Source organism: Sparus aurata, chromosome 7, assembly GCF_900880675.1.
Source record: "Sparus aurata chromosome 7, fSpaAur1.1, whole genome shotgun sequence".
Classification (NCBI taxonomy): Eukaryota; Metazoa; Chordata; class Actinopteri; order Spariformes; family Sparidae; genus Sparus; species Sparus aurata.
The window spans coordinates 34,457,308-34,529,046 of NC_044193.1; the positions used below are offsets into that span (position 1 = coordinate 34,457,308).

At 42.8% G+C, this 71,739-nt stretch overlaps 3 protein-coding genes across 17 annotated transcripts in view; 2 read left to right on the forward strand and 1 right to left on the reverse strand.

Annotated features, from left to right (window-relative positions):
* Positions 1-755: 755 nt before the first annotated feature.
* myt1b (myelin transcription factor 1b) lies at positions 756-46,742 on the forward strand. 13 transcript variants are annotated; one of them, XM_030424283.1, is made up of 24 exons: positions 4,157-4,494; positions 10,055-10,161; positions 12,068-12,115; positions 15,871-15,925; positions 19,220-19,250; positions 20,263-20,325; positions 21,811-22,196; positions 23,015-24,187; positions 26,403-26,537; positions 27,173-27,263; positions 27,434-27,550; positions 29,581-29,795; positions 30,750-30,937; positions 33,126-33,383; positions 34,616-34,767; positions 35,404-35,466; positions 35,855-35,923; positions 36,428-36,490; positions 36,788-36,868; positions 37,535-37,756; positions 39,325-39,416; positions 39,829-39,932; positions 41,204-41,347; positions 41,472-46,742. In XM_030424283.1, the coding sequence occupies exons 4-24, from the start codon at positions 15,871-15,873 to the stop codon at positions 41,613-41,615; spliced, it is 3,846 nt and encodes a 1,281-aa protein (XP_030280143.1). In that variant the 5' UTR covers positions 4,157-4,494; positions 10,055-10,161; positions 12,068-12,115; the 3' UTR covers positions 41,616-46,742. The 13 variants fall into 13 exon arrangements, with proteins under 13 accessions (XP_030280134.1, XP_030280140.1, XP_030280139.1 ...); XM_030424274.1 differs by lacking the exons at positions 4,157-4,494; positions 12,068-12,115 and adding an exon at positions 756-875; XM_030424275.1 differs by lacking the exons at positions 4,157-4,494; positions 12,068-12,115 and adding an exon at positions 3,656-3,782.
* A 5,794-nt stretch (positions 46,743-52,536) lies between these two features.
* pcmtd2b (protein-L-isoaspartate (D-aspartate) O-methyltransferase domain containing 2b) lies at positions 52,537-62,629 on the forward strand. The gene is made up of 7 exons (XM_030423543.1): positions 52,537-52,686; positions 54,501-54,661; positions 54,811-54,961; positions 56,622-56,724; positions 56,806-56,977; positions 59,284-59,407; positions 59,870-62,629. Exons 2-7 carry the CDS (start codon positions 54,506-54,508, stop codon positions 60,418-60,420), a joined length of 1,257 nt encoding a protein of 418 aa, XP_030279403.1. The 5' UTR covers positions 52,537-52,686; positions 54,501-54,505; the 3' UTR covers positions 60,421-62,629.
* Positions 62,630-67,110: 4,481 nt separating this feature from the next.
* kif3b (kinesin family member 3B) overlaps positions 67,111-71,739 on the reverse strand; it is a 21,288-nt gene continuing 16,659 nt past the window's right edge. For all 3 annotated transcript variants that reach the window (XM_030423402.1, XM_030423399.1, XM_030423400.1), the window contains exons 8-9: positions 71,643-71,739; positions 67,111-69,927 (exon numbers count right to left, since the gene is read on the reverse strand). The exon at positions 71,643-71,739 is cut by the window's right edge. In XM_030423402.1, the coding sequence (XP_030279262.1) occupies positions 69,822-69,927; positions 71,643-71,739 (203 nt within the window). In that variant the 3' untranslated portion in view covers positions 67,111-69,821. The remainder of the gene's footprint in view (positions 69,928-71,642) is intronic.

Below are 71,739 nucleotides of genomic sequence, written 5' to 3' on the forward strand. Positions count from 1 at the left end.
TGGGAGGGAGGACCTGTCTGTCTGTCCCAGACACAGACACTCTGAATAGGCCTGGAGTTAGACTCAAAATGGTCCTCTAACTTACCTAAATTAGCTGTACATCTGCTATATGTGGTGACATGTGATCAAGGAGGGTGCTTGGAGCCTACAGTGTGTGAGAAGGGTTGATAACATGAGGGCAGATTTGGAACTTTAAGGATAGAAAGGTTAGAATGAAAATGTAAAAATAATTAACTAAATAATTAAACTAATAACATGAAGTATTGCTGCTTAGGTTGTCATTACAATACTCCCCTGATGTCTTGCATTAGTGAGTTCATAGTGGACTAGTTTCTCTCTTTGCCACAAGTTTGTTTTCCGTGCAGTTTTTACCGTTCTCACTGTGGTCTGTCCTAGTGTATCAAGCTCAGGTTTGAGATAAATTGGTTCGGATCTAAAAAAAAATAGTGCACAAATGAAGTATTTGTATGAGCTGGGAGACAGAGATGGGTGTTTATAGAGTTCTATCAGATGGCATTGTTGGGGGGGGGGGGGGGGGGGGGGGGGGGTGCTTAGTGTGAGAAGTTGCCGGGTGCAGCAGATGCTCTTTGTTGCTGCTCAGGCTATTGTTATTGAAAGCTGAGACTGGCTGACTGGGATTGGGTCCAGCTCCTGGCAGCAGGAGGACATAAGCTCTTCCCGTTGGCTCTCTGCGACTGTCAGTCAGTCGCTCGTCCCGCCCACCGGCCCTCCCTTCCCCGGCCGCAGAAGTTGATGTAAAGTTTGAGCAACTTTGTCCGGCAGAGGTAAACTTGTCAGCAGCTCTTGGCGGTCGTTGCGGGACCGAAGGAAGAAACAGACGACCGCAATCATGAAGCTGTGTCGCACTTTTCTAGGTTCGTATCTCTCACTTGTTTCCACAGAACAACAGCAACTTCAAAATGAACTTTGTGTTTCGGAATCTGCGGCTCTGTTTGGACCAGCACACTGTGAACGCAGTATGTATGAGTATGAGCGTTTTTGTGATATCCTTCCTCCGCTTTTGATCTGTGCTCGGCTATAATTAGGCTAAGATATATGTTAAAGTTGAATATTACACAGAACTAGTGTAAAGTTGTTGGGAGCAGCAGTCGGTCGCTCTGTTTCTGTTTACAATACAAGTCTTTATAAAGACAGTGTGGCGTCTCTGTGAGGGATTAAAGAGGCTTAGTTGTGTCTGATCACACCAGCTCTAACTTTAAAACCTGTATGGAGGACTTCCAATCCAAGCTGCTCCAGACACTAAAACTTGTGAACTTCTCTCTAGCCGATAACTGCGACTAAACTTCAACCCCCGGGGTAAAAACTGGCCAGACAAAGGACAGTTGGTCCCCTTGGGGACCGTGTGGCCCCGGTACCGTGGGGACAATGCCAAGCTGCGGGCTTATTAAAAACTTTTTTGTTGTGTTAGTCTGTCGGCTTGTTCCATCTGTCGAGGGACTATAGGGGCCTCCCCCAGTCCCAACCTCAGCGCTCAGTCAGCTGCTGCCCCATGTAATATTTATACTGGCTGCCTGCACAATACAGCCACCATACAACTGCTATAGTCTGGACCAGAGACCATTAAATAGCTGCAGGCCTCTGCAGGCCATCTGCAGCTGCACTTACACTTTGTGAGAACAGAGGAAAAGTTTTTCCAGCCATATGTCGTTCAAAAGTATTCAGACACACTAGTTTAATACATTTTTCTTTGATAAGGTAATTGCACGTGATAGTCCAAGGTAGTAGAGCAGATTTGACACACACCATACACACTTTGTAACAATAGAGGGAAAGAGTTTTGGTAACATTTGATTTCAGCCACCATTCACAGAGGGTGAGTACAAACCCTTTATTAAGCAGATTTTTACTGTAAAGTTGCAACGTAAGTTTATAACCAATTATAAATACTTAATAAATGGTTTATAAAGCATGTCACTGTTCAACTAAAGTTGAATTGACTATACTGGTATTATTATGACGTCATTATAAAGTGTTTTCTTGACTCTTCCCAGGTGACTTAACCTGTCTCAACCTTCACAATAAAAGGTCAAAAGCATATAATAACAATAGTAATATAATAATAATTAAAATAATATACTAAGTAAGTGTTCAGATGGTTCAGTCTCATACAGTTTAGTTTTAATTAGTTTAGCTGTGACCATTCAGGCTTATGACAGGGAATTTAGTTTGGTTTCTGTTTATTTATATATGGTCACAAACAACTATAGAAGCTTCAGACGGATAAAGTGAGTTTACTTCTTTTTTTTAAATAAATCTTTCCTCCTGTATCCTTCAAAGTAAAATGCAAACAGATCAAACGACTTGAAATGAACTAGTAATGTTTTTTTGATAAGCGGTGGCTTTAAATGAATACCTGAAATAACATGACTTTCATAAGTCTCGACTAACACCATTAAACTTCGCCTTATGCTGCACCTAATGAGGCAGATATTTAGTGAGAGCAGCGCGCAGACAAAAGCCTTTGTTACCTCCACAATACGCTTATGTAAGGTATTGTGCAAGCCCGAGAGCCTCAGCGGGCCGGAGCTGTCCGCGGTGCTGAACACACACACGCACACACGCACGCGCGCAGTACTTCTGAGCTGTCCGTAGTTCTGAAATCTCGGCACAGACGGACCCGGGCTGTGTGAGTCCATGTTCTGTCTGTCTGTCTGTCGGTTTGCGGCCCTCGGGCCCCGCCGCGGCTCTCTCAGCTCACTTCCGTACCTGACCTGCAGGACCAACTTTCCACACGGGCCCTCTCTTGGATCAGGGCCTGGGTTTTTTCTTTTTTTTTTCTCTCATATTTTCTCTCTTTTGTTTATTCGACTGTCGGTGCTGTTGTTGTGTGCTTCCTCTTTCTGCTCAGCCTGAAATCATACTGATGCGGCGTGCACGGCCGGTGATTGATTTCAGCTCCAATGCATAACAATGGGATTGCACAAAAAGAGCCTGCTGCAAGGAGATAAGAATTTAATAGAATTTCTGAAAGCTGAAGGTTGGGCTTTTTGAATATTCCCTCCGTACGCGGCGTGGAGACAGCAGATAAAGGATGGCATTTGTGGGGACTATTCTCAAATGGCTTGTAATGAATGGTTGTCATTTCCACTAATGGTTTCAAAACAGCAAAGCAAAACCACGGTGTGAGCAACATTTGGGAGTGACTCCAAGTTGCACTATTAAGAGCAGCCGTTTGTTGTTTGGAGCTGCTCTGACAGTTGGCATTATTCTCTCAATGAGCCTACAAACTATCAACAGATCTGTTTCTGGCAGTGATCACTCTCCTTTAAAATAAACTCACACCGTTTCAACCAAACTATTTCTCCGCAGCGTATTATTTTTCAGTGATAATTCAGATTGATATCGCGCTCACATCCCCTCTCCTCCCCAGAGCATCAATACATTTCCGTAAAGCGCCCTCGGAGACTTTCCTTTCTGCCTATATGTCGTTAAAATTCATCTTGCCGTACAGAGCAGTGATCAGATACTGTCAGCGCGCCGTGCATACACTAACTCAGCATACAACTACTACATCGATTCCCAGTCCGACAAAAAAAAAAAAAAAAAAAAAAGGTCCCCTGAATGAATTATTGGACGGTACCACTTCCCAGAATGAGTGTGGGGGGGGTGCGGTGAAGGATTACAGTAGCTATAACCTCCGTGATGCATGTGCGGAACATGAAGAACGTGTCAGCGAGGGAAACGTCCGAAACACGAGCTCACAGCGGCGGCTGCGCGCTGTGGAGCCAGCGGCGCAGAGATGCTTCCTCACGGTGCTCACGGTGCATGATGTCACACATGTTTGGAGAGTGAAAGCAGCGTGGGGAACTTCTTTTCATGTTGGGGGAAATCGTGTGTGCTCTGAATGCAGAGACGATGCAACATTTCGTTTCTAGTTTGAAGGTGTCAGTTCTACAGGCTCAGATGATGTATGTGTTTGAGAGAAAGAAGGGGGGGGGGGGGGGGAGTCAAAGAGAGAGGGAGTGTGTGCGTATTCATCTGCCCATTGAGTTGGTGTGTAGTAAGGGGGACCTCAAGCCCTGCCCATCTGATGCTGGAGGTTTTACTACAGCTTCCGTGATGTCATGGCAAAGGGCGGAGGGAGGAGATGGGGGGCGGGGGGTTTGGGGTGGAGAGGGGATGGAAGGGGGGGGGAGGGGGGGGTACAATGGCTCATGAGGGAAAGGTAAGTCAATATTACGTTTTTTTCTCGCTGACAAAGGCAAATGAAGCCATGTTTTTGCTTACAAACAAGTAACATCTTAACGCCTCGATCCGGAGCCGTGCGCTGCTGCGCTGTGGAGGACAGGCCGCCGGGAAACCTTCGCTCGCTCTTCTTATTTATCACATCTGGACATTTGTGACGGGATAGATGAACGTTTTTAAACCTTTACTCGGGATATCGTTGTAGCAAACTACTTGAAAGCGACCTGCAACTCTCAAAACACGGCAAGGACACAGCGCCAACCCCAGCGGAAATATTGTTGAATACAGGTAATGAACGGTGTTTATGTTTTGATGATAAACTAGATATAGGTTAATAATCATAAAACTGGATATCTACGGCCGTCTTTGCATAACTTTGATCTTAGGCTGGATCATTGGAGTCACTGAAAGCATCGCCGACAGCTTGATTTAGTGGCGATTAGATTCGTTTTTACATTTTCGTATATTATGATTCCTCGAATATGCTTTCAAAGTTACTTACTACAGTTTGACTTGATTGTTCTCTTGAACCTATAGATTTGTGTACTCGATTTATTTGCATTTTCAAAGGTGGTGATAGTACTGTAACGCGTTCCAAATACATAAGATGCTGTTTTTGATGTTGTTCATATTTACACTACGCCTCATAATAATAATAAGTGGGAATAAAGCAACTATGGCGCTTCCTCAGCACCTCAGTGATGCGTGTTTACCCACTTCTCTGTCACTCCGTCTCTGTTGGGTAGTTCATCAGTGCGTTGGACGCACTTGCTCTAAAAATGGACTATAGGCCTATTATATTCCCTGAATGCTCTCTTAGCGAACTGAGTCATACCTGAAGTGTATTCTCCACTCTGTCCTCTAGTTTCACCTTCTATATCTCCAGGAATAAATTAGCCACTCTACTGTACTCACCACAGCGCCGACTATACTACACTGCCGCCACGTTCTGCCTGCTCTTTCTGTCTCTCTGGGTTTGTTACAGCGGGGTGTGATATCTATCTGGAGTTCAGCACCAAATTCTGTTATTAGGATGTTACAGTGGGCGTTGAGCAGGATGAGCGCGTGCGCGTGTGTGTGGATGCACGGACAGATGGATGGATGGAAGGATGGAGTGAGTGTGTGTGTTTGAGAGGGAGGGAGGGGTTGGCCATTTGATCCTCTGCAGCAAAAAAACAGAGATGCTCTCTTCAAATGTCAGCCGTCTTTCGTGCGCAGATGAAAAAAAAAGTGCTTCGAAGCGTCAGCGGCAGCTCGAGCTGCACATTTCGGCGGATTTTGAAGTGCTCATCCTGCCGGATTCATCCCGAGACTGTGCTGCGGTGTGCACTGTGTGTTTTTCTCCCCCCGCTTTGCTTAGATGGCCACGTAATGTGCTGTGTGTGCGCCTCGCGGTCTGTCAAAGCACCTGCGTCCTAAGATGGAGGAAAGCGATGAGGGATGATGATACAGTGTTATGTCACCCGCTCTTTAAGTTGCTCTCCATCCCCGCTGTAGTAGCCTGTGAAACTAGTCCATGTCGCTGGATCACCGAGCAGCGCTGCACTTCTGACAAACTTCAGCTGTTAGTCATGATGTTAAGACATCTTTCAGGGTCGGAAGCAGGAGAAAAGACAGTAGAGAAACAGCCACCTTCAGAAACAGTGAGCCCTTTAAAATGACGAGAGTTTGACTTTTTTGGGGGAAAAAGTCGTTTTGCTTTATGGAACTGTTCTTCTGCAATCATATTTAACTTCCTGAACCTGAAATGTCTCGTTCACTTCCTCCCAAAGCAGTTTTAAAGTTGAATAAATAAATGAGTAATCTGCATTGTGTGGTAACATAGTTTTTCTATGTGCACATCTTCTAAGATATTTGATGCTATGATTATGAAGTTTACAAAAAAACGAAGATGGTCATAATTTTCATGGCTGCAACATCACATCAAAATAATAATACTGTCTTGTTCTATGCAAAAGTCCCCAAAATTCAGTGAAACTTTGTGATTTTTACTAGAACTTAGATCTTAGTTTAGTTTGAAATTTGTACTTGTTTTTTGGGGTCTGAACACACAGAATTGCAGTGATGAGCTGTTATAGGTCCCAGTTGAAGAGGCTAATGGTAGAATATGTTACGATGTTTGACTGCTTTATAAAATGTAAAAAAAAACAAACAAACAACAACAACAAAAGAAAAACAGACCTCTGGTGGGCTTTGTTGCTTCAAAGAGTTTTTTGAAAATATAGTTGTGGTTGTGTTGTTGTGTTTAAGGCTGTTTAATCCATGGAGCTCGTGAGAATTCACAGAAGCAGCATCGTGAAACTGTTAGTCTATTGTTAGGCTTAATGTAGAATGACACTGAGCTCACTCAAGATGGAATGCATCATAGGCTGAAATTATAAAACACTTATTGTTTTTCTTATGTTCACTTTTCCTATGAAATGTAGCCTAGTTTCAGGGGATTACAGAATTAGGTTATTGGTGCCTTATGCTGTCACTGGAGGATAACTGCAGAGTATGGAGCTGTATGTAGCACAGGCCCAGATATGAAGTTGTTTCTGTTTTCTGCAGTCACCATGATAGGAGGAACGTCTCTATGAAGGCTTGAATAGCCCATGGTGAGGACAGCAGGTGCCGGAGGAGGGAGAGCAATAAACATGTTGGAAGAGCAGCTGGGGCCAAATTGCACCCTCGTCATTCAAAGCCTATCAGAAATCTGAGCAATACAAGCAAAGGTCAGGGTCAGCCAGGCTTTCAATGGAGAGGAGACATTTCAAATGAAAGCCTGCAAATAATGAATTTCATGCCCTGCGTTCAAAGAGAAATACATTTAAAAAAGAAAATTAATTAAAAAGTAAGCCAAATATGCGTCAATTCCCAGATGGGCAGAAAAAGCATGACATGCAGAAGTGTTTAGAACGTCACAAACTGCTGCCTGAGGCAGAAAGGTGCACAGATCATAGAGTTAGTGTTGTGTTTTAGAACACGTTGGTGCTGTCTCTCAGATGCTGAGGTCAGGGTGGCCCTCAGGGGAGCTCCTCCAAAAGCTGGTTACCATGGAGCCCTCTCTTCCATACCCCGCCCCTAAACTGCCACCCCAGAACTGCTAAGACCACCCCACAGACACTTTGTCTTGTTCCTGACTAAAGACTGGCCTTTCATAGGTAACTGTGTGCTTTTTATTTGACCTTCAGACTGGGACATGAAAACTGAAATGAGGGTTTTGGCAGTTCATCAGAATGATATTTTTCTATACATTACAAATCCAATGATCACATCTGCCAAGTAATGTGGCTCTTCAGATGTTGTTGTCCTGTGACACAAAGACATCGGTCAACTTTTGATTTCTCTGTCTCTTGTGCCCGGCTCACTCTAATCACACTACGTTGTCTGTAAATCCTGCTTAACAGGACCCGGGGTGTACAGCTGGCCCCGGCCCCGGCCCCGGACACTAATACTGTTACAAGCAGTTCACCCTGGTATTTAATCTAACCATGGATTTGGGCCTCTTTGCTCCATTGTCCCAATACAGTAAGCCTCCTGCCTATAATGGCATTACTCAAGCCTAAACTTTGTTTTATTTTTTTGTATCAATTTGCATACTTTATATGTTGATTTTATTGTTTGAATTTTTCGCATATGCAGATTTTCTAAACTTTGCCTTAGAATTGTGAGCTTATATAAAATCACAGAACTATCACATCAAATAGTTGTATGTTTTTTCATCTGTGAAGGATCCACATGTTCATGTTTTCAACAAAAACAACAGAAGGGAGCATAGAAAGGTCAATTCACCCACCTTTCTTTGATTAATTACCCATTTTTATAGACCTGGGCGATCAGACTGTATAGATGTATTTGTGGTGGTGTGGTGGTCTGTGGCAGGAACAGTGGCTCAGGACTGAACAAAGTGAGCAGGAACGCTGACACATGGCCTGAGGCAGTGTGTCCTAATAGAGGGCTGTTATATATTTGGCATTTAGGAAGGCCTCTCAGCTCCTTGGCTCCCAGACTGACAATACAGGATGGATGCTCACTTCACTTTGCTTTTAAAGAAGGAAAAGGTAAAAAAAAAGAAAAAGTAGAAAGAAATAAGTGTGTTTGCAGGCCTGTGTGTGTGGAGACAGACAGAGCTGAGACAAAGAGACAGAGACAGAGATACAAACTAACAGTATTGCTGTTGTAATCACTTTTTCGCTGAGGGGGGAGTGAAAGTTGATAAACAAGCATTTTGCAGAGTGCTTGCAGGGCGCTGGCGAGGTTTGCACGTAGTGGGCAAAGTAGGGATGGGCGTGGAGGGGGGAGGCTGATGGAGGGAGAGGAGGAGGGGGTGCGGAGTGTAGGGCTGGTCTGCCTTGGGACCCCTCGGATACGAGGATGCAGCCTTTTGTTGTCTCAGTGACTCTGTGCTTTCAGATTGACATTGCTTTTAGTTTGCACTTTGCATGCACTGTGGGTTCACGTACAGGACAGTGTGCGCAGAGAAAATAACTCACTGTATCTTTGAAAGCAACAAGGAGAGAGATGAAAAGGTAGAGATAATAGATGGGAGGAAATGAGGGGGACAGAGGCCAGGGATTTATTTTCAGGTTCAAGTGAAAAGAGGTTTATGTTTTGTAGGCTGTCGGGACTGCTGCAGGTGATCTGAAAGAGCTGTATTAAGTCGCTTTTACATTTGGAACATTCATTCATTGTTTTATGTCAAAATTCAAATGTGTTGAATAATCCCACTGCATTAATCTCGTTTGTGAATCACTACCCCTCCACAATATTGCTGCTTCTGTTTACATTTACAGTTGAGTGGACTGAGAGTGTGCCGAGCCAAACCTTGGTCTGTTTGGGTTTTATTTTCTCTGAGATGTTGTTGAAGACAAACAGATAGGTAGCCATACAGAACAGGAGTCACTAGAAGCTCAAGGGCACTTCCTCTTTCACAACGTTCTGTTGCCAAGACACACAATCCATAGAAAGGTGAAAGCTACAGGGTATACGTGTGTGTATATATATATATATATACATATACATACATACATATATATATATATATATATATATATATATATATATAAATACACAAAAAAGAATCAGATTTCAACGTACCAGCTCGATGGTGCATAAAAAGAGAGACAGGGAAGGAGCCACATCCACCGCTTTCAGAGTCCTGCAGCTGAAGTGTTTTAAAGCTACACTAGTTAAAAAGTTCAGCCTTGGGCATTCACAGAAAAATACTCTGCACTCTCCCTGAACTTGAAACTGTGGGGAAAAATATGACCAGCGTTGGGACAACTCTCTGTTTTGTATTTAACACCTCCGCCATCCTGCTCTGAAAGCAGGAAGAATGGAAGGGGGGGTTTGTGGTAGATTTAGTCCCGTTTCTCATGGACGATCAGGAAGATAAAGTGAAGAGCTATTACCTTGATGAAAAAATAGGGGAGAGAGGGGGAGAAAAAAAGAGGCTTGATTTATGTATGATTCATTATTTACTGACCATTCTTCACCCCCTCTCCCCTAGTGAAGCCCATCCCCCTGTTCGCTTATATATGCACCCTGAAAAGCTCGATAAAAATGCGCAAATTTGATTGATTCCACTATCAGACTGACAGGGACCCCAGCTGTGGCACTTAACCATGCCCATGTGTGCAAGTGTGTGTGTGTAAAGCATACACAGTGTTCCTTTAGTTAAGAAAGGACTGTCAGCAGCATGCTCCAGTACCCCCGCCCCCATCCAAACCGCTGCCCCATCCTGTTGATTTCATATGACAACTCTCTTTTTTCCCTCTCCTTTCTTTTCCCTAAAATATTACACACCCCTCCTCTTCTCCCTTCCCTCGCCCCACCTCCTTGTTTCTTCTCACTTTTCTGGTGCTAGAAAATGAGTTTCGGGGTGAGCTTGTGAACCAGCGGTGGACACGAGGCGAGAGGACCAGCAGCCGCTGTCAGGCCTCTCAGAGACTGCAGAGCCGTCGACCAATCATGGTGAGTGACAAGGCCCTGCAGCCCTTCCCCCTCACCATCCCTCTACACCACCCACCACGCCCCACACCCCTTCTAACCTGATTCTGCTTCCTGGGCATTTCCCCAATCCCTAACTCAATGGGGGAAGTAAAAGGGTGGAGGCAGAGGAGGCAGGGAAGGATGGAGAAACGAGGCAGGCCGTGTGTGTGCGTGCGTGCGTGCGTGCGTGCGTGCGTGCGTGCGTGCATGTGTGTGTGTGTGTCGGGGTAAAAGGTGTTTGATGGCCACGCTGGACAGAAAACATGAATCAAACAGCACATCAAATCTCCCGCTTGGCCCTGCCCATCCTTTGCCTCAGCTTAGTTCAGTTTAGTTTAGCTCAGCATGGCACAGCTCAGCGTTTTCCAGCTACTGAGTTCACTTCATTTTTTTTTTATGTTGAAGCACAATGAAAAAAACTTAAAAGGATGTCCTTGAGCTGTTCATACTTTTTGTCCATAATATTCCTCCTTATCAGCAGAGTAGAAAAATACTCTTGTCTACCAGCTCTCTTCTCTTTTAACCCCTCTCGCCACAGCAAACCACACTCCCCTGCTTCTTTTACTTCAATCGAAAACTTTGTGTTTGTGCCACTCTTTCTCCATTCTGAGAACATCTGTTCATTTTTTCTCTGTGCATCACAACTGCAGATTGTGACACTCAACAAAGAGATGGAGGGACTGAAAGAGAGGGGAGTGGGGATGGTGGGATGTGTGTGTGTGAGTGTGTGTGTGTGTGAGTGGGGGTGGGATGGGGTGGGGGTTGGGGGTCCCCTGGGCCCAGTAAAAGTAGTTTTGCTTCCCCTTGATGGCTCGGGTTCATCTGAAGAGATGACTTTTATTGATTTGGTTTGATTTCTGCGGCTGAGGGAGCCGAGGAGAGGGAGGAGCTGGTTTCGACACTACATCATGTGAAGCAGCCCCCGTCTGTTTGGCCTGGCACTTGTGATACCTGTCACACAACCATCCTATTATCTTCTGTAGTGGACTGAGATGAATGAAACAGGTGAAGGAATAGAGCCTGAAAAGATGTGTAGTTCTAAACACTGAAATCTCATCAGGATGACTCGCACTGTAAACAGCAAACCTCCCAGCATACCTGACAGCACACATATCCACATCAGAGCCATCATGCGGTCACACATGCTCAGTCTTTTGCATATGAAGTGAGAAAACACGCTGTCTCCTCTCTTCACTACTCCACCCTGCCTTGTGTGAATTATTAAAGTGAAACTGTGGAAGGGCTTGCCGTGCGCTGATCCAACATGGAGGCTGCCTAGTGTGGTCCGCCTGTCGAGGGAACTGTGCAGCGCGCCTTTAATTGGCAGATGCTGTCCGCAGGTAATTTTTGGAGATGACAGGCTTTGTGAATGCTCCTCTCCAACTCCACGTCTGCACCCAACCTTAACCCCCTCTTTTCCTCCCCTACTCTTGTAAACCTGAAAATGAATAAAAGAGTCATTTATGTGCACCAGGGGACGAAGGGTGACCTTCTCTCTGAAGTCATTGCCCCCAGCCAGCCATTTACATAGAGCTGTCAGAATGCAGAGCAGAGCCGGGCCCTCCTGCACCGACCGCTGCACACAAAGAAGGACATAATTGATAATGTACAACACAGCCTGTAGAGATGAGCTGCGTCTTCCTCCTCCTTTTCCTCCTCCTCTTTCTTTCTCTTCTTCCTCTGCTGCTGCACCATACCACATGTCACACTAGTTAAACCCCAAGACCCACACACACACATATAAACATGCTTCTGTGTCTGCGTAATAGTTCTTGCATAGGCACACACTCGGACACACTGCCCCCTTCCCCCAATTTTCATTTTTCTTCTTCTCTTTTTTCACCCTCCCTTTCTCTGTTCTGGGGATGACGTTGCTGGTACTGTGTAGGCCTGCACACCGTACACCGTTCAAGGAGTCTAATTAAAAGACAACAAGGTAAAGGACAAATACTGAACATACAATAAAAAGGGCGCTTTGAAAGAGATGATGAAAATCAGCCGAATGCCTGCCTGGTTGCATCTGGATTCACTCGATGTGACTTTGTGTTCATACAAATTTAATGAGTTGGAATTGAGAAAAAGGACAGGAAAAGAGGAGAACTCAGATGTGCTTACCTATTTAAATGTGCGTAACTATGGTTACGCAAACATGAAAGCAATAGGGTCCCTTTTCAGGCCAGGGTTTCATTCATCTGATGACTGTCAATGTAAGGAGGAGGCAAAGGAAGGAAGATGAAAATGTACAGGAGTAACAGAATAGTATATCATCTTTCCATGTGTACGCGTGCGCACACACACACACACACACACACACTCATTCCCTTTCTAGTCACAATCATTCATACAGTGGTTCGCCAGCATGATTTGTACATATGCGGTTGCACCTGTTAGTATTTGATTCAACAATATTTATTGTTATTATTATTATTATTATTGTTATTATTGTTGTTGTTGTTGTTGTTGTCAGTTATTATTATTATTATTATTATTATTATTATTATTATTTTTTTTATTTTACAGCACTTATCAAAACCAGTGTTACAAAGTGCTTCATAAGAATAACAAAAACACGACCATACAAAAGAAGCATAAATGTATGAATAAACAGGCAGGAATAAAGAATGAAAGGGAAATAAAACTTCTAACAATGGATACTAAAACCATAAAACACCATGGATAGAATTTCAAAAACAATGCGCAAATTAAAATAGAGCAGTGTATCGCACGTGCATTGTCAAAAATAAAGTACAGTGTAACTGAAAAAAGAAAGAAATATACAAACACATTTAAACACAACATTTGAAGAGGGCCTTTAGATACAAATAAGCCTTAAAAAGTGGTTAGAAGTAGATACTGATGTAGCCAACCGTAGTTCCTCATGCAGCTCGTTCCACAGCCAAGCAGGCCTAACAGCAAATGCTTCAGTCACCACTCTTCATCACATTTACAGGTCATTTTCCAATTCATGAAGCAATCAGCATTGTATCTACAGTTTTCTATAGCTGTGGTTTGTCTTTTACAGTAGGAGGGAAGCAGATGAAAAGACATACATTTTGAGTCAAGAAAATAAAATTGATTAATTAGAAACCAACTGTCTGTTGCATTGTAAAAATACACTGCTACAATAAAATTGTAAAAATAAAGGTGCAATACGGAAGAATTTGTGTTTAAAATGTGAACCAGCTAGCCCTGGCCAGCACTTTCTAATAATGCCACTCTGCACTTCAAGTCAGGAGCATAGCTGTATGGCTAACTGAGCTTACTAGCTAACGGCAGCTCCAGATAGCAGCAGTTTACGATGTTGCCCCCTATTTGTTTGGAATATGAATTCAATAGGTGGCCAGCTCTCACACAGAGCACATTAACCTTACCTTGTACCTTGTAAACAATGAACTAAAGACACACAGGCAACATTTATTCAAGTCAGTGATTCCAGCCGTAGTGTTGGGGAGAGTGTTCCCACTTCCCTGGCCATGCACCACCATTCATTTCATCTATTTCTGCACTACTTTGTGCATACTGTTTCAGCTTGTGTGTTAGCTTGCCAACCAGCTGTCTCAATATCTGGATTATTATTGTAAATTTGACTTACTACTATTATAATATTATTATTATTATTATTGTCAATAAGGAGAATTACTCCACAATCTTTCCACATACATCCAGACAACTGCAGAAGTACCTGCTGGGGTACTTTGTTACTTGTTATGCAGAAGAACCGTCATTTGGAATGTTCTGTTATTCAATATATACAATTATTATCATTATCATTTGGTTATTATTATACTTAACGATGAGGATTAGGGCCACATATGACAAATGTATATGAATCCTGTGAAAAAATGTGACACTTTCACTTCATGTGGAGGATAAGTTGTAAGAGTATGGGTAAAATAAAATCGCTTAAGTTAAGTGGAAGCACCTCAGAATGTTATTTAATTACAGTAGTTATATTCCACCACTGCACCTTTCAAACATTCATACAAAGAAGTGTAAACAGTTGAGTGTAAGGAAGTGGACTTTGAACTATACACAGGCAGGCGTACAAAGGGGAGCACACACACATTGACAGAAAACTCTTCACTGCACACTCGTATGCTCCTCTTCCCACACAGCGCTGTGAGTTGAGCGCAGGAGTCAACTGCTCCCTTCAGGCAGGGCACAATGCTGCTGCTTGTGGTTCTACTCCTACATTAACAGCCTGATCAAAAGAGTTGAGGCGGGAGTGTAGAGAGGAGAGAGGAGCAGGCCAATGGGGTGGACACTCACACAGGAAGGGAGGGGCTTGTGCCTGCACCTGTACCTCCGGCCAAACACTAGAGGCTAAGGAATGAAGTGCACCCTCCTCAGAGAAAAAAAGCCTTTACAACAACAACAACAGTGTGCTTCATCTTCCTCTCATCCCTCGTACCCTCCGTCTTTTCAGAAGAAGTCTATTAGCAGGAAAGGGGTATTGCCAAAGAGAGAGGGGGGAAGAAGGCGAGAGAGAGAGGAATAAAAAAAAAGAGAAGAGAAACAGGGTCCCTGTGTTTGAATCCCACTGTGGCGCTGCCAACTCGACTATAGAGAAGCCACAAAGCAGCTAAGTGCCTGGGCAAGGAGAAGGGAGGGGTGCAGGCAAATGGGGGGATAAAGCGGGTGCTTGGGAGGGAGGTGGGGAGTGTACAGGAGGGAAGAAGAGTGAGACAAAAAAAGAGAAAGAGGAGGGATCTGCGATAAAAAACCCCAAAGTCCAGTAATCAAAGCTAATGGCTCCATTGTGTCTAAAAAGCATCTGATAGCGTTAGAGTGCAGTGAGAGCGGCGCGGAGCGAGCAGAGGTGCTGCTGAGGGGGTGTGGCCCACGGTCACTGTGTGTGTGTGTGTGTGAGTGTGTGTGTGTGTGTGTGTGTCTGTGTGTGTGTGTGTGTGTGTGTGTGTGTGTGTGTTAGAGGCAGCAGGGTTAACACCTGCTCCTTTGTGGCTTAAAAGCCGAGCCAGGAGTAAGCAGCAGGCAAAACACACACACAGGCGCACACGCACACGCGCGCACACACACACACACACACGCATATGCACAATTCTCTTCTTAAAAGGACTATTACTGAGGCTTTTTAGCAGCCTGTATGTTTTTGCTTTATTATTATATTCAGCATAGTAATGATTGTCAGTCCTTCTGCTTACAGGGCCGTGGCCTGTTGCCTCTGCACAGTGTACAATCATGTGTACCACTCAGGTGCAGGAAATTACAGGGAGAGTGATGTGTGGGGTGAGGATTTGAAAATAAGGGTTAAACAACAGGGTTTGTTCCATACTGTGTGTTCTTTATTTATGTATCTCTTCATACTAACTGAGCAGGACAGTAGCCTGGTGAGAGATGGGTGAGGAGGGATGTGGGGATGAGGGAGGGCTGTTTTGTGAGAATTACAGATATGATCATCTCTTTGTGTCAGTGTTACCTTTGGTGTGTTTCAATGGGAACATTGTGAGTGAGGGTTATTACAGAGGCTCGTTTGAAGCAGGGGAAGGACAATTAACGGTGGATGTGTGGTGGAATATAGCGAGAGCATTGAGAAAAATTAAACGCTGATGGTGTCTCTTCCCTCTCCCCTTCTCTTCTTCTCTTCATCTTTCTCGTTTATTTTTTTTCAACTCACCTCTGACGCTCTCCTCCTCCTCTTCCTCTCCTCTTTTCCTCCTCTCTCCATCCCAGATGAATGTGGAGACTGATGACAAGCGAACTCGCACTCGGTCCAAGGGAATCAGAGGTGAGTGTCACTTCTCTCCATCATGCCAGACACACACACACACACACACACACACACACACACACACACACACACACACACAAACTAAATATATTGCCTGATTGTTATTCCATGAATTATTCCGTGAGAAATTAATAAAAGTTTTACAGTCCTGCCGTTAAAAGAAGCAAACAAACAAACAAACATACAAACAGACATGAAAACACAACCTCCTTGGCAGAGCTAATTTTGCAGTATGGCACAATGAATTATTATGTTTTGATCATAGACACTGTAGACTAGTGGTCCTCAACCTTCGAATCGTGACCTCCCCAGCAAAAACAGGTTGGTGATCACAACCCCACGACTCCCACGCACTTTAAACTGACAACATTCTGAAAATTCCCAAAACAATTAAGAGAAGGTGTGTTTTGTGTGTGTGTGTCCAGTCAGATAAGGGGCCTTGTACAGGAAATGTAATGTAAAAAAAAAAACTAATCCCCAGTCTAAAACTGTGTTCCTTTATTTTATTTCCACAACCACCTGGCAACCCCTGAAAACGATCTTGTGAGCCTCAGGTTGAGAAAGCCATGCTCTCCACCCACTTTATTTCAGCCTAAACCTGTTATACACACAAACTCCATTTATAAAGATAAATCATGTGGGATGGATTTAATGAGCTACACTGACTTTGTATAAGTACTAGAGATGCACAGATCGATCGCAATCGGCCGATAATGCCCCTATCGATTTTCAAAATAGATCAAAGCAGGCCGATCAGATGACGTTTCAATATAGCATGCACTGACTGCATGCAGGGTGGGAAATTCACGGCGGCAACGGCAGCCGTGCCCCGCACTTTGGCCTTGATGCCCCGTGAAAAAAAACTCATCGTACGGCCACAGTGTCCTCTGTGCCCCTGGCCCGGTCAGCGTAGCGGGCTTGCCTTGAATTACAGCCACCTGAGTGCACAGTAGTCACTCACAGTAACTTCAGTGAGTCCGCGGTTCGCGCAGGTGGAGTCTCATCATCACGATGATCTCACGTGAAAGCCTCTCAAACAGCAGCAGCGTCTCAAAACACAAGAACGAAACTTACAGCACAGCGAGCGAGCGCAGCCGGTTTTGACATGATACGTAACTGACTTATGTGGTAGGATTTAGTCCGGTAAAGTTGGAAATATATTCACAGATTCGAACTTCCCGGATCAATAACGTATAAGTGAAACCTTGTTAAAACACAAACGACGGCTCTTTCCTACCGTAGTGAGGAAGACAACGAGCTACAACCGTATGTTAATCAAAACGAGCGTCTGGACATTAACTCTGGTCTGTATGGTCAGCCAGCTGTGAGACGAGGGCGCAGGGACCGTCTACAAAGTGCAACACTGAAAAGAGAAACTACAAAAAATATTCAATAACTTCACTATTATTCAGAGTGTAGTGTCACCAAAATCACTCCACACATCAGTGGTCTCCTGCTGGTTATTCTACATTTTTTTGTTTGGAAAAAATGTGCTTTGCCATAATTTTGGGGAATTTCTATTGGGAGAAATATTCAATAACACTAATATTCAGTGAGGTGTCACAAAACCCACCTCACCCTAACCCTACTTAACAAAAACTACTTTCTAATGTAACTTTAACTTGATTTTGGTATTAAAAAAATAATACATAATCTATGTGAAGTGCAGGCCAAATGGACTTGCCCCTAAAATGAGGAAATTCCCACCCTGACTGCATTCATTCCCACTAGTAAGCTACAGTTACTCTATGTAAGCTGAGTCCAAGTTGTCTCTAAGAGCCACTAGAGTGTGAAATATTGCACATTGCCTCAGCCTGCAATAAAACGGTGGTCAATTCATGATACTTTCTCATCTCCTAATTTTTATACTTAATAATACAATGTCAATGTTGTGTAAGAAGAATCATTAATTAAATATATGAAAGTTACACAAGACAACAATATAGAAGAATTTATGGATTTGACGCTGTGATCGGTGATCGGCAATATCGGGATCGGCAGATACTGCTTTCAGTGATCGGCCCTAAAAATTCTGATCGGTACATCTCTAATAAGAACCAGTAACATTTTTACTGCTTTCATTTAGACTCTGTTTAGACTGTTTCTTTTTTGGAAGGCTGTGTTCCAGTAACTTTCAGCCTTGCTTATGTAATTAATTCAGGCAAATGTGTTAATCAAACGTCATGGTATTCTGTTTATTTTGTGGGCCGCTAAACCGTACACAAAAGTGGCAGTAAAAAAATAAAATCAATTTAACAGAGAAAATAATTGTGTGTGTGTGTGTGTGTGTTGGTGTGTTTGATGTTTAGAAGCGAGACAGCAGAGCAACAGTTCACAGAGCAGAGGAAGGCGTCCAGTCATTCCAACTGCATGATGAAAGACTGAGAAACTGAGATGCTGCACACACACACAAAAGTGTGTGTCTTAGAGTGTGTTATTGTGTCAATTTTCTTGCTCTTAGTGTATCTTGATACCCTGGGTCTCTCTGACATGTGATTAATACGTATGATATGGAAGCCCAAACTGAATTCTCCAGGATCATATTGTTTTCTCGTTCGCTCCAAATGAAAATCGGATATTTCTCGAAACTCATTCTATCACTCAACTCCAATCGATGCCTATAGCCAGCCAGTGTCTGTGTGTGTGTGTATAGGTGTGTGTGTGTTGTTTGTGAGCAAAGCTTGATTTATGTTTTCAAGGCAATTACTATAAGTTGTCCCAGATTGAATGGCTGTTTTCTACTGATGAATGCAGTTTTCCTTTTAATTTCATTTTGCCAATTATGATAACTAAAGTGCAACAATTAATCATGTCTTATTGCTGAAGTCTGCATATAATTGTCACTTTTTCTGAACAGCACAATGCAATTTAGCTGATTTAGGTTTATTACTCTGTGTGTACGCTTTTGTGTTTGCCTTTGTCTGTGTGTGGTGTGTGTGTGTGTGTGTGTGTGTGTGTGTGTGTGTGTGTTTTGTACAGGCCAGTACTTACACTTCTGTTTGTTTTGTGTTGGCTTTGTGAACATGTGTTTGTGGGTATGTTTGCATGAGAAGTGTCTGTGTGTGTGTGTGTGTGTGTGTGTGTGTGTGTGTGTGTGTGTCTAGGTGTTGTTTCACCTGATCTTGCAGTGTGTAAGCCTCTACGAGGAAGCCTCCTGGGATTCATATGCATTTGTGATTTATTGATCTGAGTTTCTTTGAGCAGAGCTGGTTTCTGATCAGTCGTTCACCTTTGTTCTCCCTCCCTGTATCTTTCTTCTCCTCCCCCCTCCTCTCTTTCCCTTCCTCTCAGTTCCCATTGAGCTTGTAGGACAAGAGCTGAGGTAAGGAAACACCTTCATCTTTGTGCAAACCCCTTTCATAAAGTTATTTCACACTCACAGCAAAGCCCCCCCCCCCCCATCCACAGCACCGCAGGCTCACTATCAGGGTTTTTTTTAGTTGATGTTGTAAATTATTATTTTAAAATTTCTTATCATCAGCTCATCTCTGCTCGTGGTCAATGCCTCCAACAGGCTGCTATTGATTTCTGCCAGCCTTTTTCTATTTCCTGCTGTGAGCACGGAGAGGATAGTGACGAGTGATCTGGTTTTCCTCTGCCCTGCCTTCCAAGTTCTCCTCCCTCCTTTCCCACTCAGTTGGTGACTTTCAGCACCTCACCGGTCATGAAGCCTATTGTCTGCCTTCCTCTCCCTCCTTCTAAATTATTTTTTCATCCTCTCTAATTTTCTCACACTTCACCTGCAAGCATCGATCTGTGCTCAGATCTCCAAAGTAACCGTTTGCTTTCTGGATTGGGACAAATGAAATGGTAGAGAGATCAGAGAGCAACTCATTTAAAATGCAAATGCAGTATTTTCTAATAAGTGAAATTAATAATAAGGATAATTGGAGTAATAAAGGGCAATTGCTGGGGGAAGTTAATGAGAATTGAAATGAGCCGTCCTGAGGGGTCATAGCAACCTGAATCACAGGAGAGAGAGAGCTCCTGATGATGAGTGGTGAGGATGGCAGAGCAGGGGAAATTACAGCAGGTCTCTGCCGATCTTATCGCTCGTACTCACAGGATATAGGCCAGGGTTGATGTACGACATACAATATTATGTTCTCTCCAGCTTGATGCCACCTGCATTCATGCATTATGTGTCTGGTGCTGGATGAAAGGGGGGGGGGGGGTGCATGTGCATTTGTGTGACATGTGTGCTCAGTTTGCAAGTCTTTGCTTCGTTTATCTTAATTTTCTCTGTTTATTGCCTGTGGTTATCATTGCTCCTGCATAGGACTAAAATACAGTGTGTCTTAAGCATAACTCTAACCTCCATCCATCCCATCCAGCTGCCCCACCCCTGGATGCAATGGCTCCGGCCATATCAGTGGGAGATACTCAAGACACAGAAGGTAGGGCAGATTAAAAACCCACCCTCTGTCTGTCTGTCCTCCTCGTCCTCCCTGCCACACAAGCATCCGTTTTGTGGAGGAAACCATGTTTCACCTTTTTAAAGGTGTAAAGAAATAGTTTGATATTAAGGGATTGACTACACTTACCCTAAGCATACAGCAGTGTCATAGTCATTAAAATTTTTTAAATAGAATAACAGCATGCACTGCACCCTTCATCATACATTCAGTTAATCCTTACAAATAAGGTCTTATTTAAATGTTGCAGTGAAAACTCCAGTCCTCCTGTCTCAAGCTTTCACACTACATTTAAAAAGGCACTATAATGTATGGGTGGAAATAAGGTGTGGTGGTGAAACCAATACTATCAACAAGGTATGTGTGAACATTCAGAGGTCTGCCAGATCGCTCTGAATGTCTTAATGTTTCTTGGTGCACCTGCAGGGAAGAGGAAACACATTAGAACTGTTGTGGATGGAAAACAAAGTAGAGGCTCTCTCAGTTGTGTCCTCCCAAACCGACACACAACCTTGCACTGATCGCAGCAAAGCCTGATTTGGTCTGAATGATCGCTTAATGAATTTCCTCAGTTTCTAGAGCAAAACACAAGAACTCAAATACACAAGACATAAGCTCGTAATTACAACTATTAGGGGTAAAGAAGAGACTCGTACTTTACTGATATCTTCTTTTGTTATTGAATCAAATTAAATTTCCGATGATCATGATATGAACATGTTTCAAGGGTACTGGATGACCCCTAAGATTGAAAATAAGGACATTAATTATGTATTTTTTAGTAATCAAATCAAAGTGAGAAAGCTGCTAACTCCCAGAGCTTGTAAATCTAAACCTAAATATGAAACATTGCGGTGGACAGCAGTGAAATGTGGTTTCTTGGGGTTTGATTCGAGCTTCATTCTCCCTCCCTCCTCATCTGTACCGCTCGTCTTCAGAGACCTTGTGAGACTCGGGGCAGCTCACTCACTTGTGACTCCCCTTTATTGAGGGGCAGATATTAGCTATCTGTTTACATGTGTATTCATTCAGCAGGCAATTTCAGATGCACTTTGTTTATAGATCGTCCCTCAATCTCCCTCGGCGTCTCCCAGGTGAGAGTAAGAGGGAGTTTATTGGATTTCACCCTCTGCTGCCTCGCCCGCCCGCCTCTCCATACAAGTTGTTCATTAAACGTTCCAGTCAATTGGCTGAGATTGGTTGTGATGTCTGAGTGAGCCAGCATGGCGCCCCCCCCAGGCCACATTTGTTGACTCATAGTATACGCAGAAAGAACCACTCCATCCTTCTTCATATCAAAACACCCCGCACCCGCTATTATGCTGCTTACAGTCACCCATGGACATGATGAGGTTTTATATTTTGCTTTAGAATGTATTTGTGACTACAACCCCAGTTGATATTAATGATCCTTTTCTCTCTTTCTTCTTTTTGTTTACCTGTATGTCTTTCTTAACACACCATTAGCATTCTGGGTTGCCCCATAGCCAGAAAGCGCCGTCTAGAGGAAGCGGAGGCCGAGCAGGAGCAGGAGCAGGAGCAGGAGCAGGATACAGAGCAGCCTGCCTCCAAGAGGAAGGCCCACCCCCTGAAACTGGCCCTGGACGAGGGCTTCAGTGCAGAAAGTGATGCCAGCAGCGAGGCTGAAGGTGAGGAAGACAAGGATGAGAAGGAGGCAGGACAGAGCAAGGAGGTGGATGAGGAGAGGGAGGCGGCCGGAGAGGAGATGACTGAAGACCTGACGAAGGGTGGCCATACATATGGGCAGGAGGACGAGACACAGGAGAAAGTGGAAGAAGAGAGGGAGGAAGAGGCATATCAAAAGGAGGAGAACACATTTGCAGCTAATGAAGGTATGCTGGACAAAACAGCTGATACTAACCACAGTCAACTTCGGCACTGCTAAACTCGAGAGCTTTTCATGTTTTATGACCTCCAATTTCTCTGTTATCACATACACATCAGTCATATAGACGTATGATACATTATTCATCAAACCAGCTCAACCCCCCCATTCTCACCCGACCCAATCCAAATACTGCAAATAGAAATGGCTTTCTTGTGGATCTTTTGCCAAGAAGACAATACAATTCTGTAATAGAAACAGATAGATAGATAGATAAAACAGTTACAGTTATCGAAATACAAGCATATCTCTGGCCAAGTCATTAGAATTAGGTGCTTCCACCTCATCTTTACACTGATACCTCTATAGAAAAAATAAACATGACTCACTTGAAGAGATTCTGTCCTGTCCTGCATACTGTATGAAATTCTGTCATACGGAGCAACTTTCCCTAATTTGAGTCACCCAAACTACAGAGCAACATGTGTAATGGATTAGCCACCTGCAGCAATTTTTAGAACTGATCAGAATGGTTCAAAGGAAAGCAGCGGGGTCCAACAAATCCATTTTAACTCTCTTGTATTGTTCAAGCTGCATTTTACATTTCTCATAATGCAACTCAGTAGCAATAGCATACCCACACGGTTGCCTTTCATCTTCAGACTGGTGTTTTTATTTCATTGTGAGGTCACAGTAAATGACACAGCAAGCAGGACAATGATGCCAGTGATGATAAAGATATTGCTGACAACAGCTTTAGCTCAGTGCATGACTCACGTTTTCCTCTGTGTCACAGCTCTGACCTCTTCATCTCTGTTTCCACAGAGGAGGAGTGTGTGATCATTGAGCCTGAGCTCGGAGCAGCGCCACCTGCAGATGAGTGTCAGTCTCCCTCTCAGAGCACCGAAGAGGTGGCTAACTCTCTCCTCTGCCTCGGCCGAGTCTCCAACAACAGTGCTCCAACTGTGGCCACTCAGCAGCCTGTTGCTATGGAGACTGAGGAGGCTGTCATGCTGGCAGCTGAACAGGGCGAAGAAGTAAAGAGCGAGCGGGAGGGGGATATGAATGAGGGGGAAGAGGAGGAGGTGGCACACAGAGTTCAAGTTTTGGAAGAGTCATCTGGTCTGCAGATGGAGGTAACTGAAGTGGAGTTGGAGGAAGAGCATGGAGACAGAAGCAACCACACAAGTCAGGAGAACCAGCCAGATCTGACCGATGATGTCCACCATGAGCAGATCAAAGATGATGTGGAGGAGGAAGAAGAGGAAGAGATGATAGTGCCAGCACAGCAGGTCACTCCAGCAGCACAAGAGGAGGATGAGGAGAAAGTTGAGGATGATCACAAGGAGGTGTACCATATTTTGCCCATTTCTGATGTGCCAACTGCCATCCGCACCATCACCAGCACTGCAGCAGCTCAGGGAACACACAATGAGGCTCAAGACAACAGAGCCAGTCCTCTGGAGGACTACAAATCCCACAGAGCCAGTCCTCCTGGAAACTACAACACCAACAGAGCCAGTCCACTTGACAAATATGACTCTCATAAGCATAGCCCACTTCAAAACTACAAGGCCAGTCCTCCTTTGAGCTATAGCTCCCACAGGGCTAGTCCACTCGAGGACTACCTACCCAACATCAGAGGTGAGAACTATAAAATCCACAAAGTCTCATCTTCAGCCTCTCCCGACATCATCGAGGTGCAGTCAGATAAATCAGAGGAGAAAGAATTTGATGACATGGACGGGGATGACGAGCATGATGACGAAGACAGCTTGTCACAGCGTTCCACGGTGACGGACGAGTCAGAGATGTTTGACATCACCCGAGGGAACCTGGGCCTGCTGGAGCAAGCCATCGCCTTGAAGGCAGAGCAGGTGAAGCCGGCCGGGCCCAGCGCACTGCTTTGCGCCCCAGATATCCACCACCAGCGATACTTCACAATGGATGACAGGCCCAAGCACCTGGACGTTATCCGCAAGAGCTACTTTGGCAAAGGTAGGGCAGAGGGAGGAAACAAAGAGGGGAGGGCAGAGCTCTAACATGTACTAAGACGTGAACGTTGCTTGAGGTAGACAAAACATCAGGAAAATTAAGTCTGCTTCTTTATTTATTTTGTTAAAGCTTCGTTAGCATCACATGGTCGTGCTGATACAAGCAGGGCTAACATTTTGGTGATGAATTCAAGGATGCTCCACTATCTGATGGGGCTTTTCCCTGCACGTGGTTTGACCCAGCCATGCACAGCAGGGATCTGTGTTTCATGAAAACTGGGCTACCTCCTTGAAGGTGTGTCTTTAACTAATGACGTGCTTGTCTTTACTAGTGGGGTCAAAGGAGTGGCTGTAAATTGTCTTTCTCCCCACAGCACTATCAAAGAATAGCTCGTCATAGCTCCACTAATTAGGCTAAAAACATGTTTATTTTTTAAGACCCCCCCACAATAAAAGTCTTCCATTATTAAGTTACTCAAAAGCTTTCATTATGAATCAGCAGAGTACAAACCGGCACACTGGAGAGAAACTAAAACATAAAGGCGCTTCGGCAAAACACAGGCTTGTTTGAGGGAAAGAAGGGGGTTGGGCTGGCGGTGGCTGTGAGATGTCACTGCAGCCCACCTGGAGGCAGGGCAGGCATGCTTTGGCCCGCTCCAGAGAGGGTCCATTTTGGATGCGGTTCGCTTGATGGTTCCACGGTACGGTAAAACTAGAAACTAAAGCAAATGAGCGCAGCATGGTTGACCTCAACTCAGCCAGATGTGTCAGTGGAAGAGTCCCATGATACTTGATACTCGACAATAAAGGTGACAACATGTTCACTGTGATGGATTACCGATCTTAAGGAAGTTTCACGTGTTTGAAAGTTAATTGTTGTACCATAATGTCATGAATGAAAAGCAATGGCTCCCTCAAAAGTACAAAAGAAAAGTAAGTGAGAAATCAGTCCAAAGATGTATTGTAAGTAGTGAGGGGTGGACTCCATGTGTAATCAACCACTTGAATGTTCATTTCCACAGAAACAATCGGGCCATAAATGTGATGTCATGTAGATTAGTGTACAGAAAGTTGTGTTCTAAACCAGCACAAGGTGTTGTGTGCTCAACTTAAGGTAGGAAGCCAAGTGCACAAATAAACACAGTGTGCCAATTAAACAGCGATGAGTCACAGAGCACCGTCTCCATCCTCCCATCTCCACTGTAATGTTGATGAAGTGGTTCCAGCTGAATAGACTTCCTCGAAGAGCTGAGAGGAAGTGCTTGAAGAGAGAGCGACAAGGGACAACAGTGAGGGCGAGAACACAAGAGAGATGACAACACGTCCGAGAGACGGAGGAGAGGAAGAGGAAGAGCGCAGGTTGTTCCTGGCTCGCTGCTGGAGTGTTTACATGCAGCATGTGTTCAGGCCTTGTGTTTGACAGTTGGCACGCTGCCCGCTTATCACGCTCCTCATGGTATAGCAGTAGTGTGATTACATGCCTGGTAGTGCTGCCCTCTCCTTGGCCTCAGCTTCTTCCTGCGGTGACATTCCTGTTCTGCTAAACATTAATTAGGAGATGCGTGTCTCGTTAAAATTCAATTTGCAGGCAGATAGAGCGTCACACCATCCTCTCGCTCCTTTTTCCTCTCTCCAGTGCCACCGATAGTGTCTGGCCTACCTCCAGTAGCAGTAGAGAGAAGTCACTGATTGCGTGTGAATTAAAGTGGCATGATTCCTTCCTGATGTGTTTTCAGGTGTTGTTTTGTCCAAGCTCTGAAAAAGAGCCTTGAAAATGTCAGACAGGTGTAGCAAGGGAGTTGAAAATCATCAAAGTGTACAGGATAAGTGGGTCGACTTTGTTCATGTTAACGTTGAAAGAAGTGCCAGTATTTTATATAGTATATACTTTGATAGTGTTTCATTCTTAAAAGCATTCACAGAAACACACAAATCACATTTAGACTAATGCTTAAAACACATTTACAGATACATAAGACATGAGGAGCAGATACAGATGGTGCTGCTTTTATACAGTTGTCTGAAATATGTCTAGATTTCATGCTCAGCCAAGCAGACCGTCTGATGGCATTAACCACTTGCTTTTGTCCTCCTTATTCATCCCACCTTCTGCTATTTTCTCTCATTCCTTCTCTCCATCCCTCTCATCACTCTGTTTCTCCTCTCCTCATCCTTCTCTCCTACTATCACTATCTACTCTGCTGTTCACCTCTATCCAGAGAGCAGTAGGCCTGAGAAGAGGGAGATCAAGTGTCCCACCCCCGGGTGTGATGGGACAGGTCACGTGACCGGTCTTTACCCCCATCACCGCAGCCTGTCAGGCTGTCCGCACAAGGACAGGATCCCCCCGGAGAGTGAGTGTTCTTCAGTAGCTTGGAAGATAGACATAAGCACTGTCCAACAGTTATCAGGAGGGAGTGGGGAGGGTTTTGTTTAATTCTTTTTGCTGATGGTAGGGAAGACACATTTGTGTGGGTGAGCTGGGGACGGTCTGTGTAATTTCTATAATTCCAGATCTAGATGTTAGTTTAAATGGAAACATGGGAGTGTGTTCCACGCTGAGGTGTCTCCCTCTGGACTTAAACCATTTACTAGTGGCGATAACTCCTCTTTAATATTTAACAATACATTGTTTGACACACTGTTGACTCTGCGAAGAGGCCCCTTTGATGGAAAGTCAGAAAGTCACCCTCAAACATATATAACTGTGACTGTGACTGATTTAAATCATTTTTTTTGTTACAGTCTCTTACATGTAAAACATGTTTCGAATTGTTTAATTAATCAATGTCTGTGTGTGTCTGTGTGTGTGTGTCTGTGTGTGTGTCTGTGTGTGTGTGTTTGTGTGTGTGTGTGTGTGTGTGTGTGTTTGTGTGTGTGTGTGTGTGTGTGTGGTGTGTGTGTGTGTGTGTGTGTGTGTGTGGTGTGTGTGTGTGTGTGTGTGTGTGTGTGTGCGTGCGTGTGTGCGTATACTCTGTCTTCTCTCCAGTTCTCGCCATGCATGAGAATGTGTTGAAGTGTCCAACTCCTGGCTGCACCGGTCAGGGCCATGTTAACAGCAACCGTAACACCCACCGCAGGTATTCATAAATATGTTATAGTACAGTATCTGTGTAGATCTGTATTTGTGTTTGAACACCTGCGTTTATGCGCATGACAGTGTTATGCACAGGTTTTGTGTTTCCATTATGTATTTGCAGATTTACATTGTGTTTACATTCATCTTCCTCCTCTTCCTTCGCCCCCCCAGTCTTTCTGGATGCCCCATTGCTGCTGCAGAGAAGCTGTCCAAGGGCCAAGATAAGCCACATCTCTCTCAGCCAGGCAGTGAGCTCCTCAAAGGATGTCCCAATGACAGAGTGTTGAGGTTGGTCATTAATAAGTTTGCAATCATAGACGTACAACATTTTAAAGTGCTCTTTTTACAATTTAACCTTATTACATTTGATAAGTATGGAGCAAAAAAAAAAGTCTTGGATTTAACTGCAATATCCTGGACATTTGACATAATGTCAAATAGTGTCAGCTAACTAACATTGTTAGCATTATCTTTCCAGCTGAAAAGCTTTGGCTACTATTACAAGAGTGCATACAGTGTGTGCAGCATATGGCTGATTAACATTACCCTAGTGCTGTAGTTATATGTTAATGTGTGTTAGCTTCAGCTAGCTCGTGTAAACATATATATATATATATCTATATATATCTATATATATACACACACACACACACACACGTCAGCTAGCCAACCACTGAGTCCTTGCATATCCTGATGTTATATTCTTCCACTCTGCCCTTGGCATACATTGACACACCCATCTCTGAGAATTTCTTTTTTCACTAGTTGACTAGCTTTTTGAATTTCTTTTACTCTCCATTTAATTATTAAACAAATTGATTTCATAATTGATATATTCAGTATTATTTTCACCTTATGTGATAACACTTTAATGCCATTTGTTGGTTCTCGGGGTCTGTAGATGCAGTGGTGAATGACATGGCATTCTGGGCAAAATGAACGTTTACCCCACATGAAAGCTGTCTCCTCCAATCAGAGCCCCACACAGCTCGGTCCTTCTCATGATTAGCTAGTTTACACCTGGGCCACACAGGAACCACAGAGACAACCCTGACCTTGGTTATAGTGCCTCTGAGGAGAGGTAAATCTAGCCTTTGAATGGCTCAATATAGCAAGAAAGTCTTGAAACATTCAGTCCAGCTGGTCAGTCATTACTGCCCTCTCAAACACTGATACTTCCTTATCTCCATTCATCTCTCCAACTGGTCAGGCACCATGATCATGGCTAGAAGAATGATAATTAACACAAGCCAGACACTGGATGTTATGCTAAGTCCGCACTCTTCCTCACTGGAATTTTAATTAATAATGCGGCTGATAAGCTAATTATGCAAGTTGTAGGGGCATTGCGAGGGGATAGGAAAAATAATTGCTTTCCATGAAGAATTCCTCATCAGTGGTCAGACAAAGCATCAAGGACTGAAACACGGCTTGCTTTTTTTCTCCTCTCAGATTGTTATTGAAATGCACTTGGTTGTCTGGTATGTATGGGCTGAATAATCACTTATGCAATCCATGTTCTAAAAGAAATCCATGTTGAATAAATAAAAATGAAGAAATCCCCTGTGAACAGTGGTAGAAAGTTTTTTACTGTCATAAAAATCCTCCTCCAGATGGGAGCTTGTATTTTTGGTGTGCAACTGTGTGAAGGCCACCCTGACAGCAGTGTGACTACAGGCCAGGTCATGTAGCTTATTAATGAGCGTATGGTTAGAGACCAGAGACTGTGACATGGGCTTCAGTGAAAAAGATGAGGGTGACTGCACTCCCCCTGCCTCTCTCCCCGACCCCCACCCCGCTTCCCTCTTTCACCACCCCCCCTTCTTTCTTTGCCACTCTTTTCTTCTCCTCCTCTCGTCTTTCTGTCTTCCCCCGCCCCTCTGCCTCTCCCTGGTCTATCAGTGGATTTACGCCAACAGGTCTGACAAAAGCCCAGGCTCTCCAGGAAAACGAGAGGGCTTAAAGCTCATAAATTCCATGCTGTACAACATGCAAATGTGCCCTCTGCTGATAAGAGAGCTTTTAATCCTGCTGCACTCCTGCTAAGTACACTGTTGCCCCTATCTTTATTCTCTCTATGTCACTCTACCTCCCTCTCTCATTCTCTTGTCCTCTTATTCTCTTTTTTCTCTTCTCTCTATTTGTTTTTTATGTTTATTGTGTGACTCTTTATTGTGTTGATCCTCTTTTATACACCATCTCTCCCTGCCTGCTCTTTTCCATTCTACTTCCTGCTTTATTTCTTCTTAATCCCAAAGTGCACCCCTCTTTACCCCCCCAACCAGCCCCACCCTGACGTCCTCTCCTTCTCCTCATAGGCCCATGTGCTTTGTGAAGCAGCTGGAGATGCCTCAGTATGGCAGCTACAGACCCAACATGGCACCGACTACACCTCGCGCCAACCTGGCCAGGGAACTGGAGAAGTACTCCAAGGTGTCCTTCGATTATGCAAGCTTCGATGCTCAAGTGTTCGGGAAGCGCATGCTTGCTCCAAAGATGCCCACCAGCGAAACTTCACCCAAAGCCTTCAAAAGTAAGAGAGGCATGCTGGTTTCTGTTGCGTAGTTCTGGCTGGGATGTGGTGTGTCGGTTAAGGCTTCCTTTTTATATACACGACTGGTTGTTCTTTTATTAAAGGAACATTTCAACATTTTAGGTAAAATACCACAATGATCGCTAATAAATGAGAAATTAATAGTTAATGAATTATTTTGAACAATAAGATGTTTTACAAACCAATTGTTATTGTATAACCATAAACATTATTTGGATGTCGATTGTAAAGTTGCAACTGATGTTTATCAACCTTTACAACTTCTAAATGGTTTATACAAGTTTCCCTGTTTGTTAACCATTAATTGATTATTCATTTAACATGTATTAATGATGGTTATTATAAAATGTTACCATAAAATAAGGTCATAGGTTTGATACCACACTCTTACCTGTTCATTGAATATGAAGCTACAGCCAGGAGAAAGTTAACATGTGTTGTTTGTGTAATGTGTACAAATAGAGAAATCTGTGCTAAAACCATAGTGTAAAAAGATAGTGTTGTGCTTCGTGGGCTAGCGCTTGGTTGATTTAGCTTAGTGTGCCTCTGTCCAAAGGTAACTCAATCCAACTAATATCATCTCTGAAGCTCATTAGTAATCGTGTTTATGTAATTGTACTATATAAAAACAAGTTGTGGTTGTACAGGGAGTTATGTGCCAGGCTAGTTGTTGACAGGGGACAGTGTTTTCCTAATTTTGAGTGTTTGCTTTTTGAACAGATGAAACAAAGGATAAAACTTAGAGGTTTTTTCTAACCTTTCAACAGAGCCAGGCTACCTGTTTCAGCCTGCTTCCTGTCTTCTTTGTTTTTTGTTAAACTCTCTCCCAACAAAGTATTGTACAATATACCTTTCTCACCTGTATCCTCCAGTCTGTTGTATCCTATTTTTAGAATCACCTGGCCTAAAGTGGACTTTTTTTCTCTGCTACAGCTAAGCCCTCATTCCCCAAGTCACCATCACCCAGCCTCAGTCTCCACGCTTATGGGAAGAGCTCCTCCCTGGCCTATGACTACTCCCATGATGCTGAGGCCGCTCACATGGCTGCCACTGCCATCCTGAACCTGTCCACACGCTGCTGGGAGAAACCGGAAAACCTCAGCACCAAACCCCAAAACAAAGTAAACACACCATAGTCTTCCATTTCTATGTTTCTTCAGGTAAATTAACTCTTATCCAGGACTGTAAATAGAGAGCAACAATATGGGAAGAAATCCCCCCTCAAACAGTTCTTAGGTGCTCTTACAAAAATGGAATGAATTGTTTTTGTGTGGGTGATGTCATTATTGTATGTATTGTAGCAGTTGGAGAAGGAGATTATTAGCTGATTGTAGTGCAGATTGAAACATGGCAGGCCACAGCAGGTGCGATGAGAGGGGGAGGTAGTGGGTGTGCCTCTCCTCTCCCCTCCCCTCCTCTCCTCTCCTCTCCTCTCCTCTCCCCTCCTCTCCTCTCCTCTCCTCTCCTCTCCTCTCCTCTCCCCTCCTCTCCTCTCCTCTCCTCTCCTCTCCTCTCCTCTCCTCTCCTCTCCTCTCCCCTCCTCTCCTCTCCTCTCCTCTCCTCTCCTCTCCCCTCCTCTCCTCTCCTCTCCTCTCCTCTCCTCTCCTCTCCTCTCCCCTCCTCTCTCTCCTCCTCTCCTCTCCTCTCCTCTCCCCTCCTCTCCTCTCCTCTCCTCTCCTCTCCTCTCCCCTCCTCTCCTCTCCTCTCCTCTCCTCTCCTCTCCTCTCCTCCCCCCTCCTCTCCTCTCCTCTCCTCTCCTCTCCTCAGTTTTTTGTCCCCCCATAAACTGCATGAATATATCATCAGGAGACATTGGCTTACAGCAACAGGATGCTGTTGAGATGCAGTTGCATCACCTTTCTCGTCCTCCGTCATCCTTTCATCCCTCCATCCCACACACTTTTCATGTTGTTATTGAATTTGGCTGACTGCCAGTTCCCTGGATTACTTTTCCACCAGGTAGCCTTTTTTCATTATCTGCCGGACAGATCTCCCACTCTCTTTCTCCACCCCCGCCACACTTTCTTTCATTTTCTTTCACATCTCTTTTTACCCTCTTTTATCTCCCTCTTTCCTCCCTATGCAAGTCTAACTGATTCCCTTTCTGTCCCTGTCTATACCTCTCTATCTCTCACTCACTTCCTCTTTCCCCTCTCTGTGCACAGGAGGTGTAATTGGAGCACCACTTTCCCCCATATTGTGATTTTTAAAAGCCTGTTTGCCTCACAGAGGAGAGAAAGTGACTGCTTCATCATTTTTCCGATTTCCTGACATGGTTTTAGGAAGATAAAAAGTGAAGATTAATGTCTCTGGCAGCACAGAAGAGCAAGGTGTTGTTCAGCAAGGCACCGATTCAAGAGCAGGCCATAGCTGTGCAGAATTACAGTGCAGATCAACCAGGGACTGATCTGGAATCAGAGTTGGAGGCAGTTGAAATCCAGTATTGAAACACTGGAACACTGAGCTCATCAACCAGGCTCTGGGAACTGTTCCCACTTTTTTTCGCCTCTTCTCCTAACCCTTTGATTTTTCTGGCCCTTGACCAGCTGATAGGAGCGCCATTTTAGATGAATGCTGAAAACATGGCTCGCTGCGCCCTTCTGTGTCTGTTCACCTGCCAGCACTATAATAGAGCACGAGAGATGTACCATGCTGGTGGTGCTGTTGGCAAGTATTTGCAGAGTACATAAGTTATCATTACTAGCATGCTAAAGCAATGAAGGTGGCGTTCTCCCAAAAGGTGTATGATTGTATAAATGTTAGTACAAGCTTGAGGGAACATTTACAAGCAGGTAAAGGTTAAAGAGTGGAAACAGGAAGAAATCAAATTATTCACCACAATAAAGTATAGTCTAAGTCAATTCCTCCCTGAATGTGATTGTGGGTTATATTAAGTTATGTTTTGGGAAAATGCAAGTATGTAATGTATTTGTAGCTCAACAACTGAATCTGCTCAAGAACGCAATTAAATGAATCACAATCATAATGACTGCCTCTCATATGTAAGTACACCAGAGGAGACTGCAGTAGTCATTTATATTAGATTGCATTAGTGAGCTTTGTGTCTCTATCCATTTCTCCCAGTCACCAACTGTGTGTGGAGCCTCGTAGTATTATAGCCAGAAATGCCTTCTTATATAAACAAACAGTGCAAAATATAAATAGATTATATACAGCAAAACAAAACTGATAAAATATTGGTTTGTGCGTATGTTTTACTATGTATTTGTGCAATTGAATCTATTTCAAGCAACTTTTGAGCAAAGATTGGATTGTATGATAAGCAGATATCTGATGTGTTCTCTCCAGGAAATGGACATTGAGGTGGATGAGAACGGCACCCTGGACCTGAGCATGAAGAAGCCCATTAAACGAGAGGGCAGTCTATCTGGCACCAGCCCCGGAGTTCGCTCCCCAGACCCTTCCTCCTCATCTTCTTCCTCGCTTCATCACGGTGGGAGCAGTGGGATGACATCACCAAACTTACACAACTACAAGCAGGAGGAGTGGGAGGGACCTCTGGATTACACCAAACCCAACCGCCAAAGGGAGGAGGAAATGGATGAGGTCAGTGCATGAACAAGTTCCAAACATGCAGTATTCCCTGTGACAATAGTCACAGAGGAAGTATTGCAACATAAATAATAACAACCCAAATTTCCCCGGAGGCTTTGAATAGATACACACACATATTTACACCATTTTGTCTTCACCATTTATTTCACTGAAATGCGAGAGTTACTGTACAGTTAAAACATTGCACTGTGTAGAAGAGGTGGTGTGTCAGGTGCATTGCACCATCCTGACTTTGGCATATGCTAATTTGTACTCCTTTGAACTTTTTCAAAAGAAATATAAAGGGCTTTGAGTGTAAATTTTTTATGAGGACACTCTGCATCACTTGTCTATTAAAGAATAAAAAGGGATCAGAGTAGAGACTTGTGTGCACACGGTGGTTTGCAAAGTTTCTTTGCCTCTATACAAATACACAAACCATAGCAAGAAATCCAAAATTATCTAAGAAAGTCATTATTAGCTAAAGGTCCAGTGTGTAGGATTTAATGACATCTAGTGGTGAGGTGGCAGATTGCAACCAACTAAACACCACTCGTCTCTCCTCCACTATGATGGCTGCTCAAACATGTAAAAAGCTAAATGTCCTCTGTAGAGCCAGTGTTTCACTTCATCATTCTGGGCTACTGTGAAAACATGGTGGTGCAAGATGGACTCCTTGAAAGAGAAACCACAACTTCTGTAGATATAAAGAGCTGATTCTCAGGTAAAAAAAAAAAAAAGAAAGAAAATACAATGCTTTGTAGTTTCAGTTGCTTACACACTAATAAATCCATAATTAAGAATAATATATTGAATCCCTGCCCACAGATCCAGAGTCCTACACATCACACCTTTTGTACAATTTAAATGTGAAAAGAACCAAAGTAGTATGATTGCCAAATTTGTGCTGATCGGAGCAGCAGTAGCTCAGTCCAGAGGGACTTGGCATTGGGGCTGGAGGATTGTCAGTTCAAATCTCACTGAGGCCTATATGGAGTGAGTCTATTTGGAGTGTGGACTGATGCCAATTTACCTCCTGGGCACTGCCATGGTACCCTTGAGCAAGGCTTGCCTTACCTGTTCCAGGCACCTCAAACGGGACAGCCCCCCCACTCTGACACCTCTCCATTAATGCATGTTGTTGCATGTGTTCCGATTTCAGGCCCGTGTTTGGAAAATAAATAACAGCAGAGTGAAAAAAATAAGATACATTAAAGTAGGTCTACTTCTTCTTGGTTTTACAGATGGAGCACACAGGCCAGTCGTTCATCTCATCTGACCAAGAGGACTGTGACATGCAGGACTGTCTAGAGGAGAGGAAGTACCCTGGAGAGGTTACGACCCCAAGCTTCAAGGTCAAGTTCCAGCCTAAGGATAGCAAGAAAGAGCTGCTTTCGTAAGTATCATGATAACGACTGTATAGCCACACTTATGGCTCTTTGAGGCTGTTGTGCATTGAGCTAAATGCCAACACCAGCATGCTAAAATGCTTACAGTGACCATGCTAATAGTAGGCATAATGTTTACCATGCTGACCATCTTAATGTGGTTAATATGTTTTTTTAGAATGGTAACTGCATTTTCTAATTAGCACTATAAACAAAAAGCAAAGCAAAAATTGGTCTAATGATGGCACCAGATCAAAAATAAAGGGCTCTGCTATGCTATTACAATTGCCCCTGAGAACATGAATGTCAGTATCGAATTTAATGCAATAGCTGAGTTGGTACTTCCTACAAATGTCAACCTCATCTTGACACCACAGGAAAAGTCACAGTATCAGAATCATAAGAATTCATCCTCTGGGGACCATGAAGTCTCTGCACAATTTCATGACAATCCATGATATATTTTAGTCCGGACCAAAATGGAAGACCGATCATCCAAATACCCACACTGCTAGCACCCCTAAAACCAAGGCTGGAAAATAACTTGCAGCAGAATGTTCTGATTCAATCCTCCTGCCTCCTGTCTAACTCTGCATCTGTCTGTCTGTCTGTCTTTTCTCCTCTATGCACCACACCCTCTCCAGCTGCCCTACACCTGGCTGTGATGGCAGTGGTCACATCACTGGAAATTATGCGTCCCATCGCAGGTATGCATCATCGCAGACATACTTGGGCGATAGAGAATGCTAGAAACTCTTATATGAAATGTTAGCTCTATTTAGACTGAGCGGGTTCAAAGCGGACACCCCACAACTAATTCAAATATTTTATTTGATCCTGACATACCAGAGGCAATAATGTAGCGTGAGCCTAGGAAGCAAAGACAATCATTGACTTTGATATGCATCAGTAATTTACCTCTTGCCGTCTGTCCTCTTCTTCTTAAATGACCTTGGTATGCCTTGCATTCTTGATTTCCCTTCACTCACGTCTTTCTCCTCTCTCCTTTCAATCCCCCTCACACTTGCTTTCCTCGCCCCCTGTTTCCTTCCTCTCTTCTTCTGCCTTTGCTTCACTCTTTCTTCTCTCTCTCAGTCTGTCTGGGTGTCCTCTCGCTGATAAGAGCCTTCGGTCCCTCATGGCGGCCCACACCCCTGAACTCAAGTATGTCTGCTCTGCACCTTCACTGTCTTTTCACTGCCACTTACTTCAGTGCACTGCTACTGGCACTGACACTGTCCAGCACCACAATGCTTCATTTTGCTGAAGTGAACTTGTCTTGTGTTGCTGTCTGCTGCCTGTGCTGCTGCTACATCAGTCATGGTGTATTTTTTTTCTTAATCTGGCTTGGACTATGCTTGCTTTCACTTCAACCGGTTCTTGTAAATGTGAACTGAACATTTAATTACATTGTAAACGTAGCCCTTTCCTAGAAATTAAGCTATTCACCACCCACCATAGACAAGAATGGCAATTTAAATGGCAAAGAGCTTGAGTGAATTGAACAAAACAGCATTCACAACAATGAATGCAATGTCAGTGACTGACTTTATCTCATCTGCATAATGGCATTTTCCTGTAGACATACCTCTGTGAAACCTCTGAAACAATGTTGTGTTTTCTTCTAACCTTGTATTAAATATTCAACATTGCTCTGCACTTCCCCAGATGCCCCACTCCAGGATGTGACGGCTCAGGTCACATCACAGGAAACTACGCCTCCCACAGAAGGTGACAAACAAAAACACAGATTCACTCACCAAAACACATCCACACAGTCAGTCAGAGAGGCCTAGTGACAGTCCATGGTAGAATTAGTCAGGGATCACATACTTGCACATTTCCACACCTTTCCATTATCCTATTTACGGCCATACTAGGCGTTTTGAGTTGATTTGGTGTGTAATTTGGTTGAACAACCTCTGTGAAATTATTCTTCCTTATATTGTTCTCTCCCTTTATCAAGCAATCACTTTACGAGACCTTTTTTCAACCCTATGTTATCAACTCCATACTTTCTGTTTTCAGTCTCTCTGGGTGCCCGCGTGCCAAGAAAAGTGGAATTAAAACTCCTACCAAGGACAACCAGGAGGACTCCGAGCTTTTAAAGTTCGTACCGCTCAGAAAGCCATAATGTCTGCTTTTAGTGAGACTGATGGTAAAAGTAAAATGTAATTTAAAAAAAGCAAGAGAGAGAAAGAGAGAGAGAGAGAGAGAGCGAGAGAAAGAGAGAGAGAGAGAGAGAGAGAGAGAGAGAGAGAGAGAGAGAGAGAGGAAAGTCACTGTGAACCATATGCAAAGGTAGTGTCCTGCCCCCATAATTGAATCAAACAGTCAGGCTGATGGGAAAATACACTGCAGATACTGATTCTGAATGTAGTTCATGGTAGAGAACCGTAGAGTAGATTATCACAGAAGAATTACATGGGCTTCATTTTGCATTTGCGCACAAAACAGTTATTTTAAGAGCATGCTGATAACATCATGTGTTAAATCCTAATAGCTCTTGCATCAGTAATATTTTTCATACATATATAAGATGTCAACACAGAAAACAAATTTGGCCCATGAGAGAAAGTATATAACTGAAATCTCTAATATTCTCAACTTTCTCTACAGTTTATGTTTTTGGATCCTCCTCGTCTAACCTGTGTGCCCTCTCTCTTTATTTCTCTCCCTGCTGCCTGCCTTCAACACTCCTTCTTCTCCCTGTCCTTCTGCACCGCTCTCCTCTCGTCTCTGTCTTGTTTCCCGCTTTGCCTCTGCTCCCTGCAGATGCCCTGTGCCGGGCTGTGACAGCCTGGGTCACATAAGTGGGAAGTATGCTACACACCGTAGTGCCTACGGGTGTCCGCTGGCGGCCCGCAGACAGAAGGAGGGTCTTCTTAATGGCACACCCTTCAACTGGAAGGCCTTCAAGACAGAGGGGCCCACTTGTCCCACCCCAGGTTGTGACGGCTCCGGACACGCCAACGGAAGCTTCCTCACACACCGCAGGTAAACTGCATGCAGACAGTTTTTTCTTCATTTCAACTCAATAAGAGTGAGAAAATGGCTGTGGGAATTTAGACTTGGTTTGACAGAGGAACGGGACTTTGTTTCAACATGTTCAATTTAAAGAAATGGTTCTACATATTCTTAAACCCCTTCTTGATGAGTCTATCAATACCACCCTCATGGTTTATGTTATTATGGAGCTAAAGCCAGGAGATGGTTAGCATAGCTGTTAGGGCCCAAACACACCAAACCAACGTCAGAGAACAGGCAGCAAAAAAAGAGGACTTTTGTGTCCCTTCACTTCTCCTGTCAGACTACAGCTGACACCAACTGTGTGACTGGAGAGACTTCTTCATACCACCAGGTGGTCGTCTGTATTCATCATTCAAAAATGGAAACCGCAAGACCGGCAGATATTCAAACCACTGCTATGATCAAGCAACATTTTTTTACCCCACTATTACCACTTATGATCAAGGATATATCTGATAAAGAGTTGCAAATGTCACTGGCAAAGGGGGGGGGGGGGGGGGGGGGGGGGGTGAAGAATAAGGAGCAAAGGCACCATATGGGTGAAATCGTGAATATAACAGCAGCAGGCTATAGGGAATTTCCCTTTCCTTTTCTCTTTAACTTCTCATGCACTTAATCTGTTAACTAAACAGCCAATCAGAGTCATTTCTCTCACTAATGTGCTCCACTGCTGATTCTACCTGTTCAGTTGGCCAAAAAGTCACCAACAACAGCCTACTGGTGTCAACAGTGCGGGATAGATGCTCACCAAAGGCCCGATATAGGCTGACAGCCATCTGTTGGCGTGGTGTCAGGGCTTATAGACTTGAAGCACAGAAAAAAGCCAACCAGGCTCTGTCTGAAGTTGAAAATCATTCTGACCAGCACTTATTATAATGGTGTATCTTATTTTAAATTGACAGAAATGGAAATGTGTAAACTAATGTGGTTTTATGTTGCAATGGTCCAGGCACTTACCTTGAAAATATCTTGAAGCTAATTGTTTGTTTGTTTTTTATGTGTTTTGGGGTAAATGCCTGAAATAAGGTTTAAGACATATCCATGATTTGTGCCAAGACATGAAATACATCAGATAATATCTCCTGTTTTAATAATAAAGCTCCTCCGTGTGTTAGAAACAGTTAGCGGTTGCTAACGAGTGTCTGAATGAGACTACAGAGGTTGTCGGGGACATTAAACGTCCTCACAGCGAACACGGAGACTCATCTACTCACTAGTCCGTCTTTACAGGCCCATTCAGTCACAAACTATTGTAGCTCTAACTTTACAACTCGTACATTGATCAGTTTATAGAAAACGTGTGTAGTAATTGTGTAGTAAGACTCTTAGTAGTGGAGATGTTTAAGTCATGTGACCATGATGTCGTCTATTTATAGCCTAACATTATCTTTTTACTTGTGTTTGAAAAATCATAAAAGTGGTGTTCATCTGTGGAGATTAGCAGGCCGATGCTAACTTCCAGATTAGTCTAAAAATACTGTTATACCCTTGAGAACAGTACAGTGACTCCCCTCTGTGTGTCACTTGTGTCTCAGCCTCTCAGGATGCCCTAGAGCCTTGTACGCCAAGAAGAAGGCAAAGTTCTCCACAGAGGATTACCTGAGCACCAAGTTCAGAGCCAGTGACGGTAAGATAAAAAACAAATGTATAGATCAGTTTGTGTGTAGGCATGTGTATACACAGGTGTGTGAGTGTGTTTTTTTTTTGTGCGCAAAAAATAGGCCATTGTTTTCGAGAACACTACATTAAATAGTGAGGGCATTTTAAAGTGTTTCGACAAAGAAAAAAATCGCACAAGTAAAACTCAAATGTGAACTTACATGTGACCAATCAATACAGGAACTAATTGTTTTGCTATAGTAGTGAATGTTGAGTCAGGTATGGACACATGTCCAGGTTCCTGAAGCTTTGGGATTCAGAATATGCCCGCAACTCATCAATCATTTGAATAAAAAATGGAAAATGCTCAAAGGGCCACTGACACATTGACCTACCAGATGCTGTTTGCAAATCTAATGTATCTGGCTTTTCTCCTTTAGTTTTGGACAATGATGAGGACATCAAGCAGCTCAATAAAGAGATCAACGACCTCAACGATTCCAACAATGAAATGGAGGCTGACATGGTCAACCTGCAGACTCAGGTGTGTGTTTTTTCTGTTTTTGTTTTATGTTGACCTATAACCTGTCCTCTGTATTTTTCAGCAAATGTTACACCTCAAACAGGAGAAAATCATCTGTGCATTAGTTGGAGAATATTTTTAGCTGCGGATTAAACCACATTTCCATTCCACAATCCAGTATGTCTGGCAGCACGACAGTGGATGTGAGACCGAGTCACAAAAAACAACAGTGTGTCATTCATGTTTCTTTAATAGTTTTTGAACAACAGTGGAGCTCTATGGCACAGATGAATAACATATATCAGGCTTTGATACACACAATCAATTTTGATACACTAACATTTAAAATCCCACCAAGTGTGATCCATTCATTTTTGTAACCTTGCAATGGGATTGCACCAGCCGCAGCGCTTGTCAACATGTTGAGGTTCCAACCTCTGCAGTCAGTACTAAATGATTACATGAGAGGGCACTGGTGTGAGATTGACTGCAGTTTCAACCCCAAACAGACAGAATACCCTACCATACATTAGCTGCAGGATAGCTAGTGACAAGTACATTGTAGTGGATTTCAGAACGTCTGCAGCTCGTTAGGCCGACGGGGCGAGAAGCGAAAGTGAAGTTTAATCAACATTTTATCCTATAAATATATTTTTTTTTAAAAAAACTCCTTGACTTGTCCTCAGCTTGCCGGGTCCAGCAGCTGTCCATCGGTTAGCGCTAACAGGGTTGCTCGTTAATTGACAACACTGGTGTCTTTCCCTTTTCTCCGATCTGTTAGTCCAATTAATTGCACAGCAAGCCATAATAATGTGTGATGCTTGCATTAGACAATATCCCAAAGGCATAAACACCACCAACATGGCCGAGAGGTGAAGATCGGTGACTTGAATTAGCTGAGGTGAAGCTGATCAGACAGCTCGTGGCTAGCCAAGGTTAAGTTGGTTGGAGCGCGCCCATCTTCCAGCTCGTCGTTCATTTGATCTCATCTGCACACCTATAAAGTTCTGTGACTCCGTTATGCAAGGTTGTGACTCTATTGCGCTGACAAAAATCTCTCATGGAAAGATAAACATTTACATTTCTGGCAAGGTACTCAGAACTTCTTGTGTGGTAGTTTGTGCTTCAATAAGTGTCTCAAACATTACCAGTTGAGGCTGGCAGGTGTTAAAAATAGTATCACCAGACTCACTTTGAATATTAATTTGTAGATACAGATTAAAATTTACAGCAGTTACAACATTCAGCCTACAGTGGTACCATTGTTGAGATGTTGTTGCTATGTATTGCAGATCTCATCCATGGAAAAGAACCTGAAGAGCATTGAGCATGAGAACAAGATGATCGAGGAGCAAAACGAGGCTCTGTTCATGGAGCTGTCGGGTCTAAGCCGTGCTCTGATCCGCAGCCTGGCTAATATTCGCCTGCCACACATGGTGAGTTGTCGTCTACATACACACACCTGCTCACACACACCTTTTTAAATGATGTCATGCAACTGCTGAGATGAATCTTTCCTTGATCTTCTCAGCTGAAATTTGGTTGTTGTTTGTACCACAGCAGGAGCCAATCACCGAGCAGAACTTCGACAGCTACGTAAGCACCCTGACTGACATGTACACCAACAAGGACTGCTTCCAAACCCCTGAGAACAAGGCTCTGTTGGAGAGCATCAACAAAGCTGTGAAGGGCATCAAAGTCTGAGGCTCAGCACACATGCGCGCACACACACACATGCACACACACACACACACACACACACACACACACACACACACACACACACACACACACACAAACACACACAAACACGGAATGCACGCAAACTGTCCTGAAGCACAGGAGCGTGAAGGAGGTGGAGATGAAGGAGAGATGTTGAAATACTCCACAATATATTGAAATATGATTCAAAAACAAAAAGGGAATTCAGGTTATTTAAATAAATGGCAACTTAAAAAAAAAAATCAACCCAGGGAGCACTCTGTTAGAAGAAAAGTGACGTGGACCAAAATCCTCCCCATGCTGGGATTAGAAGGAGGGAAAGATCCTTCTGCCAGGATGGCTGGAAAAGAGACTAATGTTGGAAGAAACTGTATCTGGGGGTTTGATATGCTGTATGTTTACCTGTTGTCTCTTTGTGTCCTGCACTGAAGAGGGGTTCACTGTTGCACGGATGATCAGATTTTTTGCACTCCACATAGACTGAAATGTGGAGCGACGCGAACACGACTGCTTACAGGGCGTAGGCGACATGAAGAGGACACAGACAAGTTGGACGTGAGGACTCTCAGACTCTGCCGTCCTGTAGCATGCACTGTGGCCAGCGTGTGCGTTCACCGGCTCCAGAAGCTTTCTGATTAATGACAACACACACCGGCAATATGAAGCATGCACTAAACTGAATTTGTGTTTGCTTTATTAGTGCAGCAGAGCTGTCAACAGTGCAATGTTGACTCAGTTTAGTGAGAGGGAAAAAAAAAACTTCAAGCAAGGTCATGAGACAGATCCTGGAACAGTGTAGGGTTTTTATTTTTTGGGACAGCTGATATCATGATTTGAAAGCAGCAGATAAATCCTTTTGTTCCTTTTTTTAAAAACTGATAATAGTAATAGTGTGCACACATTTCAGATTCAGTTAGTCATATCAATAGTATTTATCAACATAGGAACTGCACTTCATTTCCATGAATAGTTTTGTGGTACAATAATTATTGTTATATATGAATTATTTAAACCTGTGAACTTTTAAATTGTAACTTATTGCCATTTATGTTATTGAGGTTTATTTATTTGGAGCAATCTATTTATTAATTTTGTTTTGTAACACAAAAAATGCGTCTTTACTGATTTTCATGGTCAAAGCGATGTCTTGTGTCAATATTTTAAGAATTTAAGAGATAACTGACAAGGCATATTTTGTTTTGAGGACTTTTAAAAAATCTTTTTTAAGTGCAGATGTTTTATAACTGACAAAAACATTTGATAATTTTGCAAAAAAAAGTTATTTTTTGGGTTCTTCTTCTCCTTCTTTTGTTGATGTTCTTTCTGTTGCCGCTACATTCAGAAACTCACTGCTGAGAAAAAAGAAAGTATGTATTTATTATTTATTTAATATGAAAGAAATTGACTGATATGGCTGTATATTTATTTTGTTATTTATGTGCTTGATGTGACAGTTGAGTCTGAGTAGTCTTAAAGCTAATATTTAAATAAAGAAACAAAATCAATACAAATACTGTTTGATTACTTAGGCTCATAAATAGACATACCAGCAGCTGATTGTAAAGACAAAAAAATAAGAAACCCAACAAAAGCAATCACTGTTCTGTTGCTATCTGGTCTGGTGTGTGTTTGCTTTTGTCAGGTAAAAGAAAACCAAGAAAAGTTTTAAAAAAATAACATAGAGTTAAAAAATGTTACCTCTCCCAAGCGCTTTGTAGCGGCCAGCACTGGCTCATCCAAAACCTCTGTAATGTACCATAGATGATTAAGTCATGCTTTGACCTTTTTTCTTATTTATTATTTTCATCAGTACAATGGTACATATACAGCATAGAGCTCTGTTCCAGCTGTGGGTTTAGGCTGGATGTATGGCTCTAAAACACATAGACACACACACACAGACAGACAGACACACACACACACACACACACACACACACACACACACACACACACACACACACACACACACACAGTGACATATCCAAACCTTAAGGATACTGTAGGATGGCTTCCTTTGACAAACTTCTATCAGATAAACATACACACCCTTGTAGCCTTATTCTAGATTAAAAATTTTTGATGCACAAAGTGCCACTAAAAAAAAAATGAACTCACTTTCTTTCCTGATTCTTCGCATTTCTGCAATGTAACAGTGTCTGGTCCTGGGAAGACCAAGGCATCAAGAGAGTGGTGATTGTTTCAGATGCCTTTATTTCTCTGCCAAGATGGCCATTAGTACGCTATATATACATTCTGTATAAATAGATTTTAAAGATGCTATATATATGAATATAAACATACATATATTTTTCCAGTGTAATTGTTGACTTGCTCTTCATCTCTTGTATTACCTTATCAAAGGATGACTAGTTGTCTAGAAGAGATGTGAAGGGCGTTCTCAATAGAAGGCAGTTACACCTTATTTAATACCACTAAGACCTGTTGAACTGTGGCTTTAAACATACAATTCAGTCAAGCTGAAGGCAAAGTAGGCATTGATGATACAGGACAATATTTTGGAAGAGTTTTCATGGGTTTCCTTTTTTTTCCTTTCCTTTATTTGTCTGTCCTTGATCCAGAAATGTCAAAAACATCTACTGTGTGTTGTAATACTGAACCTGAGAAATGACTGTCAATTTGAAACTAGATTGTTGGCTCTTTGTTCCTAAGTGTCATGTGAGTTCATGTATAGAAAAAAAAAAGATAATGCCTCTGAATAATGTTCTGCACATAGTGTTTGGCAACATTGTGCAGTTACTTTATTGTTAATGGTAAGGCCTGCTCGCTGTGGGCCCATTCTCTCTAATGTTGAAGCAAGCAAGTAGGAGACGTTAGAGTAACCTGCCTCTGAGTGATCTGTTTCAGCTACTGTGGTGTACAGTATTATACCCTTGTGTAACTCTGATGTCAAAGGCATGTTGTAAATGTGCTTTTAGCCAATGTAGAATGAAACTCCTTTGTGCACTTTCTGAATAATCGTTGAAAATGCCAGCATTGAGTATCGACTTGTAAGAACCCTAATAGATCACAAGCAATAGACAGAATACACCGCCAATGGAGGGTGCATTACAGTACAAAGCATTGTCACACCTGTTTGTTGCTGTTCACATGGAAAACATGCTGCATGGTTAGGTCAGACATCTCTTTGATTCAGGGGGTTCAGCCCGTGCTGTTCAAAATGTATAAAAAGGCAGTAGTACTTTCTATTCCAAACAAAAACCAAAAGAGATTGACAGGAAGCAGAGTTTGGTTCTCAGGTGACCGAGGAGAGCTGCTAAAGCAGAACAGAGCAATGCCATAGGTCAGCCAGTCAGCTGAGGCTAGAGGCGATAGCAGCGGCTGGATCAAGGCCTCGTGTGAAATGAGATGAGTGTGTGGGAGTGGGAAATTGATTTGCCAGGCTACACAATCTCCCCCTTGTTTTAGGAGGAGGCGTTTGTTGCATAAATATGTGTCCATCACTCAAAAGAATGTCAAAGCTTTTTATGACTTTTAAACCCTCCCTCACCCCTCTTCTTCATGTCTTGTGTAACCTTTCCTCAGGAAAGACAGTTCTGATGCATTTGGTTAACAAAGTAGCATATTCTTCCTCTCTTGAAATGCACGAGAATACTACCCAAGAGTGTTAAGACTGTGAATATTCTCCCAACTTATTTGATATGGCATGACCCTTTTAAACTGCTTGATGAAACTGACTACTGAAGTATGTAAATGAATAACACTGAGGCCATGAAAGCATAGCATTTTCAAAAAATGTCAGCTGAGAAAGAAAATACAGCCTACGGTTGGTACTGTGCCCACGCACTGTATGTTTTCTAATTTACATGAAAGTACTGAGTGATGGAGTTTTATTATTCTAAATAGCGAAGGAAATTAAAAAATACTGGTCAGGGTCCAGTTTCCTAGGCACCTGGAATGAAAATGAATTTAACAGGATAATACTTTCAGGGAAACCAGCCCAGACCAAAATCCAGCTGTGTGTTTCAGAGGGGGGAGGCACACCTTTGCATCCTGACTTCATTTTAGCTACAAACGTATGTTTGTCAAGAGCAGAATGGTCACACTTGAATGCACACATAGACTAATGAGAAAGAAATGTCTACTTAAGTGGAACTTTTCATCAAGCTGAGCAGAACCAAAAGCCTCCCCTCCTCCCCCTCCTCCCGACTGTAGTTACAAGCTGTGTGGTCTTATCATGTGTGCCTTTCTCACTCCACTCATTTCAATATATAGTATGTTTACACTTGGCAAACCTGGTTCAAATCCTGTTGAAAACATTAGGTCTGGATCTCTTAACCAATACTTTTGGAGATTACTATGTGTAAGAAATAAAAATGGATTAATGTGTCTTTTACATGCAGGTAGAGGCCATTTTGTGAGAGGGATACAAAACATGAAGCTTTTGTTAGGCGAAAGAAACTGTGATCTCATTCTGTCAATTCAGGTACCAAACTGCATGGTCAGTTTCTGTGAAGGAATCTGAAGAACAACATCATTCACATCATCTCTAGATAATGCGTCAGTGTGCAGGGCATTATTTTGAAACACGTGGAAGTCTCTGTACATATTTGTATTAAGAAGAAACAGTGTTATTGTTGTTGTATTGAAACAAGTTGAAAATGGTTTTAAAAAAAAAAGTTTGTGACAAAGAAAAAAAAATCCACAGCCAAGGGTTGTCCTGCTAGCACATTTTTACAGAGATAAGCTATTTTTACTGGTGATTTTCTAGGCATTGATATTGATATCCTTTTAAAAAAGTACAAAACTTCCAAAATTACAAGCACTTCCACAAAGATAGATTGTATGGTCATTTTTGTTACTTTTGTAGATGTGGTCATTCCTTTGCTACCGCACCATTTTGTAAAGTGGGACAGGCCTTGGCTGTGTGTCCTCGGGGTCTCATGTTTGTTTTTGTTTTTTGTTCGGGAAGTAAAACACTGTAGATGGGCCCCATTTGTGACTGTGTGTTTGTGTACTCGTGTACATGTTCCCCTGTTCCTGTGTCAGTGTTATAAACCAGAGAAGTGATGTCAGTTATTGTGGGGGTATGAACCATTTTAAATGTTCTCTATGAAAAACACAAATAAAGAATTGTAGACAAGTTTGACTATGAATCTGTGCTCTCTCTCTCTCTCTCTCTCTCTCTCTCTCTCTCTCTCTCTCTCTCTCTCTGTGTGTGTGTGTGTGTGTGTGTGTGTGTGTGTGTTCGTGCAGGTGCACACATGCCTGAGGACCAAATTGAGTTTTATCCCTCTGGAGTGAGGACATTTCTGCGAGTTGAGGACATGGGGTCTGTGCGCACTTTGGGAGTGGTCTGAGGTATAAGACTTGGTTAGGGTTATAATTGGGTTCAGGCAGTGATGAAATTAAGTGTAAGTACAATTACCTCACTTAAGTAAAATTGTAACTTTAATTTCTACTTTATCGTTACTTTAGATACTAGTTACTTTGAAGATCACATGCTGCATTGGAGCCAAAGTAGCACTTTTTAGTAATTCAATTGGAAAAATGCTGAATGGAGATCTGATACTTGGTCAACCCACAGTATGCAGTGTATACATGTGTAATTTGATTTTTACTTTTGATACCTACAGGAGAAAAATAAAGAATATGTCATTCTCTTCTCACCCTCATGCTGTTAGAAAGTCAGATGAGGGTTGACTAAAGTACCATTTGTACGGGAGACTTTCACTTTTATCAATGTAGTATTTTAACACCATATCTATACTTTTAAGTATGATTTTAGGGTACTTTTTAAATCATTAGTTTAAAGATGGGGTTAGATTAAGGGGCTAGCGAGTACATCACGTCATGAAGGTCTTCACAAATGTAGAAAGACAAATGTGGGTGAGACTGAATGTTTCATGCAGCAGCACCAGGGCTTGTTAATATGTAAAGGGAATGCATATCATATACACTGACACACATGCTTCCTTACTAACAAAATGGGGGACTTACATATAGTTTTTATGATGAACACCACTGACATCTGGTGGCCTGTATAGTGAACCAACATGTTGTGGAGACCCACCACTAATGATTTTTGTCTTTATGTTGATGTTTTTCTCAGTTGCTTTGGGACAATCCTCAAATGATAATCTTTATTCTCAGAACATCACAAAACTATGTGCATTTCAGGTTATGTACATATATCTGCCACTGGCCCAGTGATGCATTTGTGTGTTCTCATTTCATCAAAATAACTTATATTGATTTTCATTGTGTAATTCACATGCAAAATATTATAGCCAACGTACTTGTTGTTTGATTAGTAACATGGTAATCTTAACATCTTAACACATGCAACTTGATTGCATGTTGTCTAATTTAGCTTACAGGTGCAACTCTGCTCAAACACAGAGTTTGTCTAGTTTTAAGTAACTATCACAATCAAAAAAACAACTAACATCATCAACAGAGTGTAAAGAAACAACAGTGTAGATGTTCTGTCTGTTAAAGATGTCTCCCGAAATTAGCACACTACCCAGCTAGCCCTGGCCTGTTCTGTCTCCTACAGTTTTTTTCGATTGCTAAGACGCATTGGTCGAAACTGAGGCGACATGTTCAAAACTCTTAACACAGTCTGCATTTCCATCATACAGCTCAGCTCAACAGTTAATCTAGTGCCCAAAAGTGTGTCTCACCAACAAAACACTTCATACTTGTCTCAAAAGAAGCTCATTCAACAAAACACTAGCACATTGTCTCACTTTGGAAACACACAATCACTCTTAACAAACGGAACGACAAAATACTTACAACAAAGAACATAACATCAAATACATCTTATATTTCAAGTTAGAATTACTTTGTCAGGTAAATCAGTATTTTATATAGGATCTTTTGCTGCACTTTCATCAGATACCACAGCTCTTGGTCTTCCTCTCCTGGCTGCTCTTCTCACTCTACCAACTTCACCTGCTGCTCTTTGATCCATACTTGCACAGGGAAAAGAATCAGAAGCCACTCCTTTTGTATATGCTTTCTAATGAGGCCAAACGCAGATCACCTCAATCAGTTTTCAGCTGAAAACTACCATTAGCTGTTTGGAATTGCATCTTCGTTTTATTTATTTTTTTATTGTCAATATTTTGATATAATTTTCAATAGATTCCAATGTGGCTGCAGCAGAAATTCCCAGTGTTTTATCCCCTGTCATTCTGTTTTGAGTGTGTTTTTAACTGTTTTGAACAAAATGTGTTAGCATTTGAAAAATGTGCTGTTAAAGCATAGTGTTTTGCAGAATGAGAAAAGACTTCATCCATTTCAGTGACTGTGGTCTGAATGCACTTCGTCTGAAAGCAATGAAAAGTGAGACACAGTTTAGCCCACATGCATTTCTGTTTTGCAGACTGTGCTAAGAGTTTTGAGCATGTTGCTTCAGTTTCGACCAATGCGTCTTAGCAATCGAAAAAAAACTGTAATACCACTTTGTAGCTCAACAGGTGGCAGTCTGATAGTCCTGTAGTTTCAGCTGGGGGAGATGTATGCAAGTGGCACATTTGCTACCTAGACTAATAACTAAAGAAAATAATCTTACAGTCACCAGAACAGTGTTGGTATGTCTTACAACAATCACCTCTGATTTGCTCAAAATAAATAATCAGTTCACAGAGTAAGATGTGGCAATAATCCGGCTCTATACGCCATTTTCACCTGCTGCTGATGCCTGACTCTCTCTCTGGTGTCCAACCAGGTGTCACTGGGAGGTTTACATTCCTTCTGAATGTATCTAAGACAACTGTGTGTTCCGAAACACAGTTTTGTATGAATTTATGGGTTGAGAGCATAAATCACTGTTGTTGCTAAGCATCCTTAGAAATCATCTATTTTAACATGATATATTTTTAAAGTAGGGGAGACCGGGGATGATAGTAACACTTTTTGTTTGAGCAAGTGTAACTCAGTGGTTGTTGGTGCTAGAGATCTCAAATTTTGACATGTGGTACCCATATTTGTCTGCTGTGAATGACATACACTTGGACTTCTACTACACCATCACAGATTATGTAAATTAATGTCAAACACAAAGAGGTATGTTGTTACAACCTACCCCAATACTGGGGTGAATTGTAACACTACTTGAGGATGGATGTAACAATTAAATTATTATACTTAAAAAAAGATCTACACTTAAAATGTATGCAAGAACTTTAATGAATAATAAAGAAGGAACCATAAACTTGTCAGAATACAAAAATAATGATAAAAGATAAATAAAAAGTACAAGTTAAACACATAAAAATAAATACAATAAAATAAATACATATATATAACATAAAATAAAGAATAATAAAGTATAAACTGGTGTCTGTTGTTTGTGTGTTTTGTAGCCTGAAACACGTTAATTTGAACACTTGAATTTCTGTGGAACAAACCACTTTTGAACAGTGTGGTGCAAAGCTGCACTAAATACTTAGTAAGTACTAAAAGGCATTTGAATAGTTGAACTGCCTATTTTGAACAGTGTGTTTTTAAGGTGCAGAAGATAGCAAACTGCCTAAGGCACATATAATATGTTTAATTAGATAGGCAGTTGTGGCAAATGTAGTTGTCCTTGCCTGGGGTGCAGTTACAACCATCCCCATGCCAGGCAGCCATTAAAAAGCTAACCATTTTTAGCATTTAGCTTCAAAGCTAGCACTAATACAACACATCAAATTAAACTAGAAAAACTACTACTTGAGCTTATGTAAGTGAAACAACTGTATCTACAACACAATGGACACTATGCAAAAAATAGTTGTGATGGAAATTTTTACTTTCTTACCTGAAAAATAGTTTTTTGGCTCCAGAACAGACAGTTTTCAACTCAGAGACATGAGGCTTCACCAGTGAGGTCAATTTGTCAGTGGGCATGGACTGTATTGATGACATCACCACAGCTCGTTTCTGATTGGTCAAACTGAGAGTGTTACAACTATCCCTTTGTTACAACCATCCCCGGTCTCCCCTACGCCACTGCTGCTAGTATAAAGTTTTTTGAGTACGCAGTTTTTGTCACTTTTTCTCACAGATGGACGTGGTTGGGATTTAAAGTTGTTTGAATCCACAGACAGAACACAGTTTCACAGTGTGAGGACAAGCAACTGAGCCAACAGGCCAGGACATTTCAGGGATGGATATCATCAACCTTACTCGTGCCGTTAGCTGGTGGGATTCTAAGTTAAGATATCCGTCGACAAGGTTTCTTTCGGTTTTATTAAAATTTGATTGGGAGTTTGGACCACTCGGGCGCAAACCAACTTACTTTGTTACCTTGTGCTCAGTTTTGCTTTGTCTTGTCATCTTCAGGCCCTGGTTCAGGAGGGGTCCTGTATCAAAATGTTACTGAAAGATCTCCATTATTTCAATGTTGAATTTGCGTGAGTGTTGATAGACACTATCATCACAATGCTGTGTAGAAATAAGCCCTTTCTGCATGTAAATCTGATGGAAGGAATGCTTGTTAAAGTAAATTACTGAGTACAGTATATGCACATGTATGTACAGTATATCTTTTACACTATGGGTCTACAGATGATCAAATCCAATATTCAGTGTTTTTCTGTTGTTTTTTTAAAACATGTATTTAACCACAGATAAAATAAATTAGGCTTTTTTAAAAATCTGCTGCTTTTGCTCTTATGCAGCATGCAATCTGCATATTAACTAGTAACTAAAGAGATCAAATAAATAAACGTACTGGAGCAAAAAGTACAATCTTTGCCCCCAAAATGTAGTGGACTGGAAGTGTAAAGTAGACTAGCAGAAAATAGAAATACTCAAGGAATGTACAGGTGCCTCAAAATTGCACTTAAATATTCGAGTGCTAAGTTACATTCCATCACTGTCTAAATCCACTCTCCTTATAGATACATATCACATTTCATGCTGAGGGTAAGTACAGGCTAGAGTCATTGACAATGGAGATGGCATCACCATATTTAATACTCATAATGAAAATCATTTACATAAGGTCTATCTTGAATAATACTTACTTAATATGTGGGTTATAGAATTTTTGGCTAAGGGTTTGTCATCTATCCGAAATAAAAAAGTGTATTAATAACAAAGTTAAACATTTTGCATCAAATGTGTCCTTTTACACTCTTGTTTAGAATGAAACATTGTTTCTCTATGAATTTGCAAAAACACAGTAATAAGTGTGTTTTTGAAATTCAAAGAGAAAAATTATTTCCTTTGCTTTTTTCACTGTAAACATTGGAATTTAGTCGTGGACAGATAAGAGAGACTATGAAAATGGACACACTAAATGTGTAATTTGAAAAAATAATTTGATGTGATGTTGTGTGTTGTATTCAGAGGGTTGAATGGTAATATCAACATGTTAAAGGCTAACATTCAGCCGCTGGCCATTCTTCAGTTTACTGCTGAACTCAGTTTGCACTGAATATGTGAGGAAGAAAGAAGCTGCAGAGACGGTCGGTGTTTGAGAGAAGGTGGGCTCATTTTGAGTGGACAAAGACTCACAAAGAATGAACTCCTGCTCTGTAATGTCATGTTTCTGTATTACAGTTGTTATGTCTGTGTGCTACGTTTTCAGCAGGAAGGTTTTTAGGACAAAAGTATAATACTTGGCACAACCTTGCTGGAAAACCAGCATAGACCGGCACCAAAACACAACATATGCTGGTCTTGCGGCTGGTTTTGGTGCTGGTCTATGCTGGTTTTTCCAGCAGGGAAGTTGCGTTTAGGTGCTGCTAAACCTATTGTAGCCTGCACACATGCAACATGTCTATTGGTGGGATATCTACATTCGAATGTGATCCAAATGTTACTAGTGTCAGATTAAACTGTTAACCCAGGAGCAATAATCCGGTGCCCTGCAAAAGGCCTAATTCCGGTCTCGCGGCTCTGAGTGGAGCACGTACGTTACACCGCCGTCCTCTGCCACTTGTTTTGCGTAGAATTACGTGTGACGTCAGAGCGTCAGCTGGCCGAATGTTTACATCCAGCAGTGGTGTGTTTCTGAGTGCGTCTCTCAACAACAAAAGGCTGAACATACGGAAAGCGCCAAGGCAGACAACAGCAGCGGGCATTTCTACAAGGTAGGTGAGAGCAGCTGTACGGGCTGAACATGGAGGACGGGGCGCCGCGGCGGGCTCGGACAGCAGCAGCCGTTAGCTGCTGGCAGCCTGCTCTCGATCTTTCTTCTCTCCCAGCGAAGACACACGAAAATGCAGCTACTGGTGTATCGACCTTGCCACCGCATGACAGTGTGTTGTATATGTAACATCGGCTTAAGTTGTGTGCGCTAGGTTATCGGTCGACCCAGAGAGGGCGAATTGTAGTTGTGGATCAGCTAAGTGGCGTAAATAGCATCAAGCAACAACGTGCAGGCTGTGTGCGCTGGAATGAAAGCGACTGCCTGACTAATGAGTCTCCCTAAAAAAACACGGAAATGAAATGAATGGACGGGCTGGCAACGCGATTGAATCGGAGAATGCATTACGGGGAACCAAACGGCAGCTCCAGTGTGTGCTGTAGGCTAACGTTAGTGAAGCACGCAGTGTGTTAGAGAAGCGCCCTCTCGTGGTCACCCGCCCGCTCACCGTGTGGCAGCAGAGGAGCAAAGTCTCAGGCTGGAGTCTCTCTACTAATGGACATGTTGAGGCAACAACTGCTGTTTGTCCTGCGACTTTGTTCCAACCTCCTCCTGAACTCCGCTCAGTGGCAGCAGGAGCAGGAGCTGCAGTCACATTCAAACCCTCCTGCTCCTTGGTTGTTTCACAGCCTCAGGACTAGACCCAGCATTTGGCAGCCGGTCGCCCTGTGAGCTCCTGTCCTCACACATTGCCCTCTGGTGTTGTTTAGAACAACCCTGAACCACCAGCAGCACCAGCACTCACACCTACAGCACCAGCAGCACAGCACCAGCACTCACACCTGCAGCACCTGCAGCACAGCACCAGCGCTCACACCAGCAGCACCAGCACTCACACCAGCAGCACCAGCACTCACACCTGCAGCACCAGCACTCACACCAGCAGCACCAGCACTCACACCAGCAGCACCAGCACTCACACCTGCAGCACCAGCAGCACAGCACCAGCACTCACACCTGCAGCACCTGCAGCACAGCACCAGCGCTCACACCAGCAGCACCAGCACTCACACCAGCAGCACCAGCACTCACACCTGCAGCACCAGCACTCACACCAGCAGCACCAGCACTCACACCAGCAGCACCAGCACTCACACCAGCAGCACCAGCACTCACACCTGCAGCACCAGCACTCACACCTGCAGCACCAGCACTCACACCTGCAGCACCAGCAGCACCAGCACTCACACCTGCAGCACCAGCACCAGACCTGCAGCACAGCACCAGCACTCACACCTGCAGCACCACCAGCACCAGCAGCACCAGCACTCACACCAGCAGCACCAGCAGCACCAGCACTCACACCTGCAGCACAGCACCAGCACTCACACCTGCAGCACCAGCAGCACCAGCACTCACACCTGCAGCACCAGCACTCACACCTGCAGCACCACCAGCACCACCAGCACCAGCACTCACACCTGCAGCTGGATTCTGCTGCCCAGAGCTTCAACTAGGCCTCTACATTTAGCTGGGTTAGATTATTTGGTCAAACAGATAAGTGGCAGACCTGTTTTTTTAAGTTAAGTAAGCTTTTTATTGCAGAATCATATGAGTATTAAACACGTTGTGTGTGAGATTATACGTTGTCTTACTTGTTGATGTGGTATCATGACACAAGTGTTGTTTTTCCTGGTTTTCACTTTCTGAACTCACTAGACTGTTATATCTCTGTGCCACTGATGGTGGATGAGTTTATGAGTTTAGCGTACAGAAGTGCTTCCTGTAGAATTAACTAGCTGTTCTTTTATCCTTCAGTCAGGATGGGTGGAGCTGTCAGTGCCGGTGAGGACAATGATGACTTGATTGACAACCTGAAGGAGGCTTACTACATCCGCTCAGATCTGGTGGAGCGGGCTTTTCGAGCTATAGACCGGGCTGACTATTACCTGGATGAATACCGGGATAATGCTTACAAGGTAAAACGGGCTCCAAAGAAATTTACGGTTGTCTTGGAGTAAAATACTGATGGATGTAAAGGTTATTTTTTGTTATTAATCATGTTCTACAGGCTGAAGGATTTTTAGGTCAAAGAGAAGCTGGTTAACAATACTCTTGTTGCTTTTAGGACTTGGCATGGCGGCATGGAAACATCCATCTGTCTGCTCCGTGTATCTACTCGGAGGTGATGGAGGCTTTGGATCTCCACCCTGGCCTCTCCTTCCTAAACCTTGGCAGTGGCACTGGCTACCTCAGCACCATGGTTGGCCTCATATTGGGTACATGGCTCACTTTATCTGTGTTGTGTCTCAGAGTAAATATATGGCAGCATGGAGGCCCTCAGCAGGCCAGTGTAGTCCCCACAACTCCTCAACTAGAGCTTTACTGTGAAAAACACATTAACACAATATTATGACAATAATCCAGCACAGGTGTCTAGACCTTTTGTTTTTTTTCTGTTCATCTGGGTGCTTTGTCACGATTCATCAGGTGCAACTCTTCTTTTGTGCATTCATACAGTTATGGTCACAGACTCTCTCTCCACCTCCCTGCACCAGTATTTGAAGTGCAATTTTCTTGCACAAATGACAGAAAACACACACAGTGATCAAAGTCAAACATAAATTTGACTCAATACATTTTGAAAAAACTTTCTATAGTTATCAGGACAAATGGGTTAATAAATTCACCGTAATAATCGTTGAGGGAAATCTTATACCTTGACAGCCCCAGATGCTTTATGTTATTATTTTATTCATTTTTCAAAGATATGATTACGAGTGTTCCACTGTTTGTCATCGCTTCCACAGACGGAGCAGCAATCAATTTAGGCCACTTGATTGGCCAGAAGTAACATACTGTCTACTTGCTTGCAAGCTAGTTCAAGCAGTCTACATTCACATCAGCAGTTATACTGTACCATGACATTTCAAGTAATTGTGCCCACAATTAATTTTTGTATAGAAATATGAAATGCAGAGAAAATAGCCATGAAACCAGAGCAATTTAGGAGCCTGCTCAGACCTGGTACATCCATCCGTTCTATGTGATCCGGTCAGTGGAGGGCTCTCAGCCCTCAGCTCACACCTGACATCAACACGCGTCTCAAAATCTGATCATCAAAATCTTCTCGAGTGACCACTTGTGATCAGATCTCACTTCCCCACTCTATATACAAGTAATCACGGACACAGTGTTTTTACACAAAGGAAGAAAGAACTTGAAAGAATGTGCAACATTTTGTTGAATTTACAAGAAGGCCCAAACAATTAATAAAGATTTGTCAGAGACAGCGTTTCACAATTTTTTTTATGAAGTCTGTGGACTTTCTCCATCGGCGATAAAGTAATAGCCTGTATTGGGTTATGTTTATTGTGTTTGTACAATTTGACATGTCAGCATAATATCTTTCATAAACTCTGTGTAAATGGTGAAATCAGTCAGGGGATGCTGTGGCTATTAGTTCAGTGGTTAGTTGAAACAGACTGTTTTCATAGATGTCCGGCAATAATGTTGACAAGTATGTACGTCAGATATACTCAGGTGCCTGAGGGGTGATAACTAATATTTGAGGGCTTACTTTTTTATTTAGTTGTGAACACAAGAGCAGTACATTTCTCTACACTTTCTAAAGGTAAAATTTGTCTGAAATATCAAAATATTTCTTCATTGTAAAAAACCTTGGATGCACAGACTTCTTAGTAAAAAATGGTGTGCAGCTACACAAGTCTTATTAAAAGAAAGTTTATTAAGGTGTTTTACTGAATTTCTGACTGGTCGTCATGATTACAGAGTAAGTCTACTACTGTGAGGCAGATCCTCACAGCACTGTCTGAGTTTGTTGTTGAGTCTAACATCCACGTGACACTACGATCAGCTCTCTGTGATTGAAATCTGGCTCATTTAATCGTGTGGTCTGTGGTGTGTGTACCGTTCCAGGACCATTTGGAGTGAATCATGGAATTGAGTTACATGCTGATGTGATTGAATATGCCTACCAGAAGCTTGACTCCTTCATCAAAACCAGCGACAGCTTTGACAAGTAGGTGTCCAAAAGTGTCAGTAACGTTGTTCTGTTTCACTCTTGTGTACATTGTTCTCCTTTGCTCCTGTCTCTCTTCAGATTTGAGTTCTGTGAGCCGTCCTTTGTTGTGGGTAACTGTCTAGAGATTCCCCCAGAGAGCCGTCAGTATGACAGGGTGTACTGTGGGGCCGGGGTGCAGAAGGACCACGAGGATTACATGAAGAGCCTGCTTAAGGTGGGGGGCATCCTTGTGATGCCTCTGGAGGAAAAGGTCAGTGTTTTGCCCACAAAACTCAGGATGGTTCAAATCTGCATTATTCTTTCAAGCTGCTGGAAGAGAGGCAGCTCTCTTCACCTCTTTCTTTTCTTCAAGTGTTTTCATGTCCTGGCTTATTGTGTAGCAGGAGTGTCACCGGGGGGGGGGGGCATGAATTGGTAGAGTTCCCTGTTCTACCATTGCTGATGTAGGTACAAGAACAGGAGGATCCTGCTCTCTGTTGCTGTGTCTCAGTTCAGGGTCTGCATCCTCTGAAGGACCCGGCTTTTGCGGTCTTCAAAGGCGAGTCCTTCGGAGAGACCTTGTTAACCGCGTCAGCCGTTGTTAAATGGGACAGTCTAGTCTTTGGAGCACTTCCTGGTCACGTCACCAGATGTTTTACCCTTACGTCACGATTTCTGCCGCCCAGGCCCTCGACAGTGACGATCGACGCCACGCGGATATGTGAGGCCACGAAGGATAGTAGCGGTGCATCTTCCAAAAAGAGGCAAAAGAAGGCGCATTTGTGGGCTGCATTTGGAGGAGCCTTTGGATTGAGACAGCCTTCACGGGCGTAGTGATGTAATTGGCCTCCAAAGGATGCAGACCCTGAATTGAGACACAGCAAGAGTGTTCGTCAAGCAGAAAGGACCGCCTCTTAATGCAGTTCTCTCTCCTGATTGGATAAAGTGGGCAGGGATGCCAGAAAATGTCTCTTCTCTTTCTCTGCGTGAGCAGCAGGAGAGACATGGGTCAGTGACCAAACACTCTGTGACAGAGATGACTGTTGGAATACGGACCTATTCAACTTATTGTAATAAAGCCTTATCACTTACAGCAGCTGTCATTTATAGGCAGTTTGTAAACACTGAACTTATGGTTTATAATGCACCATGATGTAGTTGTATGCAGATATGTGTTTTTACATGTATTTGTCCCTGTTGGCATATAAATCAAAATATAACCCCAGAACTTTTGCTTTTGCTCGCAGGTAAATGACCTGAGACTTTTCCTGCACACACAGATGAATTATTCCTCTCAAATTTAAACACAAGTGATTTAAAATCAGTGTTAGTGAGTGCCTCTGCCTTTGGGCAGTTAATCCATCCACCTGACAGGTGTCATATATTAAGATGCTGATAGAACTGCACGATTATAGCATAGGTGTGCCTTGGACTGGTCACAATAAAAGAGGTCTCTAAAATGTGCTGTTTTAACACACAGCACATGTTTTGAGGGAGTGTGCAGTTGGCATGCTAGTGCAGGAATGTCCACCAAAGCTGCTGCATTTACATTTACATTTTAGGGCATTTTGCAGACGCTTTTGTCCAAGGTGATTAACATTAATTCATACATACATACATACATACATACATACATACATACATACATACATACACTGATGGTGGTGGCTGTCATGCAAGGTGCCAACCAGCACCTCAGGGGCAGTTTGGGGTTCAGTATCTTGCCCAAGGACACTTTGAAGTGCAAACCAGGGGAATCAAACCAGCGACCTTCCGATAACAAGAAGCTGGCTCTACCCATGAGCCACAGCCACTCTGTGCCCATGAATTAAATGTTTATTTCACCACCATAAGTTGTTTCTGAGAATTTGGCAGTACATCCAACTGCCTCAAATCTGCAGACGAAATGTAATCACATAAGCCCAGGCTTCTTCACCTGCATGATCATCTGAGACCAGCCATTGGGACAGTTGATGCAACAATTGGTTTGCAAAACCAAAATATTTCTGCACAAACTGTCAAGAAGTGGCCTAGGGAGGCTTGTCGTTTGTACCAGGCTCTTGGCGGACTGCAGTTTGTTTTTGTCACCACTTTGGAAAAGTGTTCTCTTAACAGATAAATTACAGTTTCCACTGTACAGAGAAGATGGCATGTAGTATTGTCTTGGGTGAGTGTTTGTTTGTTAATGTCAGTATTATGAACAGGGTGGCCCATGATTGCAGCGTGCATTTTATGGATGGCAGTTTAAATGAGAGACCATGACAAGATCCTAAGGCCCATTGTTGTGCTCTTCATCCACCACCACTTACTTTCCATTCCACCACTCATCTCCGTCCAGGCGACTGTTTTAGTAGGCAGATGCGCTCACCAACACTGATTTTAAATCACTTGTGTTCAAAATTTGAGAGGAATGATTCATCTGTGTGTGCAGGAAAAGTCTCAGGTCATTCACTTGTTAGACATTCTGGACTATAGACAATAGCTTGTTGAAGTGACTGAAATAAAGACTGCTAAGAAAAAAATACTACACACACAAAAAAAATGACTTGTAATGTCATCCTGCTGTATTTTCTGCAGTTGACCAAGATCACCCGCACAGGGCTGAACAGCTGGGAGACCAAAAAGATCATCTCTGTGTCCTTCGCTCCTCTCATGCTCCCTAAACACAGCACAAATGGCAAACCCAAGACTGTCCCACTACGTGAGTTACATTTTTACCTTGTTTCAATTCTAAAATACAATCACTGACTGTATGAAATAGTGGACAGAGCCACAGTGTCGTCAGCCACAGATTTTTGATGAGCAAGAATGAAGCTCAAAATGTGCGGTACTTGCCGTTTCCATGTTGGCAGGACCCGACTGCCTGACTCCTGACTGAGCCTAGTTCGTTTGTTGAGTTGGCTGAGGTGAAGCTGAGCAGACAGCTCATGGCTAGCTGTCACACCAAGCAGCCACGCCCCTACTTATGTATAACTTTAAGCCTTAATATAATTTTAATGTTTGAGTTATATAAACTGGTACTTCGGCGTTGGCTTCATTTTTCAGCCCTGAAACTACAGCTAAATATGAATATGGATCCATAAAGTATGTGTCTAAATCTTTACGTAGTCTTTTCCCTTTCTGTTCTTTCTATCCTGTTTTTTCACGGTTCTCAATTTTGCAGCAAAATATGAGGTACGGACGTTACAGGAGTTGGCTCGCATCTGCATCCGCCACACCCTCAGAGTGACCACAGATGGAGCAGACAGCCAATCACGCGGCCGAGGTTCCTCATTCAGCGTTGGCAGGGGTCTGGCAGTGGCTGGCCTCCACAAGTACGGCCCTCGCTTTAAACGCCGACGCGTCCACCGGCGCCACTGCAATGCCCTGGTCCTGGCCACTCGTCAGGTGGTGGCCAGCAGCGGTATTGGCCCTGCCCCTCTGGACAGCAACAACAACCAGGGAGGAAGAGCAGAGGACGAGGAGGAGGTAGGAGAGAGGGATATGAGGCGGCATATGAGAGGGAGCAGGAGGCCAGGGAGAGGAGCCGGAGGAGTTGTGGAAGAGGAGGAAACGGTGGAGGAGGAAGACGAAGAGGAGGAGCAGGAGGAGGAGAAGGAGACGGGGGAGCTGCTCCGACCACAGCCAGCGGTGAACGTCCTCAGAGAGAGGATACTGGGCCTTCCGCTGCCCGAGCCTCTGAAGATGTACCTGCTGTACTACAGAGAGAAGTGAGCCTGCTGAAGCCACAGCCAGGTCCTGAGTCAGATCCCAGAGCTGACAGCGACGACCCACCCCACCACCAAATGACCAAGGCGAGACAACATGCCACCTACTTCTGTGACCCCCCAGCTCCACCATGGGTCTCTTTCTCTCTCTCATCCTCTCCATCATCCATTCTCTGTCCCAGTCCCTCTTTTTGCCCTGCCTGCCAATGTTCTGTAGTTGATTCATTTCCTTACAGTGTAAAGAGTCAGTTCAATTTGTCCAGTGGTGTGGGGGAAAGCAAACAATTCACGTCAATGTTTCAGGCAACCAAACAGTCTCTGATGTAAACTCTGTGTCTCCTTTGAGGGGCAAAGCAATGGATATTGGTACTTAATACATACACAGTCTATCAGTTTGCTTTGCAGCTCTGTCAAACTAACATGCTAATCAAGCATTGCCTAACAACAGTCCACCTTTGCCTACGTATCCACTGCTTGTTGGGGGCAACTTACTGGTGCTGAGGAAGAGAAGCATCATAGTTTGGTCTACAGTGGCAACAAAGTTCTGACACTGTAGCAACCAGCAGGGAGCACGGCTCACCCAGAGACCAGAAGGTGTAGGCCTTCCCAGCTCTTTTCTATCCACTAATTACAGTTGTGCCCAAAGTTACAACTTCTACACTGATTGTGTAAGTCATGTGAAAGCTGGCTTGTCCTCATACAGTAGTGTGCATTATCATCTACTGGGATAGTGTAGCTGTAGATGGAGACACAGAGTTGGGCCAAAGCTTATCTTTGTGAGTAGAGAAAATGATGTGAGGGTTAGATTTTCTTTTTCATGATATCATTTCTATAACCTCACCACAGGTACAGCCAGTGACCAAGATGGATGGCAGTTGTGATTATATCCACTGATTTCCAAATAAAAGAGGAGCTTTGTCTTGAGCCCTTAGTCCATATGATAATTTAACTAAATGATCTGCTTTTCCCAGGTCAACAGTTTACCATCAATTCAAATATTTAAAAAGAATAGTACATATATAATAGGAGGGTGATGTTTCCCTTTGTTCTATGCATATGTTTCACTGTATGAGGTAAAGTCTGTCTTTGTCTCCTGACTTTGTCATGGGGATGTGAAATGGACATGAATCCTTACATGTGTATCCAAGGGGCAGTCTTGCTGTTTTTTCTACATACCATTATATTCTCTTCACCAAAAGAGAAAGACAATAAAAGATCATACACTGACTGATATTCCAATTTGCATAAATAAGCCAGCATGATAAACACATAACCAATGTTTTGGATGATTGACAGTGTGCAGGATTTGTCTAACCGTTTTTTTGTTCCTGATTTTTGAATTTAAGGAGACTTGAAGTGGTGTGTACATATGAAATTGTTATATGTTTTGTTTTGTGAATCATAAAAAACACAAAGCTACTTTGAGAAGTAGAACAAGAATCTTTGACCACAGGTTTCTGTCTGCAGTTTCTTGTTGGATAGGGCATTATTCATTTGTACTTTTTGCTTTTGTACAGAACTCTCTGCTCCTTTCTGTGCCATACTAAAGTTGCACGGACTCAATTCTCGAGACAAAACAGCAGATCAACAGCAAGTCACTCATCTGAAGAGTAAAGCTCACAATTGCTTGATTTTTAATAAATGTTTTAAACTACTCTATTACCACTGACATGAAAAGTGTGTTTGTTTAAATAAATCTGTTTTATCATGTAAAGCTTTAGATTTTTTCACCCGTTTGAAGAAGAGTGAAGAATATCTGTGATGGATAGCAGTGTTGATTTGACCAGTAAATAGTTAATTTGATAAATTATGGATGTGATTACAGTAATGGCAGACATTTCAATATGTGCAGCTTTTATTGATAAAATATACAACAGTTAATTGGGCGACCCTGTCCTGAAGCAGCTCATCGGGCCAGGAGCCTCTTTTCCCTTCTGATTTCTGCTGAGTGTAATGTCATGCTTCACTGTTTGCCCATTCTACCATTTCTACTGCTGCTGGATCTGCCTTTAAGTACTGTATGTACACCATTCCTTGATTCAACATGACTATAATTCATGTTTGGTTGTTGTGCAATTGTGATTCTCTGCTGAATGTATATGATGGGGTTTTTTGGTACTTAACTTTACGTTTTGGTGGGAATGACTTGCTTGTTGTTTCTAAGATTGAGCTGTACTATTGACTGCTGTTAATAAAATCCATCATACGAAAGTAAATACGATTGCATATGAAATAATTTCACTAGTTTAGGGTTTATTGCCTGATGGTGGAAGAAGAACTCCGATCAGGGTTTGACGTCCCACAAGGAGCAGTCTGAGCTCCCATGAAAGCACTAAAATCATACGTTTGTGGGGCTGGTTTTCTGAAACACCTGCACTTTGAAGACTGATGCTGCTGAAGGTGGGGCTACCACAAACTTTGGTTGTTCTTCAGATGTGGCAGTGGCTGCCCTTTTCTTCTCACAAAACCCATTAGCCTATTGTGTATTAACGTTTCTCTCTCAGGCTAGCATGGAGGTGCTGATGCATGCTTGTATCTCTTGTTGTTTAGACTACTGTAATGCCCTGCTCTCTGGCCTTCCCAAAAAAAGCATTTTGAATCTACAATTATTACAAAACTCAGCTGCATGAGTGCTGACGAGGACCAGAGGGCGGGAGCACAGTACACCGGTTTTAAAGTCGCTGCATTGGCTCCCCGTGCGGTTCAGGATTGATTTTAAGGTTCTTTTACCAGTTTGTAGGTGTCTTAACGGTGTTGGGACTAATTACTAATCTTACCTGCTTTTACTCTATCAGTCCCCGCAGACCCTGAGGTCCTCCGGCACTGGCCTTTTGACCATACCACAGGTTAGTTCAAAAAAGCACAGGGAGGTGGCTTTCAGTTGTTATGGCTCCCGACTGTGGAACAGCCTGCCGGAGAACCTCAGGGTCACAGAGACTGCTGAGGTTTTTAAAAAGAGGCTTAAGGCCCACCTTTTTAACCAGGCTTTTAATTGATTTTTAAATTCTTTTTAATTCCTTTTATGATGTGCTAACCAGAGCACTTGCTTCCTTTATGCTTTTTTTTTTTGTTGTTGTTTTTTTTTGTTTTTACTGTTTTAATCTCTCACGTTTTTAGCTGTTATTTTTTTATGTTTTAGTCTCGTGTTTTTAGCCGTTATGCTTTTATGTTTTAGTCTCTTGTGTTTTTAGCCTCTATGCTTTTATGTTTTAGTCTCTCGTGTTTTTACCCTCTATGCTTTTATGTTTTAGTCTCTTGTGTTTTTAGCCTCTATGCTTTTATGTTTTAGTCCCTCGTGTTTTTAGCCGTTATGCTTTTATGTTTTAGTCTCTCGTGTTTTTACCCTCTATGCTTTTATGTTTTAGTCTCTTGTGTTTTTAGCCTCTATGCTTTTATGTTTTAGTCTCTTGTGTTTTTAGCTTCTATGCTTTTATGTTTTAGTCCCTCGTGTTTTTAGCCGTTATGCTTTTATGTTTTAGTCTCTTGTGTTTTTAGCCTCTATGCTTTTATGTTTTAGTCCCTCGTGTTTTTAGCCGTTATGCTTTTATGTTTTAGTCTCTCGTGTTTTTAGCCTCTATGCTTTTATGTATTAGTCTCTTATGTTTTTAGCCGTTATGCTTTTATGTTTTAGTCTCTCGTGTTTTTAGCCGTTATGCTTTTATGTTTTAGTCTCTTGTGTTTTTAGCCGTTATGCTTTTATGTATTAGTCTCTTGTGTTTTTAGCCTCTATGCTTTTATGTTTTAGCCCCTCGTGTTTTTAGCCTCTATGCTTTTATGTATTAGTCTCTTGTGTTTTTAGCCTCTATGCTTTTATGTATTAGTCTCTCGTGTTTTTGGCCGTTATGCTTTTATGTATTAGTCTCTTGTGTTTTTAGCCTCTATGCTTTTATGTTTTAGTCCCTCGTGTTTTTAGCCTCTATGCTTTTATGTATTAGTCTCTTGTGTTTTTAGCTTCTATGCTTTTATGTTTTAGTCCCTCGTGTTTTTAGCCGTTATGCTTTTATGTTTTAGTCCCTCGTGTTTTTTGCCTCTATGCTTTTATGTTTAGTCCCTCGTGTTTTTAGCCGTTATGCTTTTATGTTTTAGTCCTTCGTGTTTTTAGCCGTTATGCTTTTATGTTTTAGTCCCTCGTGTTTTTAGCCTCTATGCTTTTATGCTTTAGTCTCTTGTGTTTTTAGCCGTTATGCTTTTATGTTTTAGTCTCTTGTGTTTTTAGCTTCTATGCTTTTATGTTTTAGTCCCTCGTGTTTTTAGCCGTTATGCTTTTATGTTTTAGTCTCTCGTGTTTTTAGCCTCTATGCTTTTATGTTTTAGTCCCTCGTGTTTTTAGCCGTTATGCTTTTATGTTTTAGTCCCTCGTGTTTTTTGCCTCTATGCTTTTATGCTTTAGTCTCTTGTGTTTTTAGCCGTTATGCTTTTATGTTTTAGTCTCTTGTGTTTTTAGCTTCTATGCTTTTATGTTTTAGTCCCTCGTGTTTTTAGCCGTTATGCTTTTATGTTTTAGTCTCTCGTGTTTTTAGCCTCTATGCTTTTATGTTTTAGTCCCTCGTGTTTTTAGCCGTTATGCTTTTATGTTTTAGTCCCTGGTGTTTTTTGCCTCTATGCTTTTATGTTTAGTCCCTCGTGTTTTTAGCCGTTATGCTTTTATGTTTTAGTCCTTCGTGTTTTTAGCCGTTATGCTTTTATGTTTTAGTCCCTCGTGTTTTTAGCCTCTATGCTTTTATGCTTTAGTCTCTTGTGTTTTTAGCCGTTATGCTTTTATGTTTTAGTCTCTTGTGTTTTTAGCTTCTATGCTTTTATGTTTTAGTCCCTCGTGTTTTTAGCCTATATGCTTTTTGCTTTATTTTACTGTTTTAGACTGTCAGTTTTTAATCTCCAGTGTTTCCTCATGGGGGCCTGCCAGACTGGGAGTTGTCTCTGGTCTGGCTGCTGGGGGTGCTGTCCCATGGACGGTTTCGGCCCGGGTGGGTAGAGGGCTCTGCACCTTTGTGCGGGGCCTCCTGTCTGCCTGGGTTGGGGTGGTCTCTGTGGCGGTGCTCTCTGCGGCCTTGGACCGGGATTGCTCTCAGTGTGGTTGGCCCCCCCAAAGGTAGCTTCCTCTGTGCCTCAGGTCTCGCTGCCCAGCCAGTCTCTTTAGTAACAGCTAGTGTATGTGTGAGTGTGTGTGTGTCTGCGTGCGTATGTTTGAGTGTGTGTATGAGTGTGTATGTATTTGTGTATGTCTCTGTGCATGTCTGTGGGGGTGGGAGGGTTGGGTTCTTCTCATTTTCTTCTCTTGATTTTATTTGCTGTTTCTTTTTTTCTGTTGTTGTTTTTAATCTCTGTAAGGCACTTTGAGCTAGTCTTCTGTATGAAAAGCGCCATACAAATAAAGATTGATTTGATTGATTTGAACTTATCTCTACCTCAAACATAAGTAGAGACCACCTGCAAAGCTCAGAATATAGAATGAACCCAGGTTAAAGCCAAATATGAGGAGAGTGGCTTAGATAGGCTTTACCACAGCCCAATCCACTTTATTTGAGATATAGTTGAGTCCCAAAGTCTGTGACCACTGGTCAAGATTCTATAATACTTCTATTTTGCATTTGTATAAAATGTAATACAAGTTTCATCACAAGTGGGTAGTTATAGTAGTTAGAGTGAAAAGTTAAATCTCTGAAAACATTTTCATGAATTTCAGAATATGAAAGTCTCGTCCCTCTCTTACTTTAATGACAGCATGCATTCCAGCTGGCATGGACTCCACAAGTCAGTGTAAAACCTGCTGACTCACCTTATCCCAGCATGGGATTTCCACAAAGCTGCTCCTGATGTCACAGAGTGTTTGGCTTTCTCAGTCTTCAAGTGCCCCAAAAAATGTTGAATGGGGTTGTGGTCAGGAGACTGTGGAGGACAGTCCATGACAGTGAGGACTTCTTGGTCTTCTTTGGACTTCAGTGGGTGTGTTTAGGCTCATTATCCTGCTGCAGTATGAATCCTTCTCCACAAACACTGCGGTATCATTCTCTCTCCTGTTAGTCTCCTTACACACACCCTTCTGTTGCTCACACTAATCTATCACTGTGATTCATCAGTAAATGGACTTTTTTCATCATCCACTGTGAAATTCTGCCATTTCTTGGCCCACCTCAAGTGTTTGTCCTTGTTTCCATCCTGAGAAGTGGTTCAGAAACTGCTCCTCGTCCTCTGAGACACTACAACACAGCCTTCTTCTGACGGGACTGACCATTTGTATGACAGGTGAACCCTGGCTGCCAGTGGCCAAGCTTCTAAGTGATTCGGATCCACCTGAGGAAGAAAGTCTGACCTTTGGTACAAAGGAGCTTCGTTGGTAAAAGCACAAATCTGTTGCTGCCCGAGAGAGACTGTAAACATTTTGTTAAGTCTCTGAGGTTAAAAAAGATCGTTATGGGGCTGACCAAGAGGAGGAGGAGTCTGTCCTTCTGCAGCTATGGGCAGAGGGCCATAGGCATCAACAAGCTCTCAGAGATGATTTGATTTTTGAGGTATGCATTTACATCTTGCTTAGAAAGTGGTCTGAATCACAAAGAAAAATTGCCACATGTCGTAGCTGTTTTCTGTTAACTTCCTGGAAGTAAACCACCTGAAAGTTCTTGTTCCCATAGTCAACCCTGGGAACCTTTCTGCACACAGCTAATTACAACTATTTTCTCCACATCATCCACAACAACAACATCATTAAATTGTCTTTAATAATCAAAAGAAACTAAGCAAGTCAAAGACATAACCAGCCTTAGACCAAAGTGCACCAGCATGATCGTCATTTGGCTATTAAAAAATACCAGCATGTAGGAGTTGGTCATAAACGTTGATATGGAGTTTGGATCCAGTAATGTATGTATGGGATACAGATGCAAAGGTATTTGATTCGATTAAGACATTCACATTTGGCTTACCAGATTCCTATGAATGATGGATATTCACACAACCAAACCAATCATGCAGCAGGTACACAGCATCGCAATATTAATTACAGAAATGAGGCTTTTTTCTAAAGATTATGTTTATGTTTACGAGGTTAAAAGTACAGTAAACGTGTCAATACTCAGCTGTGACATGAATCAATCTCTGATTTCTTTCTAAAGCAGTCTCAACACTTCTCCAAATCAATGTGCAACAGTTGATCTGTGCACTCATTTTCCAAGTGGAGAATGTAACTACGGAATTTAAAAGTATAAACACACAACAAAATCTGTGCCTTGCTGAATACAAAAGACACAGAGTACACGAATAATGCAAAAAAAATAAAATAAAATTTCAGCATTAAATTAGAAAGTTCAAAAAAATAAAACAATGGTCTATTTTAAATAAAAAAATGGAATAAAAATGTATATCTACATCTGTATATAAAAATGAAACATTAAAATAAGTTAGATCTTTTTCAATATATGGAAATCCATTTTTTCATATATCTGCAAAAGTGACTGAGGATTGCCTATGAACAGGTCATTGTTACATATCTAAATACATAAGGTATGCAGGCATGGGTCAAACAGCAACGACTTTCAGCTCTTAGGAAACGAGATGGCCTTGATGGTTCTACAATCACAGCACACAAGTATTTGACGGGGTTTAATTAGCCATTTGAGCCAGGTCTGCTGAAATGTCACAGTGGGTTGTAAAATCCTACACAGTAGCAGCAACTGGACAGCACACCCCTCACAGTTTATCACTCTTGTGTGGGGACCAGAGAGCAGCAGAGAAAGGCTGAACCATCGAGGTCAAAACTGCATATTATTAATCTGGATGCATACAAATGAAATGAGTTGCGTATTCAGATTCATTCAATTCTATAAATGTGTTTGACTGAGTTTTGTGGCCCCAACATGGAACTGTGAAGTGCCCGTCACTGCCATGGGGATTTATTGAGTTTTTCTATCAAACCAATCAGTTATTTCAAAGGACCACACAACCCAATCTGAAGGTAGATGGGGTCTTGCCTTGCCTTCCTGTGGGGGTGGTGGGTGTATGCTATGTCCAAATGCTCTGCTCCTCCATATAATGTGCACAACCCATTCTAGTAGGAATGTCAACTTAACACTGATTCCCTGCTGTTGGAATGAATGATTAATAGAAGAAATGATGAAAAAACAGTGTAAAAAAGTGTGTATGTGTGCAACATCAAACGAAGGAGCAGAGATAAAGGACGCAGGTTAAGGCACCTTGGAACCCTGATGAACCTGAGGCACCATGCAGGACAGGTACTCTGAAGTGATCCTGGGTGTGGTTAGCATGTATCTCCTGTTCAGATGTCTGGTGGCCAACTGCAATATCATTATTCATGCAAATAGTCCATGGTGGGTGTTTATGTGTTAAGCTCTCTACCATTATTCCCCTCCTCCATCTCCTCATATGCCCCAGGAAGAACAGCATCTACTGATAACAGCAACTTGTGACAGATGCCAAGTCTGTAGTGTGCTTCACCTTCTGGCCTGTACATTTACAATCATACACAGTTTAAGGAATAGTTCCACATTTTGGGAAAAACAGCTGTTTGTACATTAAATATGAAGCCAGAGCTGACAGGACACTAGTGTGGTTTGGTAAGCAGAGCAAGGCAGTTACCCCGGTTCAGTACAGTAACACTCATCATCTGTTTGTTGAATTTGTACACACAAATCTGAAGCCTAGTTGTTTGTTTGTTGTTTTTGTAATTTGGCCATTAGATACGCTCAATGCTTCTAGCTTTGTATCTAACAATGCCACATGACAGTGGTACTGATCTTTTCTTCTAACAGCAAACAAGATTACTTCCCAAAATGTTGAAGTATTCATATGAGACATTAAACAACACATGTACAAAGGACGTATAGCTCCATTCAAACATCAGAAGTCCAACAATTATAAAAAAAGAAAACATGAACTAAAAAAAGCTCAATATTCTGACAGCGACTTACAGACAGACAGTCTGATGTACAACACACTTACACACGGTGACAAGTACAGCAGAGCTGCCAGGTCCATGTGTCTTTACATCAACCCATCCCCCACTCCCAAGGTCCACATTTACAGTAAGACAGGACTACAACACACAACACAGATTTGGGAAGATAGGAAGAAGAAGTGCATTGAAGATACTGCAGTCCAACAAGGGGTGTGGAAAGGGGGTTCTAAACTGCCTTCATTCTTTTCTGTACATTAAGAACATTGTGACATGTATACAAGACATCAGTGGCATTAAGCCAAGTGTAGGGAAGGATGACAGCAGAACAGAGTGATGTGAGGATTCATACGTGGCTGCTGTTTGGTGTTCTATTGACTCACTCTCAGGATGAGTTAACAGTTATGTGGATATAGTAACAACCTGCAAAGCAGCAGTAGTCTCAAAGTTGAGTCCCAAAGTGGCAAGGTGCACAGGAGTGGTGATATTAGTGGTAGAAGCTGTCACTTGGGCACCAGGCCACGGGACTGTGGGTAAAGTGGGGATCCTGGACTGGAGGGGCTGAATGGGGAGGTTGGGGTACTCGACTTCTTGCCCGTTTTTGGTCGACTGAGGAATCAAAGGCACAGGGTTAAACAGATTGTGGCAATTACAGCAATAAGGTCATGAACCTACACATTTTAAGGATTTATTGTAATTTTCTGTGAAATCCTTTGCTTCCTGACCAACTGCAAATACACTACTCACAATAAGTTAGGGATATTGTGAGAGACTCAGTGGATTTCATACATACAGTGTTTGTTTCACTTCAGAGAGTTTTGGGATAGGGAGGCAACTGTATTGGGGTGATAGACACACCTCATTTTGTGTTTTCCACGTAATGGTCTCACTGTGTACAGTGTGCCTTACATATTGGGGCCAATACCAAAAAACTAAAGGACAACCCTTTTCAATGTGGCATCAATTCCAACATTCTGTGGGTATAAAAAGCTGGTATTGTCAGTAAGTCATTCCAAGTTCATCATTCAAACAGCCATGAACACACGACGTCACTTAACGGACGAGCAGCAGCACCTGGCCATAGTGCGCCTTCGGGTCGGTGGCAGGCAGTCAGATGTTGCTCGTGAACTTGGTGTGTCTCAAAGTGTCATCAGCAGACTTGCATCAAGACACAGAACTCCTGGCAGAGTTCGTGACAGACCCAGGAGTGGAGCCCCACGAGTGACAGACCGCAACGATGACCAGTACCTAAGGACCTATGCACTCAGACATCGTTATGCAACTGCCACACAGCTGCAGGCCCAGTTACGAGATGTGAGGGGTACTAGGGTTTCCAGACAAACCATTCGAAACCGACTCCACCGCTTTGGCTTGAATGCCAGACGACCGTTGCAGGTGACTCCACTGACACCAAGACACCGCCGTGAACGTTTGCAGTGGGCACAAGACCATGTGACCTGGACAATGCAGCAGTGGTCTACCGTCCTGTTCACTGATGAGTGTCGGGTCACCTTGCACAGAAATGATGTTCGTCAGCGTTGCTGGAGAAGGCGAGGTGAGCGATATGCCGAGGTCAACATGGTCCCCAGGGTTCCCTTTGGTGGAGGAGGTGCAACAGTCTGGGCAGGCATCACCAGTCAGCGCAAAACAGATTTGGTTATTGTAGATGGCTCAGTCACTGCACGTTCTTACCTCAGAGACATCATAGAACCCATCATCATCCACCAATTCCGCCAGCACACCCCCAACTTTCTGTTCATGGATGATAATACTCCACCACATCGTGCCAGAATTGTCACAGCTCGACTTCAGGAAGTCGGAGTGCCTCATATGGTATGGCCAGCAATGTCCCCTGACCTGAACCCCATAGAGCATGTCTGGGACCAGCTGAAGCAGAGACTGGATGATCGTACCCCACCCCCACGTGACCTGGCAGAACTGCGTGTAGCACTTGTGGAGGAGTGGAACGCATTGCCTCAGAACAACATCATGAGGCTAGTGACGAGCATGAGACGTCGCTGTCAAGCTGTCATTGCGGCAAATGGTGGAAACACCCGCTACTGACATTGTCAGTTTTTGTTATTTGGGGCTATCCTTGTTATTGTCTAAATTTTTGGGGTAATAAATATTAAACTAATGAAAATGGTGGTTCTTCTCATTCATTATTAGTAATATCAAAGTGAACTTTTACTTATTTCATTAAAATTCAGACCAAATAGGAAAAGCACTCATGTAAATAACAATATCCCTAACTTATTGTGAGTAGTGTAATACCAACACAAGCCAAACCAGGGAGTAATAGGAGAGATACAGGTTTGCCTTACCCAGACTTTGGTTTCTTGAGGCTGTCACTGGTGCTGGCAGGTGGGGTTGGTCCCAAGCTGCTGCGAAAGCCTGAAGCATCTACCTGGATGTCATCCT

Coding starts and splice junctions, on each gene's coding strand:
- pcmtd2b (XM_030423543.1), top strand. CDS start 54,506: ATGGGTGGAGCTGTCAGTGCCGGTGAGGACAATGATGACTTGATTGAC. Junction 54,962..56,621: donor CATGGTTGGCCTCATATTGG/GTACATGGCTCA, acceptor GTACCGTTCCAG/GACCATTTGGAGTGAATCAT. Junction 56,725..56,805: donor ACCAGCGACAGCTTTGACAA/GTAGGTGTCCAA, acceptor GTCTCTCTTCAG/ATTTGAGTTCTGTGAGCCGT.
- myt1b (XM_030424274.1), top strand. CDS start 851: ATGAAGCTGTGTCGCACTTTTCTAG. Junction 36,869..37,534: donor GAGGACTCCGAGCTTTTAAA/GTTCGTACCGCT, acceptor TGCTCCCTGCAG/ATGCCCTGTGCCGGGCTGTG. Junction 39,933..41,203: donor TGGTCAACCTGCAGACTCAG/GTGTGTGTTTTT, acceptor TATGTATTGCAG/ATCTCATCCATGGAAAAGAA.